The sequence below is a fragment of the Oncorhynchus nerka genome, linkage group LG10, assembly GCF_034236695.1.
Source record: "Oncorhynchus nerka isolate Pitt River linkage group LG10, Oner_Uvic_2.0, whole genome shotgun sequence".
Taxonomy (NCBI): domain Eukaryota; kingdom Metazoa; phylum Chordata; class Actinopteri; order Salmoniformes; family Salmonidae; genus Oncorhynchus; species Oncorhynchus nerka.
The window spans coordinates 102,954,818-103,026,906 of record NC_088405.1 but is presented as its reverse complement, the minus strand read 5'-3'; the positions used below and the strand labels follow the sequence as shown (position 1 = coordinate 103,026,906).

At 46.8% G+C, this 72,089-nt stretch overlaps 1 protein-coding gene across 2 annotated transcripts; it reads right to left on the bottom strand.

The window, feature by feature from the left end:
- Window positions 1–14,875: 14,875 nt before the first annotated feature.
- LOC115116008 (transcriptional coactivator YAP1-like) lies at window positions 14,876–62,840 on the bottom strand. Of its 2 annotated transcripts, none has more exons than XM_029644501.2 (8): window positions 62,025–62,840; window positions 44,241–44,440; window positions 43,852–44,009; window positions 43,022–43,123; window positions 25,165–25,319; window positions 22,467–22,555; window positions 22,254–22,354; window positions 14,876–19,122 (listed from the first exon to the last, which is right to left on the bottom strand). In XM_029644501.2, exons 1-8 carry the CDS (start codon window positions 62,232–62,234, stop codon window positions 18,974–18,976), a joined length of 1,164 nt encoding a protein of 387 aa, XP_029500361.1. In that variant the 5' UTR covers window positions 62,235–62,840; the 3' UTR covers window positions 14,876–18,973. The 2 variants fall into 2 exon arrangements, with proteins under 2 accessions (XP_029500361.1, XP_029500362.1); XM_029644502.2 differs by having other exon boundaries at window positions 22,467–22,540; window positions 62,025–62,839.
- Between the last annotated feature and the right edge of the window lie 9,249 nt (window positions 62,841–72,089).

Genomic DNA, 72,089 nt, shown 5'->3' with positions numbered 1-72,089 from the left:
TCAAGGCCTACCTTCAAACTCAGTGCCTCTTTGCAAGACATCATGGGAAAATCTAAAGAAATCAGCCAAGACCTCAGAAAAAAAATTGTAGACCTCCACAAGTCTAGTTCATCCTTGGGAGCAATTTCCAAACGCCTGAAGGTACCACGTTCATCTGTACAAACAATAGTACGCAAGTATAAACACCATGGGACCACGCAACCGTCATACCGCTCAGGAAGGAGATGCGTTCTGTCTCCTAGAGATGAATGTACTTTGGTGCGAAAAGTGCAAATCAATCCCTGAACAACAGCAATGGACTTTGTGAAGATGCTGGAGGAAACAGGTACAAAAGTATCTATATCCACAGTAAAACGAGTCCTATATCAACATAACCTGAAAGGCTGCTAAGCAAGGAAGAAGCCACTGCTCCAAAACCGCCATAAAAATGCCAGACTACGGTTTGCAACTGCACATGGGGACAAAGATCGTACTTTTTGGAGAAATGTCCTCTGGTCTGATGAAACAAAAATTGGCCATAATGACCATCGTTATGTTTGGAGGAAAAAGGGTGAGGCCTGCAAGCTGAAGAATACCATCCCAACTGTGAAGCACGGGGTTGGCAGTATCATGTTGTGGGGGTGCTTTGCTGCAGGAGGGACTGGTGCACTTCACAAAATAGATGGCATCATGAGGGTGGAAAAATATGTGGATATATTGAAGCAACATCTCAAAGCATCAGTCAGGAAAGATTGGTTGCAAATGTGTCTTCCAAATGGACAATGACCTCAAGCATACTTCCAAAGTTGTGGCAAAATGGCTTAAGCACAACAAAGTCAAGGTATTAGAGTGGCCATCACAAAGGCCTGACCTCAATTCCATAGAAAGCCCTGACCTCAATCCTATTGAAAATGTGTGGGCTCAACTGAAACAGTGTGTGCGAGCAAGGAGGCCTACAAACCACACTCAGTTGCACCAGCTCTGTCATGAGGAATGGGCCAAAATTCACCCAACTTATTGTGGGAAGCTTGCGGAAGGCTACCCGAAAGTTTGACCAACGTTAAACAATTTAAAGGCAATGCTACCAAATACTAATTGAGTGAATGTAAACTTCTGACCCACGACGAAAGTGATGAAAGAAATAAAAGCTGAAATAAATTATTCTCTCTGTTATTCTGACATTTCACATTCTTAAAATAAAGTGATGATTCTAACTGACCTAAGACAGGGAATTGTTACTAGGATTAAATGTCAGGAATTGTGAAAAACAGAGTTTAAATGTATTTGGCTAAAGTGTATGTAAACTTCTGACTTTGACTGTATAACATGTAATTTGGAACGTGTAATAGACTATTGTTTATGATATTGTAAACATTCTGTACTTTAATAGGTTATAGTATTGCAATCTCTGCTTTGCCCCATTGAATAGAAAGTATTTCTTATAGCCCAATTATTATATATTTTTATCAATTTAAACACATTTAGCATAAACAATGTAATTGTTGTGGTAGTCTTAGGCAAACCATGTCAATGTTCACAGTAGCACCTCCACCTTCTGGGAGAAAAGTATCTGGCATTTTATTTCACCTTTATTTATCCAGGTAGGCCAGTTGAGAACAAGTTCTCATGTACAACTGGGACCTGGCCAAGATAAAACAAAGCAGTGTGACACAAACAACAACACAGAGTTACACATGGGATAAATAAGCGTACAGTCAATAACATAATAGAACATCTATATACAGTGTGTGCAAATGAAGTAAGGAGGTCAGGCAATAAATAGGCCATAGTGGCAAAGTAATTACAATTTAGCAAACTGAAGTGATAGATGTGCAGATGATGTGCAAGTAGAAATACTGGTGTGCAAAAGAGCAGCAAAAAAACAAATATGGGGATGAGGTAGGTAGTTGGTTGGATGGGCTATTTACAGATGGGCTGTGTTCAGCTGCAGCGGTCGGTATTGAAACTGATAGGAGTTGTGTGAATGTTTGAAGAGAAAGATCCCATCTCTTGCTTCCAAACATTTTACCACTTAGATTACAAGGGTTGGATTTGCACTAAACCATTTAATGGCAGCACAAGGCATGGACAACATCTAGTATAATGATTAGCCTCATATACAATGTCTACTGGTATGGTTTTTAACTTGAGAACAATATGTCAACAATGTGTGGAGTTAAGCTATTCTCTGCTTCAGATGCACACTGTCAAGGGTTGCATTGCAAATGCCCATAAGGCTAATGTCATCATACTGTAGGCCAGTGGTTTCCAACTCCGGTCCTCCAGTACCCCCAACAGCCCAACGTCAGTCCTCCAGTACCCCCAACAGCCCAACTCCGGTCCTCCAGTACCCCCAACAGCCCAACTCCGGTCCTCCAGTACCACCAACAGTACAGTCTATTGTAGCCCTGGACAAACACACCTGATTCAACTTATCAACTAATCATCAGGCCCTCTGAGTTGATCAGGTATGTTTGCCCGGGGCTACAGCAAAAATGTGTGCTGTTGTGGATACTGGAGGACTGGAGTTGGGCTGTTGGGGATACTGGAGGACTGGAGTTGGGCTGTTGGGGGTACTGGAGGACTGGAGTTGGGCTGTTGGGGATACTGGAGGACTGGAGTTGGGCTGTTGGGAGTACTGGAGGACTGGAGTTGGGCTGTTGGGGATACTGGAGGACTGGAGTTGGGCTGTTGGGGGTACTGGAGGACTGGAGTTGGGCTGTTGGGGATACTGGAGGACTGGAGTTGGGCTGTTGGAGATACTGGAGGACTGGAGTTGGGCTGTTGGGGGTACTGGAGGACTGCAGTTGGGCTGTTGGGGGTACTGGAGGACTGGAGTTGGGCTGTTGGGGGTACTGGAGGACTGGAGTTGGGCTGTTGGGGGTACTGGAGGACTGGAGTTGGGCTCTTGGGGGTACTCAAGAACTGGAGTTGGGCTGTTGGGGGTACTGGAGTTGGGCTGTTGGGGATACTGGACGACTGGAGTTGGGCTGTTGGGGATACTGGAGGACTGGAGTTGGGCTGTTGGGGATACTCAAGAACTGGAGTTGGGCTGTTGGGGGTACTCAAGAACTGGAGTTGGGCTGTTGGGGATACTCAAGAACTGGAGTTGGGCTGTTGGGGGTACTCAAGAACTGGAGTTGGGCTGTTGGGGATACTCAAGAACTGGAGTTGGGCTGTTGGGGATACTGGAGGACTGGAGTTGGGCTGTTGTGGATACTGGAGGACTGGAGTTGGGCTGTTGGGGGTACTCAAGAACTGGAGTTGGGCTGTTGGGGATACACAAGAACTGGAGTTGGGCCGTTGGGGATACACAAGAACTGGAGTTGGGCTGTTGGGGATACTGGAGTTGGGCTGTTGGGGGTACTCAAGAACTGGAGTTGGGCTGTTGGGGATACTGGAGGACTGGAGTTGGGCTGATTGATTTGGAGGTGGAGGGTCCGTCATGGTCTGGGGTGGTGTGTCACAGGATCATCAGACTGAGCTTGTTGTCATTGCAGGCAATCTCAACGCTGTGCGTTACAGGGAAGACATCCTCCTCCCTCATGTGGTACCCTTTCTGCAGGCTCATCCTGACATGACCCTCCAGCATGACAATGCCACCAGCCATACTGCTCGTTCTATGCGTCATTTCCTGCAAGACAGGAATGTCAGTGTTCTGTCATGGCCAGCGAAGAGCCCGTATCTCAATCCCATTGAGCACGTCTGGGACCTGTTGGATCGGAGGGTTAGGGCTAGGGCCATTCCCCCCCAGAAATGTCCGGGAACTTGCAGGTGCCTTGGTGGAAGAGTGGGGTAACATCTCACAGCAAGAACATCTGGTGCAGTCCATGAGGAGGAGACGAAATAATAATGGGCAATCTTCCCGAAGTTACTGGTGGTAGCAAAACACAGACTGACTTTGATCTTCCAACATAGCGCCTGGTTCGGTGGCTAGGTGATTTGTGGCAAAACTGCAAGCCCTCTATAGCCATTAAATTCTACTGTGCAAATATACAGTGCATTATAAGGAAATAATGCACACTCTAGAATTTCCTTCCAGCCAATCAGAAACAAGTATTCAACAATGTCATTGTATAACATATTTAAGTGATAAAGCCGGTGTTGAGGATATTGTGACAATATATCCTCCAAACAGTGGAGCAGGTTGAGAGCTTCCTTGGTGTCCACATCACCAAACTATCATGGTCCAAACACACCAAGACAGTCGTGAAGAGGGCACGACAACGCCTATTCCCCCTCAGGAGACTGAAAAGATATGGCATGGGTCCTCAGATCCTCAAAACGTTCCACAGCTGCACCATCGAGAGCATCCTGACTGGTTGCATCACCGCCTGGTATGGCAACTGCTCGGCCTCTGACTTCAAGGCACTACAGAGGGTAGTGCGAACTGCCCAGTACATCACTGGGGCAAAGCTTCCTGCCATCCAGGACCTCTATACCAGGCGGTGTCAGAGGAAGGACCAAAACATTTCCAAGGACTCCACATGGCATGCGGTACCGGAGCGCCAGGTCTAGATCAAAAAGGCTTCGTAACAGCTTCTAAGCCCAAGCCATAAGACTCTTGAACAGTTAATCAAATGGCTACTCGGACTATTAGCATTGTCCCACCCCACCTCCCATTTCTACATTGCTGCTGCTCTCTCTCTATCATCCATGCATAGTCACTTTAACTCTACCTACATGTGCATATTACCTCAATTACCTTGACTAACCGGTGCCCCTGCACATTGACTCTGCACCGGAACCCCCTGTATATAGCCTCCACATTGACTCTGTACTGGTACCCCCTGTATATAGCCTCCACATTGACTCTGTACTGGTACCCCCTGTATATAGCCTCCACATTGACTCTGTACTGGTACCCCCTGTATATAGCCTCCACATTGACTCTGTACTGGTACCCCCTGTATATAGCCTCCACATTGACTCTGTACCGGTACCCCCTGTATATAGCCTCCACATTGACTCTGCACCGGAACCCCCCTGTATATAGCCTCCACATTGACTCTGCACCGGAACCCCCTGTATATAGCCTCCACATTGACTCTGCACCGGAACCCCCCTGTATATAGCCTCCACATTGACTCTGTACCGGTACCCCCTGTATATAGCCTCCACATTGACTCTGTACCGTAACACCCTGTATATAGCCTCTACATTGACTCTGTACCGTAATACCCTGTATATAGCCTCCACATTGACTCTGTACCGTAACACCCTGTATATAGCCTCCACATTGACTCTGCACCGGAACCCCCCTGTATATAGCCTCCACATTGACTCTGTACCAGTACCCCCTGTATATAGCCTCCACATTGACTCTGTACCAGTACCCCCTGTATATAGCCTCCACATTGACTCTGTACCAGTACCCCTGTATATAGCCTCCACATTGACTCTGTACCAGTACCCCTGTATATAGCCTCCACATTGACTCTGTACCGGTACCCCTGTATATAGTCTCCACATTGACTCTGTACCAGTACCCCTGTATATAGCCTCCACATTGACTCTGTACCAGTACCCCCTGTATATAGCCTCCACATTGACTCTGTACCAGTACCCCCTGTATATAGCCTCCACATTGACTCTGTACCAGTACCCCCTGTATATAGCCTCCACATTAACTCTGTACCATAATACCCTGTATATAGCCTCCACATTGACTCTGTACCGGTACCCCCTGTATATAGCCTCCACATTGACTCTGTACCGGTACCCCCTGTATATAGCCTCCACATTAACTCTGTACCGTAACACCCTGTATATAGCCTCCACATTGACTCTGTACTGGTACCCCCTGTATATAGCCTCCACATTGACTCTGTACCGGTACCCCCTGTATATTGCCTCCACATTGACTCTGTACCAGTACCCCCTGTATATAGCCTCCACATTAACTCTGTACCGTAACACCCTGTATATAGCCTCCACATTGACTCTGTACTGGTACCCCCTGTATATAGCCTCCACATTGACTCTGTACCGGTACCCCCTGTATATAGCCTCCACATTGACTCTGTACCGGTACCCCCTGTATATAGCCTCCACATTGACTCTGTACCAGTACCCCCTGTATATAGTCTCCACATTAACTCTGTACCGTAACACCCTGTATATAGCCTCCACATTGACTTTGTACCAGTACCCCCTGTATATTGCCTCCACATTGACTCTGTACCAGTACCCCCTGTATATAGCCTCCACATTGACTCTGTACCGGTACCCCCTGTATATAGCCTCCACATTGACTCTGTACCGTAACACCCTGTATATAGTCTCCACATTAACTCTGTACCGTAACAACCTGTATATAGCCTCCACATTAACTCTGTACCGTAACACCCTGTATATAGCCTCCACATTGACTCTGTACCAGTACCCCCTGTATATAGTCTCCACATTAACTCTGTACCGTAATAACCTGTATATAGTCTCCACATTAACTCTGTACCGTAACACCCTGTATATAGTCTCCACATTGACTCTGTACCAGTACCCCCTGTATATAGCCTCCACATTGACTCTGTACCAGTACCCCCTGGAGCGAGCGGTCGCATCTGCACTCGGTCCGCAGGTAGTATTACATTTCATTACATTTCATTATAGTACAACGGTTTGATTTGTCTAATCTTAGCAATTTCTTCTTAGCTAGCTACACAGCCGTCTTTGTATCATAGATAATTGCGTAATTATCGTATTTCGTCGTCCTAACGCAGTCTACACTGCCCTGCAGCTAGCCAGCTAGCTAACGTCCACCGTTAGCTAGTCCACCGTCTACCGATTAGCAGCACAACTATTACACTCAACTGAACGACTTGATTAGTGTAGTGTTAGCTAGCTACATAGTTGTCTTTGCTGTCTTCGTACCCAAGATAATTGTGTAGTTTAGAGTGTGTAGTTTTATGTCGTCCTTAACATAGGAGACTCTGCTAGCTAGCCAACAGCTAGCCAACGTCTACCGAACAGAACTTCTGCACTCAACAATCCGGTCGCATTTCGCTCGCTCCACAGGTAGTATCACATTTTTCATTTCATTTCATTACAGTACAACGGCTTGATTTGTTTGATCGTAGCTAGCTACATAGCTAGCTACATAGCCGTCTTTGTATCAAAGATAATTGTGTAGTCTAGAGCGATTTCCTAGGTTAGCTAGCCAGCTATTGTCGTTCTTTTAACGCAACGTAACGTAATCAACACTGCTAGCTAGCCAGCTAGCCCCGAATAGCAGCACAGTAGAAACTATTACACTCAACGGAACGACTTGATTAGTGTAGTGTCAACAACGCAGCCAATGCCAGCTAGCCTACTTAGTCAACAACGCAGCCTCTGCCAGCTAGCCTACTTCAGCAGTACTGTATCATTTTAATCATTTTAGTCAATAAGATTCTTGCTACGTAAGCTTAACTCTCTGAACACTCGTGACGTGTAGTCCACTTGTCATTCCAATCTCCTTTGCATTAGCGTAGCCTCTTGTGTAGCCTGTCAACTATGTGTCTGTCTATCCCTGTTCTCTCCTCTCTGCACAGACCATACAAACGCTCCACACCGCGTGGCCGCGGCCACCCTAATCTGGTGGTCCCAGCGCGCACGACCCACGTGGAGTTCCAGGTCTCCGGTAGCCTCTGGAACTGCCGATCTGTGGCCAACAAGGCAGAGTTCATCTCCGCCTATGTCTCCCTCCAGTCCCTCGACTTCTTGGCACTGACGGAAACATGGATCACCACAGACAACACTGCTACTCCTACTGCTCTCTCTTCGTCTGCCCACGTGTTCTCGCACACCCCGAGAGCTTCTGGTCAGCGGGGTGGTGGCACCGGGATCCTCATCTCTCCCAAGTGGTCATTCTCTCTTTCTCCCCTTACCCATCTGTCTATCGCCTCCTTTGAATTCCATGCTGTCACAGTTACCAGCCCTTTCAAGCTTAACATCCTTATCATTTATCGCCCTCCAGGTTCCCTCGGAGAGTTCATCAATGAGCTTGATGCCTTGATAAGCTCCTTTCCTGAGGACGGCTCACCTCTCACAGTTCTGGGCGACTTTAACCTCCCCACGCCTACCTTTGACTCATTCCTCTCTGCCTCCTTCTTTCCACTCCTCTCCTCTTTTGACCTCACCCTCTCACCTTCCCCCTACTCACAAGGCAGGAAATACGCTCGACCTCATCTTTACTAGATGCTGTTCTTCCACTAACCTCGTTGCAACTCCCTCCAAGTCTCCGACCACTACCTTGTATCCTTTTCCCTCTCGCTCTCATCCAACACTTCCCACACTGCCCCTACTCGGATGGTATCGCGCCGTCCCAACCTTCGCTCTCTCTCCCCGCTACTCTCTCCTCTTCCATCCTATCATCTCTTCCCTCTGCTCAAACCTTCTCCAACCTATCTCCTGATTCTGCCTCCTCAACCCTCCTCTCCTCCCTTTCTGCATCCTTTGACTCTCTATGTCCCCTATCCTCCAGGCCGGCTCGGTCCTCCCCCTCCCGCTCCGTGGCTCGACGACTCATTGCGAGCTCACAGAACAGGGCTCCGGGCAGCCGAGCGGAAATGGAGGAAAACTCGCCTCCCTGCGGACCTGACATCCTTTCACTCCCTCCTCTCTACATTTTCCTCTTCTCTCTCTGCTGCTAAAGCCACTTTCTACCACTCTAAATTCCAAGCATCTGCCTCTAACCCTAGGAAGCTCTTTGCAACCTTCTCCTCCCTCCTGAATCCTCCTCCCCTCCCCCCTCCTCCCTCTCTGCAGATGACTTCGTCAACCATTTTGAAAAGAAGGTCGACGACATCCGATCCTCGTTTGCTAAGTCAAACGACACCGCTGGTTCTGCTCACACTGCCCTACCCTGTGCTCTGACCTCTTTCTCCCTCTCTCTCCAGATGAAATCTCGCGTCTTGTGACGGCCGGCCGCCCTACAACCTGCCCGCTTGACCCTATCCCCTCCTCTCTTCTCCAGACCATTTCCGGAGACCTCCTCCTTACCTCACCTCGCTCATCAACTCATCCCTGACCGCTGGCTACGTCCCTTCCGTCTTCAAGAGAGCGAGAGTTGCACCCTTCTGAAAAAACCTACACTCGATCCCTCCGATGTCAACAACTACAGACCAGTATCCCTTCTTTCTTTTCTCTCCAAAACTCTTGAACGTGCCGTCCTTGGCCAGCTCTCCCGCTATCTCTCTCAGAATGACCTTCTTGATCCAAATCAGTCAGGTTTCAAGACTAGTCATTCAACTGAGACTGCTCTTCTCTGTATCACGGAGGCGCTCCGCACTGCTAAAGCTAACTCTCTCTCCTCTGCTCTCATCCTTCTAGACCTATCGGCTGCCTTCGATACTGTGAACCATCAGATCCTCCTCTCCACCCTCTCCGAGTTGGGCATCTCCGGCGCGGCCCACGCTTGGATTGCGTCCTACCTGACAGGTCGCTCCTACCAGGTGGCGTGGCGAGAATCCGTCTGCACACCACGTGCTCTCACCACTGGTGTCCCCAGGGCTCTGTTCTAGGCCCTCTCCTATTCTCGCTATACACCAAGTCACTTGGCTCTGTCATAACCTCACATGGTCTCTCCTATCATTGCTATGCAGACGACACACAATTAATCTTCTCCTTTCCCCCTTCTGATGACCAGGTGGCGAATCGCATCTCTGCATGTCTGGCAGACATATCCGTGTGGATGACGGATCACCACCTCAAGCTGAACCTCGGCAAGACGGAGCTGCTCTTCCTCCCGGGAAGGACTGCCCGTTCCATGATCTCGCCATCACGGTTGACAACTCCATTGTGTCCTCCTCCCAGAGCGCTAAGAACCTTGGCGTGATCCTGGACAACACCCTGTCGTTCTCGACTAACATCAAGGCGGTGGCCCGTTCCTGTAGGTTCATGCTCTACAACATCCGCAGAGTACGACCCTGCCTCACACAGGAAGCGGCGCAGGTCCTAATCCAGGCACTTGTCATCTCCCGTCTGGATTACTGCAACTCGCTGTTGGCTGGGCTCCCTGCCTGTGCCATTAAACCCCTACAACTCATCCAGAACGCCGCAGCCCGTCTGGTGTTCAACCTTCCCAAGTTCTCTCACGTCACCCCGCTCCTCCGCTCCCTCCACTGGCTTCCAGTTGAAGCTCGCATCCGCTACAAGACCATGGTGCTTGCCTACGGAGCTGTGAGGGGAACGGCACCTCAGTACCTCCAGGCTCTGATCAGGCCCTACACCCAAACAAGGGCACTGCGTTCATCCACCTCTGGCCTGCTCGCCTCCCTACCACTGAGGAAGTACAGTTCCCGCTCAGCCCAGTCAAAACTGTTCGCTGCTCTGGCCCCCCAATGGTGGAACAAACTCCCTCACGACGCCAGGACAGCGGAGTCAATCACCACCTTCCGGAGACACCTGAAACCCCACCTCTTTAAGGAATACCTAGGATAGGATAAAGTAATCCCTCTCACCCCCTCCCCTGAAAAGATTTAGATGCACTACTGTTCCACTGGAGGTCATAAGGTGAATGCACCAATTTGTAAGTCGCTCTGGATAAGAGCGTCTGCTAAATGACTTAAATGTTAAATGTATATAGTCTCCACATTGACTCTGTACCGTAATACCCTGTATATAGCCTCCACATTGACTCTGTACCGGTACCCCCTGTATATAGCCTCCACATTGACTCTGTACCGTAATACCCTGTATATAACCTCCACATTGACTCTGTACCAGTACCCCCTGTATATAGCCTCCACATTGACTCTGTACCGTAATACCCTGTATATAGTCTCCACATTGACTCTGTACCGTAATACCCTGTATATAGTCTCCACATTGACTCTGTACCGTAATACCCTGTATATAGCCTCCACATTGACTCTGTACCGTAATACCCTGTATATAGTCTCCACATTGACTCTGTACCGTAATACCCTGTATATAGCCTCCACATTGACTCTGTACCGTAATACCCTGTATATAGCCTCCACATTGACTCTGTACCGTAATACCCTGTATATAGCCTCCACATTGACTCTGTACCGTAACACCCTGTATATAGTCTCCACATTGACTCTGTACCGTAATACCCTGTATATAGCCTCCACATTGACTCTGTACCGTAATACCCTGTATATAGCCTCCACATTGACTCTGTACCGTAATACCCTGTATATAGCCTCCACATTGACTCTGTACCGTAACACCCTGTATATAGCCTCCACATTGACTCTGTACCGTAACACCCTGTATATAGCCTCCACATTGACTCTGTACCGTAATAACCTGTATATAGCCTCCACATTGACTCTGTACCGTAATAACCTGTATATAGCCTCCACATTGACTCTGTACCGGTACCCCCTGTATATAGCCTCCACATTGACTCTGTACCGTAATACCCTGTATATAGCCTCCACATTGACTCTGTACCGTAATAACCTGTATATAGCCTCCACATTGACTCTGTACCGGTACCCCCTGTATATAGCCTCCACATTGACTCTGTACCGTAATACCCTGTATATATCCTCCACATTGACTCTGTACCGTAATACCCTGTATATATCCTCCACATTGACTCTGTACCGTAATAACCTGTATATATCCTCCACATTGACTCTGTACCGTAATACCCTGTATATAGCCTCCACATTGACTCTGTACCGTAATACCCTGTATATAGTCTCCACATTGTTATTTTATTGTTGCTCCTTAATTAGCTGTATTTTTTTTTTTTACAGTTAAGAACTAATTCTTATTTTCAATGACGGCCTAGGAACAGTGGGTTAACTGCATGTCACATCCGGCTGTGATTGGGAGTCCCATAGGGCGGCGCACAATTGGCCCAGCATCGTCCGGGTTTCGCCGGGGTAGTAAATAATATAATATATTGTAAATAAGAATTTGTTCTTAACTGTCTTGCCTAGTTAAATAAAGGTTCAAACGCTGCACGAATCAAAGCAGTGGAGCCGAGTGTTGTGATTCAAAACTTTAGTGTTCAAAACAATTGATCTTGGGGCGACTGGGGAAGCGGGGTCATGCATTTGCACTATTTATAAAATGGTGATATGAATATATATACTTTTAGTGTGAACATGTCCAAATTATCCAATAGATTATAATTTTCTGGTATAGAGATGGATGTGCAAAAACAAAAGTTGTAATATGCTCCAAGCCCCTCCCACCCACCTTTACACAAAGCCCCACCCACCTACCTTTACACAAAGCCCCACCCACCCACCTTTACACAAAGCCCCACCCACCCACCTTCACACAAAGCCCCACCCACCCACCTTCACACAAAGCCCCACCCACCTACCTTTACACAAAGCCCCACCCACCTACCTTTACACAAAGCCCCACCCACCCACCTTCACACAAAGCCCCACCCACCTACCTTTACACAAAGCCCCACCCACCCACCTTCACACAAAGCCCCACCCACCCACCTTCACACAAAGCCCCACCCACCCACTTTCACACAAAGCCTCGTCCACACACACATACAGTGCCTTGTGAAAGTATTCATCCCCCTTAGCATTTTTTCTATTTTGTTGTATTACAACCTGTAATTTAAATAGATTTTTATGTAGTGGACATACACTAAATATTCCAAATTGGTGAAGTGAAATGAAAAAAATTACTTGTTTCAAAAACAAACAAAAAAAATCACAAAAAAAAAGGAAAGGTGGTGTTTTCACCCCCTTTACTATGAAGCCCCTCCCCTTTACAATGAAGCCCCTCCCCTTTGCTATGAAGCCCCTCCCCTTTACAATGAAGCCCCTCCCCTTTGCTATGAAGCCCCTCCCCTTTACTATGAAGCCCCTAAATAAGATCTGGTGTAACCAACTACCTTCAGAAGTCACATTATTAGTCAAATAATGTCCACCTGTGTGCAATCTAAGTGTCACATGATCTGTCACATGATCTCAGTATATTTTCACCTGTTCTGAAAGGCCCCAGAGTCTGCAACACCACTAAGCAAGCAGCACCATGAAGACCAAGGAGCTCTACAAACAGGTCAGGGACAAAGTTGTGGAGAAGTACAGATCAGGGTTGGGTTATAAAAAAATATGCAAAATGGAGCACCATTAAATCCAATATTAAAAAATGGAAAGAATATGGCACCACAACAAACCTGCCAAGAGGGCTGCTCACCAAAACTCACAGACCAGGCAAGGAGGGCATTAATCAGAGAGGCAACAAAGAGACCAAAGATAATCCTGAAGGAGCTGCAAAGCTCCACAGCAGAGATTGGAGTATCTGTCCATAGGACCACTTTAAGCTGTACACTCCATAGAGCTGGGCTTTATGGAAGAGTGGGCAGAAAAAAGCCATTGCTTGAGGCAAGAAATAAGAAAACATGTTTGGTGTTCGCCAAAAGGCATGTGGGAGACTCCCCAAACATATGGAAGAAGGTACTCTGGACAGATGAGACTAAAATTGAGCTTTTTGGCCATCAAGGAAAACGCTATGTCTGGTGCAGACCTAACACCTCTCATCAACCCGAGAACACCATCCCCACAGTGAATCATGGTGGTGGCAGCATCATGCTGTGGGGATGTTTTTCATCGGCAGGAACTGGGAAACTGGTCAGAATTGAAGGAATGATGGATGGGGCTAAATACAGGGAAATCCTGTTTCAGTCTTCCAGAGATTTGAGACTGGGAAGGAGGTTCACCTTTCAGTAGGACAATGACCCTAAGCATACTGCTAAAGCAACACACGAGTGGTTTAAGGGGAAACATTTATTTGTCTTGGAATAGCCTAGTCAAAGCCCAGACCTCAATCCAATTGAGAATCTGTGGTATGACTTAAAGATTGCTGTACACCAGCGGAACCCATCCAACTTGAAGGAGCTGAAGCAGTTTTGCCTTGAGAAATGGGCAAAAATCCCAGTGGCTAGATGTGCCAAGCTTATAGAGACATACCCAAGAGACTAGCAGCTGTAATTGCTGTAAAAGGTGTCTCTACAAAGTATTGACTTTGGGGGGGGGTGAACAGTTATACACGCTCAAGTTCTGTTTTTTTGTCTTATCTCCTAAAATATTTTCCATCTTCAAAGTAGTTGGCATGTTGTGTAAATCAAATGATACAAACCCCCCCAAAATATATTTTCATTCCAGGTTGTAAGGCAACAAAATAGTAAAAATGCAGAGGGGGGGTGAACACTTTCGCAAGCCACTGTACATGCAATAGGCTGCACTTCTTTAGAATTATGAAACCTTGTAGATTGAGTCATTGAGCTGCAGTGAACCATTCATTATGAAGCCTTGTAGATTGAGTCATTGAGCTGCAGTGAACCATTCATTATGAAGCCTTGTAGATTGAGTCATTGAGCTGCAGTGAACCATTCATTATGAAGCCTTGTAGATTGAGTCATTGAGCTGCAGTGAACCATTCATTATGAAGTCTTGTAGATTGAGTCATTGAGCTGCAGTGAACCATTCATTATGAAGCCTTGTAGATTGAGTCATTGAGCTGCAGTGAACCATTCATTATGAAGCCTTGTAGATTGAGTCATTGAGCTGCAGTGAAACATTCATTATGAAGCCTTGTAGATTGAGTCATTGAGCTGCAGTGAACCATTCATTATGAAGCCTTGTAGATTGAGTCATTGAGCTGCAGTGAACCATTCATTATGAAGCCTTGTAGATTGAGTCATTGAGCTGCAGTGAACCATTCATTATGAAGCCTTGTAGATTGAGTCATTGAGCTGCAGTGAACCATTCATTATGAAGCCTTGTAGATTGAGTCATTGAGCTGCAGTGAACCATTCATTATGCCACTTGGGATATACTGATGTCTGATCTGGCTGTTCACCCAATAAAAATACCCACAAAACAACAACAACTTGAAGGGTTACCAAAGTGTCTGATGATTAGGCTCCTGCCAATAAAAGCATGAATATCAACAAGAACAGATTGTCAAAGTTTATTCTACTATAGCTTGGTTTAAAAATGATTACACAAATATAAAGATGAACTGCATTTGAAAACACATGCATATATAAACATGATCAAAATACTAAATAATAGTTCTGAGTATCAGTTATTATTGAGTTGTTCTAAGGTGATACACAGACTACAGGCAGACAGACAGACTAGACAGACAAACATACGATGGACAGACTACAGGCAGACAGACAGACAGACAGACTAGACAGACAAACATACGATGGACAGACATACTATGGACAGACTACAGGCAGACAGACAGACAGACAGACTAGACAGACAAACATACGATGGACAGACATACTATGGACAGACTACAGGCAGAGAAACAGAACAACAGACAGGAAATAGAGTTCCATACACCTAGCATCAATACTGTATTATAAAACACCTAGCATCAATACTGTATTATAAAACACATAGCATCATGCATAATAGGTTTGCTTTAATTTACATGGTGTGTGTGTGTTCTGTAGGGTTGTGTGTTAAGGCAGTGTTTACACAGGCAGCCCATTTCTGATATTTTTTTTCTCACTAATTGGTCTTTTGACCAATCAGATCATCTCTGAAAAAGATCTATGATAACATCAGGTGTGATTGGTCAAAAGACCAATTAGTGGAAAAAGTATCAGAACTGGGCTGCCTGTGTAAACGCAGCCTAACTGTCCCAGACTGATGTAACATTCTGTCCCATTATTATAGCTACATACAAATACATACAAGTATTGACACCTCTTGACTTTCTCCACATTTTCTTGTTTTACAGACTGAATTCTAAATGGATTAAAATGTAATGTTTTGTCACTGGTCTACACACAATATCCCATAACATCAAAGTGGAATTATGTTTTTAGCATGTTTTACAAATTAATACAAAATAAAAAGCTGAAAGGTCAATAAGTATTCAACCCTTTTGTTATGGCAAGCCTACATATGTTCAGTATTAAAAATGTTCTTAACAAGTCACAAAATAAGTTGCATGGACTCACTCTGTGTACAATAATAGTGTTTAACATGATTTGTAAATGACTAGCCCATCTCTGTACCTCACACACAGTTATTTGTAAAGTCCCTCAGTCGAGCAGTGAATTTCAAACACAGATTTAACCACAAAGACCAGGGAGGTTTTCCAGTGCCTCGCATAGAAGGGCTCCTATTGGTAGATGGGTAACAAAAAAAACAAAAAAAACTATTTTACTAGGCAAGTCAGTTAAGAACAAATTCTTATTTTCAATGACGGCCTAGGAACAGTGGGTTAACTGCCTGTTCAGGGGCAGAACAACAGATTTGTACCTTGTCAGCTCGGGGATTTGAACTTGCAACCTTTCGGTTACTAGTCCAACACTCTAACCACTAGGCTACCCTGCCGCCCCAAATTTAAAAAAGCATGGTGAAGTTATTAATTACATTTTGGATGGTGTATCAATACATCCAGTCACTACAAAGATACAGGCGCCCTTCTGAACTCAGTTGCCAGAGAGGGAGCAAAGCACTCAGAGATTTCACCATGAGGCCAATGGTGACTTTAAAACAATTAGAGTTTAATAGCTGTGATAGGAGGATGGATGTCCCTGACTGAAGATGGATCAACAATTGTAGTTACTCCACAATATTAACATAAATGACAAAGTGAAAGGAAGGAAGCCTGTACAGAATAAAAATATTCCAAACATGCATCCTGTAAGGCACTAATGTAAAACTATAAATATAAATATGGCAAAGAAATTAACCTTAAGTCCTGAATACAAAGTGTTATGTTTGGGGTAAATCCAGCACTTAATATTTTCAAGCATGGCGGTGGCTGCATCATGTTATGGGTATGCTTGTCATCGGCAAGGACTAGGGAGTTTTTTTTAAGGTAAATGAAACAGAATAGAGCTAAGCACAGGCAAAGTTCTAGAGGAAAACTTGTCCATAGGACTCATTTTACTGTGGATAGATACTTTGTACCTGTTTCCTCCAGCATCTTCACAAGGTCCTTTGCTGTTGTTCTGGGATTGATTTGCACATTTTGCACCAAAGTACATTAATCTCTAGGAGACAGAACGCGTCTCCTTCCTGAGCGATATGATGGCTGCGTGGTCCCATGGTGTTTATACTTGTGTACTATTGTTTGTACAGATGAATGTGGTACCTTCAGGCGTTTGGAAATTGCTCCCAAGGATGAACCAGACTTGTGAAGGTCTACAATTTTTTTTCTGAGGTCTTGGCTGATTTATTTTAATTTTCCCATGATGTCAAGCAAAGAGGCACTGAGTTTGAAGGTAGGCCTTGAAATACATCCACAGGTACACCTCCAATCAGAAGCTCTCCAATTGATTCAAATGATGTCAATTAGCCTATCAGAAGATTCAAAAGCCATGACATCATTTTTCTGGAATTTTCCAAGCTGTTTAAAGGCACAGTCAACTTAGTGTATGCAAACTTCTGACCCACTGGAATTGTGACACAGTGAATTATAAGTGAAATAATCTGTCTGTAAGCAATTGTTGGAAAAATTACTTGTGTCATGCACAAAGTAGATGTCCTAACCGACTTGCCAAAACTATAGTTTGTTAAAAAGAAATTTGTGGAGTAGTTGAAAAACAAGTTTTAATGACTCCAACCTAAGTGTATGTTAACTAGTTTTAATGACTCCAACCTAAGTGTATGTAAACTAGTTTTAATGACTCCAACCTAAGTGTATGTAGACTAGTTTTAATGACTCCAACCTGAGTGTATGTAAACTAGTTTTAATGACTCCAACCTGAGTGTATGTAAACTAGTTTTAATGACTCCAACCTGAGTGTATGTAAACTAGTTTTAATGACTCCAACCTAAGTGTATGTAGACTAGTTTTAATGACTCCAACCTAAGTGTATGTAGACTAGTTTTAATGACTCCAACCTGAGTGTATGTAAACTAGTTTTAATGACTCCAACCTAAGTGTATGTAAACTAGTTTTAATGACTCCAACCTAAGTGTATGTAGACTAGTTTTAATGACTCCAACCTAAGTGTATGTAGACTAGTTTTAATGACTCCAACATCAGTGTATGTAGACTAGTTTTAATGACTCCAACCTAAGTGTATGTAAACTAGTTTTAATGACTCCAACCTAAGTGTATGTAAACTAGTTTTAATGACTCCAACCTAAGTGTATGTAAACTTCCAACTTCAAATGTACCTAATGTCAAAATCTTCCACTTTGACATTACTGAGTATGTTGTGTAGATCCATTTTAATCCCACATGGCAACACGACAAAATGTGGAATAAGTCAAGGGGTGTGAATACTTTAGGAAGGTTCTGGATGGACGTTATAACTGGTCAATTCTATTACAACTGCTGATGTGGAGGAATATTCTGTTAATCTCTCGTGCCTCACAATTTAGCAGCCTGCAAGTTAAACAACACGTTGTTGAGAAATTGTACCACTTATAAAGAAGATTGTTTGTTGATATATGTGGGCATAACTAACAAAGATACATACTTATGGGAAGGCAGGTGTGAGGTATACAGGGATGAAAGGCAAACTGAAGATTCTCTCTCCTGGGAAAGGGAAGGAGGGAGGGAGAAAGGAGGAGGGAGAGGAGAGGGGGAAGGAGAGAGGGAGGAGAGAGGGAGAGATCGAGGAAGAAAACACTAGCCACATTCCTCAGTACCACATAATGTATCTCCCTATCTCCTGTCGTCAAGGGCCACAGTGTCTCCTCAGTACCACATCATGTATCGCTCTATCTCCTGTCGTCAAGGGCCACAGTGTCTCCTCAGTACCACATCATGTATCGCTATATCTCCTGTCGTCAAGGGCCACAGTGTCTACTGGGTTACATCCTGGGAAACCAGCCAATCAGTGGCCAGCTAAGTTCAAGGAAGACAGGTAACAGACAGGAGAGGAAGTGGAGGGGCAGAGTCTGAGTCTCGTTCCCTGTTGTGTAGTCTATAACCCATCAAGTCAGTTCATTATGTACTACTGTTGTGTAGAGTCTATAGCCAGGTAGGTGTGTCTATATTGTGTGTGCGTGTGTCTAGAGTGTATGTGTGTGTGTGACTATAGTGTGTGTGTATCTATAGTGTGTGTCTATAACCAGAGAACAGTATCCATGTCACTCAGGAGGTCTGAGCTCAGGGCTTCCTGGATGCTGGGCATTAGCTCCTCCCCATCGGTAGCCATGCACACCCCTGGGCCTGCCTCCAGGAATGCCATTGGCTGGCCTGCTCCAGAGTCACCTATCACAGCACATAATACAGTCATTAGGATGTTGTGGATGTTGCTAGAGCTCCAAGATGTAACCCCAGAGATTGAGTGCATTCATTTACACAGAGTACAACAAATGAACAACACCTTCCTAATAGTGAGTTGCAGCCCCCTTTTGCCCTCAAAAAAGCCTCAAATCGTCAGGGAATGGACACTACAAGGTGTGGAAAGCCTTCCACAGGGATGCTGGCCTATGTTGACTACAAATGCTTCCCACAGTTGTGTGAGGTTGGCTGGCTGTCCTTTGGGTGGTGGACCATTCTTGATACACACAGGAAACTGTTGAGTGTGGAAAACCCAGCCTGGCACCTACTACCATACCCTTTTCTAAGGCACTTCAATATTTTGTCTTGCCCATTCACCCTCTGAATGTCACACAGACACAATCATTGTCTCAATTGTCTCAAGGCTTATAAATCCTTCTTTAACTGGTCTCCTCCCCTTCATCTACACTGATTGAAGTGGATGTAACAAGGGACATCAATAAGGGATCATAGTTTTCACCTGGTCAGTCAATGTCATGGAAAGAGTGTTCTTAATGTTTTGTACACTCAGTGTATATTATTGTAACTATGGTAACCTGTCAGTGAATATTAAATGTGACTATGGTAACCTGTCAGTGTATATTATTGTAACTATGGTAACCTGTCAGTGAATATTAAATGTGACTATGGTAACCTCCAGGTGTCAGTATATATTAATGTGACTATGGTAGTAACCTGTCAGTATATATTAATGTGACTATGGTAACCTGTCAGTATATATTAATGTGACTATGGTAACCTGTCAGTATATATTAATGTAACTATGGTAACCTCCAGGTGTCAGTATATATTAATGTGACTATGGTAACCTGTCAGTATATATTAATGTGACTATGGTAACCTGTCAGTATATATTAATGTGACTATGGTAACCTGTCAGTATATATTAATGTGACTATGGTAACCTGTCAGTATATATTAATGTGACTATGGTAACCTGTCAGTATATATTAATGTGACTATGGTAACCTGTCAGTATATATTAATGTAACTATGGTAACCTGTCAGTATATATTAATGTGACTATGGTAACCTGTCAGTATATATTAATGTGACTATGGTAACCTGTCAGTATATATTAATGTGACTATGGTAACCTGTCAGTATATATTAATGTAACTATGGTAACCTGTCAGTATATATTAATGTGACTATGGTAACCTGTCAGTATATATTAATGTGACTATGGTAACCTGTCAGTATATATTAATGTGACTATGGTAACCTGTCAGTATATATTAATGTGACTATGGTAACCTGTCAGTATATATTAATGTGACTATGGTAACCTGTCAGTATATATTAATGTAACTATGGTAACCTGTCAGTATATATTAATGTGACTATGGTAACCTGTCAGTATATATTAATGTAACTATGGTAACCTGTCAGTATATATTAATGTGACTATGGTAACCTGTCAGTATATATTAATGTGACTATGGTAACCTGTCAGTATATATTAATGTGACTATGGTAACCTGTCAGTATATATTAATGTGACTATGGTAACCTGTCAGTATATATTAATGTAACTATGGTAACCTGTCAGTATATATTAATGTGACTATGGTAACCTGTCAGTATATATTGATGTGACTATGGTAACCTGTCAGTATATATTAATGTGACTATGGTAACCTGTCAGTATATATTAATGTGACTATGGTAACCTGTCAGTATATATTAATGTAACTATGGTAACCTATCAGTATATATTAATGTGACTATGGTAACCTGTCAGTATATATTAATGTAACTATGGTAACCTGTCAGTATATATTAATGTAACTATGGTAACCTGTCAGTATATATTAATGTAACTATGGTAACCTGTCAGTATATATTAATGTAACTATGGTAACCTGTCAGTATATATTAATGTGACTATGGTAACCTGTCAGTATATATTAATGTAACTATGGTAACCTGTCAGTGTATATTAATGTGACTATGGTAACCTGTCAGTATATATTAATGTGACTATGGTAACCTGTCAGTATATATTAATGTAACTATGGTAACCTGTCAGTATATATACATGTTTACCAAGCATTCCACTGTTAATCTACACCTGTTGTTTAACAAGCATTTCACTGTTAGTCTACACCTGTTGTTTACCAAGCATTACACTGTTAGTCTGCACCTGTTGTTTACCAAGCATTTCACTGTTAGTCTACACCTGTTGTTGTTAGTCTACACCTGTTGTTTACCAAGCATTTCACTGTTAGTCTACACCTGTTGTTGTTAGTCTACACCTGTTGTTGTTAGTCTACACCTGTTGTTGTTAGTCTACACCTGTTGTTGTTAGTCTACACCTGTTGTTGTTAGTCTACACCTGTTGTTTAACAAGCATTTCACTGTTAGTCTACACCTGTTGTTGTTAGTCTACACCTGTTGTTGTTAGTCTACACCTGTTGTTGTTAGTCTACACCTGTTGTTTACCAAGCATTTCACTGTTAGTCTACACCTGTTAGTCTACACCTGTTGTTGTTAGTCTACACCTGTTGTTGTTAGTCTACACCTGTTGTTGTTAGTCTACACCTGTTGTTGTTAGTCTACTGTTGTTGTTAGTCTACACCTGTTGTTGTTAGTCTACACCTGTTGTTGTTAGTCTACACCTGTTGTTGTTAGTCTACACCTGTTGTTTAACAAGCATTTCACTGTTAGTCTACACCTGTTGTTGTTAGTCTACACCTGTTGTTGTTAGTCTACACCTGTTGTTGTTAGTCTACACCTGTTGTTTACCAAGCATTTCACTGTTAGTCTACACCTGTTGTTGTTAGTCTACACCTGTTGTTGTTAGTCTACACCTGTTGTTGTTAGTCTACACCTGTTGTTGTTAGTCTACACCTGTTGTTGTTAGTCTACACCTGTTGTTGTTAGTCTACACCTGTTGTTGTTAGTCTACACCTGTTGTTGTTAGTCTACACCTGTTGTTTAACAAGCATTACACTGTTAGTCTACACCTGTTGTTTACGAAGTGACAAATAACATTTGATTAGGTTATTTTCCCTTTAAAATAGTCCAATTTAAACCAAGGTGTGTGTGTGTCTTACCTGTATCCATGAGTTCCACAGTGTTCAGCAGGTCATCAGGTGTCCGTGTGAAGCTGCTGACACTCAGACCACTGTCAGTACTCTGGTTACGGGAGTGGGCCCTACAAGCAGTGACCAACACACACAGTTGTAATATTGGCTAAAACGCACACATATTTGTTTGGGAAGCGTATACCTCCACATGCACACAGACACGAAGGCAGACAGGCTCACCCGTTGAGGGCGGGGTCTACATGGTTGTTCCTCATTTTCCCATCATGCTCCAGTCCGCTCCTCACCGCCACATCCTGACACGGGTTACACTATTGATTGATTATTTATTACTGGTTTACTTTATTATTATTATTGGTTCTGTAAAAACAACTAATATTAAAAACTCTGCTGGTACTTTGCTGTCACAATAAAAACATATTTAATAAATAACACCCAACATATTAAATAAATAACACCCAACATATTAAATAAATAACACCCAACATATTTAATAAATAACACCCAACATATTAAATAAATAACACCCAACATATTAAATAAATAACACCCAACATATTAAATAAATAACACCCAACATATTTAATAAATAACACCCAACATATTAAATAAATAACACCCAACATATTAAATAAATAACACCCAACATATTAAATAAATAACACCCAACATATTAAATAAATAACACCCAACATATTAAATAAATAACACCCAACATATTTACCCACACATATACAGTGCATTCGAAAAGTATTCATTTAGTTGTTACAGCTAAATTCTAAAATTGATTATAATCATTATTTTCCTTCATCAATCTACCCACAATACCTCCATAATGACAAAGTGAAAACAGGTTTTAAGACATTTTTGCAAATGTATTACTTATTTACATAAGTATTCAGACCCTTTGCTATCAGACACGAAAATGAGCTCAGGTGCATCCTGTTTCCATTGATCATCCTTGAGATGTTTCTACAACTTGATTGGAGTCCACTTGTGGTAAATTCAATTAATTGGACATGATTTGGAAAGACACACACCTGTCTACTTAAGATCCCACAGTTGACAGTGCATGTCAGAGCAAAAACCAAGCCATGAGGTCGAAGGAATTGTATATAGAGCTCTGAGACTGGATTGTGTTGATTGTGTTTACCTTTATTTCACTAGGCAAGTCAGTTAAGAACAAATTCTTATTTTCAATGACGGCCTAGGAACAGTGGGTTAACCGCCTTGTTCAGGGGCAGAACGACAGATTTTTACCTTGTCAGCTCAGGGATTCGATCTAGCAACCTTTCGGTTACTGGCCCAACGCTCTAACCACTAGGCTACCTGCCGCCCCGATCTGGGGAAGGGTACCACGTTTTTTTGCAGCATTGAAGGTCCCTAAGAACACAGTGGCCTCCATCATTCTGCAGCATTGAAGGTCCCCAAGAACACAGTGGCCTCCATCATTCTGCAGCATTGAAGGTCCCTAAGAACACAGTGGCCTCCATCATTCTGCAGCATTGAAGGTCCCTAAGAACACAGTGGCCTCCATCATTCTGCAGCATTGAAGGTCCCTAAGAACACATCCATCATTCTGCAGCATTGAAGGTCCCTAAGAACACAGTGGCCTCCATCATTCTGCAGCATTGAAGGTCCCTAAGAACACAGTGGCCTCCATCATTCTGCAGCATTGAAGGTCCCTAAGAACACAGTGGCCTCCATCATTCTGCAGCATTGAAGGTCCCTAAGAACACAGTGGCCTCCATCATTCTGCAGCATTGAAGGTCCCTAAGAACACAGTGGCCTCCATCATTCTGCAGCATTGAAGGTCCCTAAGAACACAGTGGCCTCCATCATTCTGAAATGGAAGAAGTTTGGAACCACCAAGACTCTTCCTAGAGCTGAACACCCAGCCACACTGAGCAATCAAGGGAGAAGGGCCTTGGTTCGGGAGGTGTCCAAGAACACAATGGTCACTCTACCAGAGTTCTGTGGAAATGGGAGAACCAGAAGGACAACCATCTCTCCAGCAACTGGCCTACCTGGTTAAATAAAGGTGAAATAAAACATGTAAAATGTAATAATCCGTTCACCTACTCTGCGTCTTACAAAGACACGGCGGTTGGAACCAAAAATCTTCAATTTGGACTCCAGACCAAAGGACAAATTTCCACCGGACTACACTTTCCACTTCACAATAACACTAATAACTGACGGGGCAGCTCTAGAAGAACTGACTTGTTGGAAAGGTGGCATCCTAAGACGGTGCCATTTTGAATGTAGAATGGCCTTACTGAAGAGCTCAGTGACTTTCAAAATGACACCGTCTTAGGATGCCACCTTTCCAACAAGTCAGTTCTTCAAATTTCGGCGCTACTAGAGCTGCCCCGTCAGTTATTAGTGCTGTTATTGTGAAGTGGAAACATCTCGGAGCAACAACGGCTCAGCCGTAGGCCACATAAGCTCACAGGACAGGACCGCTGAAGTGTGTGGCGTGTAAAAACATCTGTCCTCAGTTGCAACACTCACTACCGAGTTCCAAATTGCCTCTGGCAGTCCGACGGACAAATCTGGGTTTGGCCAATGTTTGTCTATGGAGATTGCATGGCTGTGTGCTCAATTGTATACACCTGTCAGTACCAGGTGTGGCTGAAATAGAATCCACTGTTTTGAAGGGTGTCCACATACTTCTGTATATATAGTGTATATATAAGTGTTTTATTTTTCATAAATGTTTTACAAATGTTCGAATTTTTGTTCCACTTTGACAGAGTATTTTGTGTAGATTGTTGACATAACATTTATTTTAAAGACAATGAAATGCATTTAACCCACTTTGTAATAAAATGTGGTAAGTCAAGGGGTGTGAATACTTTCTGAAGGCACAGTATAGAACATAATATCCATATATATTCCAGTGTGTTTGACCCCTGACCTGTACTCTGATTGGACGGGCCAGGTCCTGTTGTTTCCGCCTCAGCCTGTCCTTCTCCACCTGCAGCTGCTGCCTGCGCTTGGTTACCACTGTCGCAATGCCAACCGGATCAGAAGTCAGGGTTGAGGGCTTCACCTGGGCTACAGCACTCTGGACTGGAGGGAGGACAGGGTCAGAGGTTAGGGAGGGAGACAGGGTCAGGGAGGGAGAGAGGGTCAGGTTAATGTCAGGGAGGGAGACAAGGTCAGGGTTAATGGTAGGGAAGAAGACCAGGTCAGGGTTAATGTTAGGGAAGAAGACCAGGTCAGGGTTAATGGTAGGGAAGAAGACCAGGTCAGCGGTTAATGTTAGAGAGGGAGACAGGGTCAGGGGTTAATGTTAGGGAGGGAGACAGGGTCAGGGATTAATGTTAGGGAGGAGACAGGGTCAGGGGTTAATGTTAGAGAGGGAGACAGGGTCAGGGATTAATGTTAGGGAGGGAGACAGGGTCAGGGATTAATGTTAGGGAGGGAGACAGGGTCAGGGGTTAATGTTAGAGAGGGAGACCGGGTCAGGGGTTAATGTTAGAGAGGGAGACAGGGTCAGGGATTAATGTTAGAGAGGGAGACCGGGTCAGGGATTAATGTTAGGGAGGGAGACAGGGTCAGGGGTTAATGTTAGAGAGGGAGACAGGGTCAGGGGTTAATGTTAGGGAGGGAGACAGGGTCAGGGGTTAATGTTAGGGAGGGAGACAGGGTCAGGGAGGGAGACAGGGTCAGGGATTAATGTTAGGGAGGGAGACAGGGTCAGGGATTAATGTTAGGGAGGGAGACAGGGTCAGGGATTAATGTTAGGGAGGGAGACAGGGTCAGGGATTAATGTTAGGGAAGGAGACAGGGTCAGGGATTAATGTTAGGGAGGGAGACAGGGTCAGGGATTAATGTTAGGGAAGGAGACAGGGTCAGGGATTAATGTTAGGGAGGGAGACAGGGTCAGGGATTAATGTTAGGGAAGGAGACAGGGTCAGGGATTAATGTTAGGGAGGGAGACAGGGTCAGGGATTAATGTTAGGGAAGGAGACAGGGTCAGGGATTAATGTTAGGGAGGGAGACAGGGTCAGGGGTTAATGTTAGAGAGGGAGACAGGGTCAGGGATTAATGTTAGGGAGGGAGACAGGGTCAGGGGTTAATGTTAGAGAGGGAGACAGGGTCAGGGGTTAATGTTAGAGAGGGAGACAGGGTCAGGGAAGAAGACCAGGTCAGGGGTTAATGGTAGGGAGGGAGACCGGGTCAGGGATTAATGTTAGGGAGGGAGACAGGGTCAGGGGTTAATGTTAGAGAGGGAGACAGGGTCAGGGATTAATGTTAGGGAGGGAGACAGGGTCAGGGGTTAATGTTAGAGAGGGAGACAGGGTCAGGGAAGAAGACCAGGTCAGGGGTTAATGGTAGGGAGGGAGACCGGGTCAGGGATTAATGTTAGGGCGGGAGACAGGGTCAGGGGTTAATGTTAGACAGGGAGACAGGGGTTAATGTTAGAGAGGGAGACAGGGTCAGGGGTTAATGTTAGGGAGGGAGACAGTGTCAGGGTGTGTGTGACTGTTAGGGAGTGTCTTATCTACCAGTTGTTCCTGTTTAACCAGACTGTTCTCTCTGGCCTTGAGGCAACTCTCCCTCTCTGTTTCGGTCTCTCGCTCCCTCCGTCTCTCGCTCGCTCCCTCCCTCCCTCCCTCCGTCAGTCTCTTGCGCCCTCCCTCCCTCAGTCTCTCGCGCCCTCCCTCCCTCAGTCTCTCGCGCCCTCCCTCCCTCAGTCTCTCGCGCCCTCCCTCCGTCTCTCCTTCCCTCCCTGTCTCTCTCCTTCCCTCCCTGTCTGTTTGTCTGTCTCTCCTTCCCTGTCTGTCCGTCTGCCTGTCTGTCTCTCGCGCCCCCCTGTCCGTCTCTCCTTCCCTGTCTGTCTGTCTCTCCTTCCCTGTCTGTCTGTCTGTCTCTCCTTCCCTGTCTGTCTGTCTCTCCTTCCCTGTCTGTCTGTCTCTCCTTCCCTGTCTGTCTGTCTGTCTGTCTGTCTCTCCTTCCCTGTCTGTCTGTCTCTCCTTCCCTGTCTGTCTGTCTCTCCTTCCCTGTCTGTCTGTCTGTCTGTCTCTCCTTCCCTGTCTGTCTGTCTGTCTCTCCTTCCCTGTCTGTCTGTCTGTCTGTCTCTCCTTCCCTGTCTGTCTGTCTGTCTCTCCTTCCCTGTCTGTCTGTCTGTCTCTCCTTCCCTGTCTGTCTGTCTGTCTCTCCTTCCCTGTCTGTCTGTCTGTCTCTCCTTCCCTGTCTGTCTGTCTGTCTCTCCTTCCCTGTCTGTCTGTCTGTCTGTCTCTCCTTCCCTGTCTGTCTGTCTGTCTGTCTCTCCTTCCCTGTCTGTCTGTCTGTCTCTCCTTCCCTGTCTGTCTGTCTCTCCTTCCCTGTCTGTCTGTCTCTCCTTCCCTGTCTGTCTGTCTCTCCTTCCCTGTCTGTCTGTCTCTCCTTCCCTGTCGGTCTGTCTCTCCTTCCCTGTCGGTCTGTCTCTCCTTCCCTGTCTGTCTGTCTCTCCTTCCCTGTCTGTCTGTCTCTCCTTCCTTGTCTGTCTGTCTCTCCTTCCTTGTCTGTCTGTCTCTCCTTCCCTGTCTGTCTGTCTCTCCTTCCCTGTCTGTCTGTCTCTCCTTCCCTGTCTGTCTGTCTCTCCTTCCCTGTCTGTCTGTCTCTCCTTCCCTGTCTGTCTGTCTCTCCTTCCCTGTCCGTCTGTCTCTCCTTCCCTGTCTGTCTGTCTGTCTGTCTCTCCTTCCCTGTCTGTCTGTCTGTCTGTCTCTCCTTCCCTGTCTGTCTGTCTGTCTGTCTGTCTGTCTCTCCTTCCCTGTCCGTCTCTCGCGCCCCCCTGTCCGTCTCTCGCGCCCCCTGTCCGTCTCTCGCGCCCCCTGTCCGTCTCTCGCGCTCTCCCTGTCCGTCTCTCGCGCCCCCTGTCCGTCTCTCGCGCCCCCTGTCCGTCTCTCGCGCCCCCTGTCCGTCTCTCGCGCCCCCTGTCCGTCTCTCGCCCCCTGTCCGTCTGTCTCGCGCGCCCCCTGTCCGTCTCTCGCGCCCTCCCTGTCTGTCTCTCCTTCCCAGTCTGTCTGTCTCTCCTTCCATGTCTGTCTGTCTCTCCTTCCCTGTCTGTCTGTCTCTCCTTCCCTGTCTGTCTGTCTCTGCTTCCCTGTCTGTCTGTCTCTGCTTCCCTGTCTGTCTGTCTGTCTCTCCTTCCCTGTCTGTCTGTCTGTCTGTCTGTCTGTCTGTCTGTCTGTCTCTCCTTCCCTGTCTGTCTGTCTCTCCTTCCCTGTCTGTCTGTCTCTCCTTCCCTGTCTGTCTGTCTCTCCTTCCCTGTCTGTCTGTCTCTCCTTCACTGTCTGTCTGTCTCTCCTTCACTGTCTGTCTGTCTCTCCTTCCCTGTCTGTCTGTCTCTCCTTCCCTGTCTGTCTGTCTCTACTTCCCTGTCTGTCTGTCTCTCCTTCCCTGTCTGTCTGTCTCTCCTTCCCTGTCTGTCTGTCTGTCTCTCCTTCCCTGTCTGTCTGTCTGTCTCTCCTTACCTGTCTGTCTGTCTGTCTCTCCTTCCCTGTCTGTCTCTCCTTCCCTGTCTGTCTGTCTCTGCCTGTCTCTCTCTGCTTCCCTGTCTGTCTCTCCTTCCCTGTCTGTCTGTCTCTCCTTCCCTGTCTGTCTGTCTCTGCTTCCCTGTCTGTCTCTCCTTCCCTGTCTGTCTGTCTGTCTCTCCTTCCTTGTCTGTCTGTCTCTCCTTCCCTGTCTGTCTGTCTCTCCTTCCCTGTCTGTCTGTCTCTCCTTCCCTGTCTGTCTGTCTCTCCTTCCCTGTCTGTCTGTCTCTCCTTCCCTGTCCGTCTGTCTCTCCTTCCCTGTCCGTCTGTCTCTCCTTCCCTGTCTGTCTGTCTGTCTCTCCTTCCCTGTCCGTCTCTCCGCCCCCTGTCCGTCTCTCGCCCCCTGTCCGTCTCTCTCGCTCTCCCTGTCCGTCTCTCTCGCCCCCTGTCCGTCTCTCGCGCCCCCTGTCCGTCTCTCGCGCCCCCTGTCCGTCTGTCGCGCCCTCCCTGTCTGTCTCTCCTTCCCAGTCTGTCTGTCTCTCCTTCCATGTCTGTCTGTCTCTCCTTCCCTGTCTGTCTGTCTCTGCTTCCCTGTCTGTCTGTCTCTCCTTCCCTGTCTGTCTGTCTGTCTCTCCTTCCCTGTCTGTCTGTCTGTCTCTCCTTCCCTGTCCGTCTCTCGCGCCCCCCTGTCCGTCTCTCGCGCCCCCCTGTCCGTCTCTCGCGCTCTCCCTGTCCGTCTCTCGCGCCCCCCTGTCCGTCTCTCGCGCCCCCCTGTCCGTCTCTCGCGCCCCCCTGTCCGTCTCTCGCGCCCTCCCTGTCTGTCTCTCCTTCCCAGTCTGTCTGTCTCTCCTTCCATGTCTGTCTGTCTCTCCTTCCCTGTCTGTCTGTCTCTGCTTCCCTGTCTGTCTGTCTCTGCTTCCCTGTCTGTCTGTCTGTCTCTCCTTCCCTGTCTGTCTGTCTCTCCTTCCCTGTCTGTCTGTCTTTCCTTCCCTGTCTGTCTGTCTCTCCTTCCCTGTCTGTCTGTCTCTCCTTCCCTGTCTGTCTGTCTCTCCTTCCCTGTCTGTCTGTCTGTCTCTCCTTCACTGTCTGTCTGTCTCTCCTTCACTGTCTGTCTGTCTCTCCTTCCCTGTCTGTCTGTCTCTCCTTCCCTGTCTGTCTGTCTCTCCTTCCCTGTCTGTCTGTCTCTCCTTCCCTGTCTGTCTGTCTGTCTCTCCTTCCCTGTCTGTCTGTCTGTCTCTCCTTCCCTGTCTGTCTGTCTGTCTCTCCTTCCCTGTCTGTCTGTCTGTCTCTCCTTCACTGTCTGTCTCTCTCTGCTTCCCTGTCTGTCTCTCCTTCCCTGTCTGTCTGTCTCTCCTTCCCTGTCTGTCTGTCTCTCCTTCCCTGTCTGTCTGTCTCTGCTTCCCTGTCTGTCTCTCCTTCCCTGTCTGTCTGTCTCTGCTTCCCTGTCTGTCTCTCCTTCCCTGTCTGTCTGTCTCTCCTTCCCTGTCTGTCTGTCTCTCCTTCCCCGTCTGTCTGTCTCTCCTTCCCCGTCTGTCTGTCTCTCCTTCCTTGTCTCTGTCTCTCCTTCCTTGTCTGTCTGTCTCTCCTTCCCCGTCTGTCTGTCCTTCCCTGTCTGTCTCTCCTTCCCTGTCTGTCTCTCCTTCCCTGTCTGTCTGTCTCTGCTTCCCTGTCTGTCTGTCTGTCTCTGCTTCCCTGTCTGTCTGTCTCTCCTTCCCTGTCTGTCTGTCTCTCCTTCCCCGTCTGTCTGTCTCTCCTTCCCTGTCTGTCTGTCTCTCCTTCCCTGTCTGTCTGTCTCTCCTTCCTTGTCTCTGTCTCTCCTTCCTTGTCTGTCTGTCTCTCCTTCCTTGTCTGTCTGTCTCTCCTTCCCCGTCTGTCTGTCTCTCCTTCCCCGTCTGTCTGTCTCTCCTTCCTTGTCTGTCTGCCTCTCCTTCCCCGTCTGTCTGTCTCTCCTTCCCCGTCTGTCTGTCTCTCCTTCCCCGTCTGTCTGTCTCTCCTTCCCCGTCTGTCTGTCTCTCCTTCCCTGTCCGTCTGTCTCTCCTTCCCTGTCTGTCTCTCCTTCCCTGTCTGTCTGTCTGTCTCTCCTTCCCTGTCTTTCTGTCTGTCTGTTTCTCTCTCTTTCCCTGTCCGTCTCTCGCGCCCCCCTGTCCGTCTCTCGCCCCCTGTCCGTCTCTCGCGCCCCCCTGTCCGTCTCTCGCGCCCCCCTGTCCGTCTCTCGCGCCCTCCCTGTCCGTCTCTCCTTCCCAGTCTGTCCGTCTCTCCTTCCCTGTCTGTCTGTCTCTGCTTCCCTGTCTGTCTGTCTGTCTCTCCTTCCCTGTCTGTCTGTCTGTCTCTCCTTCCCTGTCTGTCTGTCTGTCTCTCCTTCCCTGTCTGTCTGTCTGTCTCTCCTTCCCTGTCTGTCTGTCTGTCTCTCCTTCCCTGTCTGTCTGTCTGTCTCTCCTTCCCTGTCTGTCTGTCTGTCTGTCTCTCCTTCCCTGTCTGTCTGTCTGTCTCTCCTTCCCTGTCTGTCTGTCTGTCTCTCCTTCCCTGTCTGTCTGTCTGTCTCTCCTTCCCTGTCTGTCTGTCTCTCCTTCCCTGTCTGTCTGTCTCTCCTTCACTGTCTGTCTGTCTCTCCTTCACTGTCTGTCTGTCTCTCCTTCACTGTCTGTCTGTCTCTCCTTCACTGTCTGTCTGTCTCTCCTTCCCTGTCTGTCTGTCTCTCCTTCCCTGTCTGTCTGTCTCTCCTTCCCTGTCTGTCTGTCTCTCCTTCCCTGTCTGTCTGTCTCTCCTTCCCTGTCTGTCTGTCTCTCCTTCCCTGTCTGTCTGTCTCTCCTTCCCTGTCTGTCTGTCTCTGCTTCCCTGTCTGTCTCTCTCAGCTTCCCTGTCTGTCTCTCTCAGCTTCCCTGTCTGTCTCTCCTTCCCTGTCTGTCTGTCTCTGCTTCCCTGTCTGTCTCTCCTTCCCTGTCTGTCTGTCTCTGCTTCCCTGTCTGTCTCTCCTTCCCTGTCTGTCTGTCTCTGCTTCACTGTCTGTCTGTCTCTCCTTCACTGTCTGTCTGTCTCTCCTTCACTGTCTGTCTGTCTCTCCTTCCCTGTCTGTCTGTCTCTCCTTCCCTGTCTGTCTGTCTCTCCTTCCCTGTCTGTCTGTCTCTCCTTCCCTGTCTGTCTGTCTCTCCTTCCCTGTCTGTCTGTCTCTCCTTCCCTGTCTGTCTGTCTCTCCTTCCCTGTCTGTCTGTCTCTGCTTCCCTGTCTGTCTCTCTCAGCTTCCCTGTCTGTCTCTCTCAGCTTCCCTGTCTGTCTCTCCTTCCCTGTCTGTCTGTCTCTGCTTCCCTGTCTGTCTCTCCTTCCCTGTCTGTCTGTCTCTGCTTCCCTGTCTGTCTCTCCTTCCCTGTCTGTCTGTCTCTCCTTCCCTGTCTGTCTGTCTCTCCTTCCCTGTCTGTCTGTCTCTGCTTCCCTGTCTGTCTGTCTCTCCTTCCCTGTCTGTCTGTCTCTGCTTTCCCGTCTGTCTGTCTCTCCTTCCCCGTCTGTCTGTCTCTCCTTCCCCGTCTGTCTGTCTCTCCTTCCCCGTCTGTCTGTCTCTCCTTCCCCGTCTGTCTGTCTCTCCTTCCCCGTCTGTCTGTCTCTCCTTCCCCGTCTGTCTGTCTCTCCTTCCCCGTCTGTCTGTCTCTCCTTCCCCGTCTGTCTGTCTCTCCTTCCCCGTCTGTCTGTCTCTCCTTCCCCGTCTGTCTGTCTCTCCTTCCCCGTCTGTCTGTCTCTCCTTCCCCGTCCGTCTGTCTCTCCTTCCCCGTCCGTCTGTCTCTCCTTCCCCGTCCGTCTGTCTCTCCTTCCCCGTCCGTCTGTCTCTCCTTCCCCGTCCGTCTGTCTCTCCTTCCCCGTCCGTCTGTCTCTCCTTCCCCGTCCGTCTGTCTCTCCTTCCCCGTCCGTCTGTCTCTCCTTCCCTGTCCGTCTGTCTCTCCTTCCTTGTCTGTCTGTCTCTCCTTCCCTGCCTGTCTGTCTCTCCTTCCCTGTCTGTCTGTCTCTCCTTCCCTGTCTGTCTGTCTCTCCTTCCCTGTCTGTCTGTCTCTCCTTCCCTGCCTGTCTGTCTCTCCTTCCCTGTCTGTCTGTCTCTCCTTCCCTGTCTGTCTGTCTCTCCTTCCCTGTCTGTCTGTCTCTCCTTCCCTGTCTGTCTGTCTCTCCTTCCCTGTCTGTCTGTCTCTCCTTCCCTGTCTGTCTGTCTCTCCTTCCCTGTCTGTCTGTCTCTCCTTCCCTGTCCGTCTGTCTCTCCTTCCTTGTCTCTGTCTCATTTTGAACAAGCACATCTCCTGTGGTGTTTGAGCTGCAGTCATGACATGTTGTACATATACAGAGCATTCAGACCCGTTGACTTTTTCCACGATTTGTTACGTTCTAGCCTTACTATAAAATGTATTCAATTGTTTTCTCCCCGCACCAATCTACACAAAATACCCCATAATGACAAAGCAAAATCTGTTTTGTATTCAGACCATTTACTCAGTGCTTTGTTAAAGCACCTTTGGCAGCAATTATAGACTTGAGTCTCCTTGGGTATGACGTTACAAGCTTGGCACACCTGTATTTAGGGAGTTTCTCCCATTATTCTCTTCAGATCCTCTCAAGCGCTGTCAGATTGGATGTTGACCTTAGCTGCCCAGCGATTTTCATGTTCGATCAGGTTTCAAGTCTGGGCTATGGCTGGGCCACTCAAGGACATTCAGAGACTTGTCCCGAAGCTACTCCTGCGTTGTCTTGGATGTGTGTTTAGGGCCGTTGTCCTGTTGGAAGAGGTACGTTCATCCCAGTCTGAGGTCCTGAGCGCTCTGGAGCAGGTTTTCATCAAGGATCTCTCTGTTCTTTGTTCCGTTCATCTTTCCCTCAATCCTGACTAGTCTCCCAGTCCCTGCCTCTGAAAAACATCCCCACAGCATGATGCTGCTACCACCAAGATTCACCGTAGGGATGGTGCCAGGTTTCCTCCAGACGTGATGCTGCTACCACCAAGATTCACCGTAGGGATGGTGCCAGGTTTCCTCCAGACGTGATGCTTGGCATTCAGGCCAAAGAGTTGAATCTTAGTTTCATCAGACCAGAGAATCTTGTATCACATTGTCTGAGTCCTTCAGGTGCCTTTAACTGAGGAGTGGCTTCTGTCTGGCCACTCTACCATAAAGGCCTGATTGGTGGAGTGCTGCAGAGATGGGAGAACATTTCAGAAGGACAACCATCTCCACAGAGGAACTCCGGAGCTCTGTCAAAGTGACTATCGGGTTCTTAGTCACCTTCCTGACCAATACCCTTCTCCCCCGATTGCTCAGTTTGGCCGGGCAGTCAGCTCTAGGAAGAGTCTTGGTGATTCCAAACTTCTTCCATTTACGAATGATGGAGGCCACTGTGTTCTTGGGGACCGTCAATGCTGCAGAAATGTTTTGGTACCCTTCCCCGGATCTGTGCCTTGACACAATTCTGTCTCGGATCACTACGGACAATTCCTTCGACCTCATGGTTTGGTTTTTGAATACTTATGTAAATAAGGTATCAGTTTTTTTTTTTATTGTTAATACATTTGCAAAAATGTCAAAAAAATCTGTTTTCATTATGGGGGATTGTGTGTAGATTGATGAGGATAAAAACAAAATCTATTTTAGAATAAGGCTGTAAAGTAACAAAACATGGAAAAAGTCAAAGGGTCTGAATACTTTCCAAATGCACTGTATGCAGCCTCTCATAAGCAACAGGTTTCCCATAAGGACCTACAAGCACCGCCCATTAGATGTTCTACTAATTAGTCACCCAGCAGACTTTGAACAAGCCGGCCCTGCTTGCCCTATTTTGACAGAACATGGGTTCTTTTTACAAAAATACACTCATTGGCCCAAGGGGGGCGTTATAGTAACACAACATAAGTCTGAATAATTTTCACTAACTGACCCGGATAGACAATGCAGGCGAAGGGGGCATCTTTACTGTTGCCCATAGAACATGAGACCGTATTAGCATGGGCAGCGCCATTGCAGGCTTCCACCATTTTTATGTAGTCAACTGGGTGGCTTTACCTTCATTGGCTGATCCCTCCAGGTGACCCTGCTGGTCATGTCCAAATCAAACTTTATTTGTCACATGCGCCGAAGTATAGACCTTAGCGTGAAATGCTTACTTAGCCCTTAACCAACAGTGCAGGTCAAGAAGAGTTAAGAAAATATTTACCAAATAAAGTAAAAAATAATAAAAAGTAACGCATAATAACAAGGCTATTTACAGGAGGTACCGGTACCAAGTCAGTGTGCGGGGGTACAGGTTAGTTGAGGTAATTTTTTACATGTAGGTGGGGGTGCATAGATAATAAACAGCGAGTAGCAGCAGTGTAAAAACAAATGGGGGGGGGGCGGGTCAATGTAAATAGTCCAGGGATCATTTGATTAATTGTTCAGCAGTCTTATGGGGGTAGAAGCTGTTAACTTCTTGGCGCAACCCATCCCTTTAGCGGGATCATTTTCGTCAACATCCGCTGAATTGCAGAGCACCAATTTCAAATTAAATTACTAAAAATACACAGTTTAGCTTGTTGTTAATCCACCTGGCGTGTCAGATTTCAAAAAAGCTTTACAGCTAAAGCAAACCAAGCGTTTATGTAAGGACATCTCTCTCAGCAGACAAAGCATTACCAACAGCTAGCAGCAAAGTAGATTGGTCATGAAAGCCAGAAAAGCAATAAAATGAATCGCTTACCTTTGATGATCTTCGGATGTTTGCATTCACGAGACTCCCAGTTACACAATAAATGTTCCTTTTGTTCCATAAAGATAATTTTTATATCCAAAATACCTCCATTTGGTTGGTGCGTTATGTTCAGTAATCCACAGGCTCAAGCGGTCACGACGGGGCAGAAGAAAATTCCAAATAGTATCCGTAAAGTTCGTAGAAACATGTCAAACGTTTTTTATAATCAACCCTCAGGTTGTTTTTACAATAAATAATCGATAATATTTCAACCGGACCGTAGCTTTTTCAATAGGAGAGAGAGAGAAAATGTCTGCTCCAAGCTGTTGCTCATGCAAAACTCTGCTGGCACCCAGCCATCCACTGACGCGAATCGATTGTTCTCGCTCATTTTTCAGAATAAAAGGCTGAAACTATGTCTAAAGACTGTTTACACCATGTGGAAGCCATAGGGAAAGGAATCTGGTTGCTATCCCTTTAAATGGAGGGAAGGCATGCAATGGAACAGGGAGCTTTCAAAATAAGAGGCACTTCCTAGTTGGATTTTCCTCAGGTTTTTGCCTGCAATATCAGTTCTGTTATACTCAAACACAATATTTTGACCGTTTTGGAAACTTTAGAGTGTTTTCTATTTTAATCTGACAATTATATGCATATTCTATCTTCTGGGCCTGAGAAATAGGCAGTTTAATTTGGGTACGCTTTTCATCCAAACATCAAATACTACCCCCTACACTCAACAGGTTAAGGAGCATTTTGGTTCTAGATTTGGCTCGCCGGTACTGCTTGCCGTGCGGTAGCAAAGGAAACTGTCTATGACTTGGGTGACTGGAGACTGACAATTTTATGGGCTTTCCTCTGACACCGCCTATTATATAGGTCCTGGATGGCAGGAAGCTTGGCCCCAGTGATGTACTGGGCCGATCGCACTACCCTCTGTAGCGCCTTACAGATGCCGAGCAGTTGCCATACCGGGCAGTGATGCAACAGGTCAGGATGCTCTCGATGGTGCAGCTGTAGAACTTCTTGATCTGGGGACCCATGCCAAATCTTTTCAGTCTCCTGAGGGGGAATAGGTTTTGTCGTGCCCTCTTCACAACTGTCTTGGTAGGTTTGGACCATGACAGTTCGTTGGTGATGTGGACACCAAGGAACTTGAAACTGTCGATCCGCTCCACTACAGCCCCGTTGATGAGAATGGGGACCTGTTCGGGCTGCCTGTTCCTATAGTCCACGCTCAGCTCCATTGTCTTGCTCACACTGAGGGAGAGGTTGTTGTCCTGGCACCACACAGCCAGTTATCTGACCTCCTCCCAATAGGCCGTCTCATCGTTGTCGGTGATCAGGCCTACCACTGTTGTGTCGAAAGCAAACTTAATGATGGTGTTGGAGTCATGTTTGGACACGCAGTCGTCGGTGAACAGGGAGTACAGGAGGGGACTAAGTACACACTCCTGAGGGGCCCCAGTGTTGAGGATCAGTGCGGCAGACATGTTGCCTACCCTTACCACCTGGGGGCGGCCCCATCAGAAATTCCAGGATCCAGTTGCCGAGAGAGGTGTTTAGTCCCAGGGTCCTTAGCTTAGTGATGAGCTTCGTGGGCAGTATGGTGTAGGACGCTGAGCTGTAGTCAATGAACAGCATTCTCACATAGGTGTTCCTTTCGTCCAGGTGAGAAAGGGCAGTGTGGAGTGCGATTGAGATTGCGTCATCTGTGGATCTGTTGGGGCGGTATGCAAATTGGAGTGGGTCTAGGGTGTCCGGAAGGATGCTGTTGATGTGAGCCATGACAAGCCATCCAAAGCATGAGTGGGTGAGTGAGTGAGTGCCACAGGGCGGTAATGATTCAGACAGGTTAACTTCGCTTCCTTGGGCACAGGCACTATGGTGGTCTGCTTGAAACATGTAGGTATTACAGACTCGGTCAGGAAGAGGTTGAAAATGTCAGTGAAGACACTTTCCAGTTGGTTTGCGCGTGCTTTGAGTACACGTCCTGGTAATCCGTCTGGCCCTGCGGCTTTGTGAATGTTGACCTGTTTAAAGGTCTTGCTCACATCGGCTACCGAGAGTGTTATCACACAGTCATCCAGAACAGCTGGTGCTCTCGTGCATGCTTCAGTGTTGCTTGCCTCAAAGCGAGCATAAAAGGCATTTAAGCTCGTCTGGTAGGCTCACGTCACTGGGCAGCTCCGGTTTCCCTTTGCAATCCGTAATAATTTTCAAGTTCTGCAATCTTACTGTTGTATTGATGCTCTGCTTGTTTGATGGTTCGAATGAGCGCATAGCGGGATTTCTTATAAGCGTCTGGATTAGTGTCCCGCTCCATGAAAGCAGCAGCTCGAGCCTTTATGGCAGAGGTACAATCAGTAAAATGATACAAATATCTTTGCTCCTAATGTGCACCCCTCAAATGATACAACACAGCCAAAGTGCAAGTGAAAAAAACAATACAGAGGGAAGAAACAATGCAGACAGACCGAATAACCAATGCAGACAGATGGAAGAACAATGCAGACAGACCGAATAACCAATGCAGACAGATGGAAGAACAATGCAGACAGACCGAATAACCAATGCAGACAGATGGAAGAACAATGCAGACGGAGTACAATGCAGACGAGGTGACAATTCAGATAGCGAAAATAATGCAGACTGAGTGACAATGCAGGCGGAGAGACAATGCAGGCGGAGTGATAATGCAGGCGGAGTGATAATGCAGGCGGAGTGGCAATGCAGATGGATATACAATGCAGATGGATAGACAATGCAGACGGGGAGACAATGCAGATGGAGGGGCAATACAGATGGAGAGACAATGCAGATGGAGTAACAATGCAGACAGATGCAGACGGAAGAACAATACAGACGTAATGTATGATCTGAGTGATAATCTTGGGTGCTCCCAAATCAACATTCCACAAGTCACATTTAAAAGAGAATGTTTGGTAGTTCACTTGTTATCAGTATAAAAGACACCTGTCCACAACCTCAAACAGTCACACTCCAAACTTCACTATGGCCAAGACCAAAGAGCTGTCAAAGGACACCAGAAACAAAATTGTAGACCTGCACCAGGCTGGGAAGACTGAATCTGCAATAGGTAAGCAGCTTGGTTTGAAGAAATCAACTGTGGGAGCAATTATTAGGAAATGGAAGACATACCATACCACTGATAATCTCCCTCGATCTGGGGCTCCACGCAAGATCTCACCCCGTGGGGTCAAAATGATCACAAGAACGGTGAGCAAAAATCCCAGAACCACACGGGGGGACCTAGTGAATGACCTGCAGAGAGCTGGGACCAAAGTAACAAAGCCTACCATCAGTAACACACTACGCAGCCAGGCACTCAAATCTTGCAGTGCCAGACGTGTCCCCCTGCTTAAGCCAGTACATGTCCAGGCCCGTCTGAAGTTTGCTAGGGAGCATTTGGATGATCCAGAAGAAGATTGGGAGAATGTCATATGGTCAGATGAAACCAAAATAGAACTTTTTGGTAAAAACTCAACTCGTCGTGTTTGGAGGACAAAGAATGCTGAGTTGCATCCAAAGAACACCATACCTACTGTGAAGCATGGGAGTGGAAACTTCATGCTTTGGGGCTGTTTTTCTGCAAAGGGACCAGGACGACTGATCCGTGTAAAGGAAAGAATGAATGGGGCCATGTATCGTGAGATTTTGAGTGAAAACCTCCTTCCATCAGCAAGGGCATTGAAGATGAAACGTGGCTGGGTCTTTCAGCATGATAATGATCCCAAACACACCGCCTGGGCAACGAAGGAGTGGCTTCGTAAGAAGCATTTCAAGGTCCTGGAGTGGCCTAGCCAGTCTCCAGATCTCAACCCCATAGAACATCTTTGGAGGGAGTTGAAAGTCCGTGTTGCCCGGCAACAGCCCCAAAACATCACTGCTCTAGAGGAGATCTGCATGGAGGAATGGGCCAAAATACCAGCAACAGTGTGTGAAAACCTTGTGAAGACTTACAGAAAACGTTTGTCCTTTGTCATTGCCAACAAAGGGTATATAACAAAGTATTGAGCTAAACTTTTGTTATTGACCAAATACTTATTTTCCACCATAATTTGCAAATAAATTCATAAAAAATCCTACAATGTGATTTTCTGGATTTTTTTTCTCATTTTATTTGTCATAGTTGAAGTGTACCTATGATGAAAATTACAGGCCTCTCATCTTTTTAAGTGGGAGAACTTGCACAATTGGTGGCTGACTAAATACTTTTTTGCCCCACTGTATGTTTCACTTCCCAAGGATTCCACTAGATGTCAAAAGTATTTAGATCCTGTTTTGAGGATTCTACTCTAAAGGCGGGGGTCATAAGGGCTCTTTGAGCGAGTGGTCTGGCAGAGTGCCACAGCCTCGGGCTGGCAGAGTGCCACAGCCTCGGGCTGGCAGAGTGCCACAGCCTCGGGCTGGCAGAGTGCCACAGCCTCGGGCTGGCAGAGTGCCACAGCCTCGGGCTGGCGCGCTCACGTGAAAGGTAGCTACGTTCCACTTCATTTGTACAGACAAAGGAATTGTCCGGTTGGAACAGTAATGAAGTGTTATGTTAAAAACATCCTAAAGACACTGTTCCCCTAAAGATTGATTCCATACTTAGTTTGGCATGTTTCTACGGGCTGTAAACGGAACTTTTTTAACTTTTCATCGGACGTTCGGCACGACCTGAAAGCGCTTTTGGATTTGTTTACCAAACGCCCTGACAAAAGAAGATATTTGGACATAAATGATGGACATTATCAAAACAAATCAAACATTTATGGTGGAACTGGGAGTGCATTCTGGGTAATGGCGGGTATCTTTTTGGCTGCTTTGTTGTCTAAAGGCTGTACTCAGATTAAAGTTCCATGTATAATAGTCATATCTTAATCAATGTTCATTATGACTATTTCCGGAAATTGATGTGGCTCTCTGCAATATCACCGCATGTTCTACTGAACTGATTAACGAGAATTTTATCTTTAAAATGGCGTAAAATACTTGTATGCTTGAGGAATTTTAATTATGAGATTTTTGTTGTTTTGAATTTGGCGCCCTGCACTTTCACTGGCTGTTGCGGGGGGGTTCCGCTAGCGGTCCTAGACAGGTTAAGCATGTCCCAAGTTTAGGTCACCTAACAATACGAGCTCTGAAGATAGATGGGGGGCAATCAATTCACATATGGTGTCCAGGGCACAGCTGGGGGCTGAGGGAGGTCTATAAATAAGCGGCAACAGTGAGATACTTGTTTCTGGAGAGATGGAAAGTAGAAGCTCAAATAGTTTGGGCACAGACCTGGATAGTATGACAGAACTCTGCAGGCTGTCTCTACAGTAGATTGGGCACAGACCTGGATAGTATGACAGAACTCTGCAGGCTGTCTCTGCAGTAGATTGGGCACAGACCTGGATAGTATGACAGAACTCTGCAGGCTGTCTCTGCAGTAGATTGGGCACAGACCTGGATAGTATGACAGAACTCTGCAGGCTGTCTCTGCAGTAGATTGGGCACAGACCTGGATAGTATGACAGAACTCTGTAGGCTGTCTCTGCAGTAGATTGGGCACAGACCTGGATAGTATGACAGAACTCTGCAGTATGACAGAACTCTGCTGTCTCTGCTACAGTAGATTGGGCACAGACCTGGATAGTATGACAGAACTCTGCAGGCTGTCTCTGCAGTAGATTGGGCACAGACCTGGATAGTATGACAGAACTCTGCAGGCTGTCTCTGCAGTAGATTGGGCACAGACCTGGATAGTATGACAGAACTCTGCAGGCTGTCTCTGCAGTAGATTGGGCACAGACCTGGATAGTATGACAGAACTCTGCAGGCTGTCTCTGCAGTAGATTGGGCACAGACCTGGATAGTATGACAGAACTCTGCAGGCTATCTCTGCAGTAGATTGGGCACAGACCTGGATAGTATGACATAACTCTGCAGGCTGTCTCTGCAGTAGATTGGGCACAGACCAGGATAGTATGACAGAACTCTGTAGGCTGTCTCTGCAGTAGATTGGGCACAGACCTGGATAGTATGACAGAACTCTGCAGGCTGTCTCTGCAGTAGATTGGGCACAGACCTGGATAGTATGACAGAACTCTGCAGGCTATCTCTGCAGTAGATTGGGTACAGACCTGGATAGTATGACAGAACTCTGCAGGCTGTCTCTGCAGTAGATTGGGCACAGACCTGGATAGTATGACAGAACTCTGCAGGCTGTCTCTGCAGTAGATTGGGCACAGACCTGGATAGTATGACAGAACTCTGCAGGCTGTCTCTGCAGTAGATTGGGCACAGACCTGGATAGTATGACAGAACTCTGCAGGCTGTCTCTGCAGTAGATTGGGCACAGACCTGGATAGTATGACAGAACTCTGCAGGCTGTCTCTGCAGTAGATTGGGCACAGACCTGGATAGTATGACAGAACTCTGCAGGCTGTCTCTGCAGTAGATTGGGCAAAGACCTGGATAGTATGACAGAACTCTGCAGGCTGTCTCTGCAGTAGATTGGGCACAGACCTGGATAGTATGACAGAACTCTGCAGGCTGTCTCTGCAGTAGATTGGGCAAAGACCTGGATAGTATGACAGAACTCTGCAGGCTGTCTCTGCAGTAGATTGGGCACAGACCTGGATAGTATGACAGAACTCTGCAGGCTGTCTCTGCAGTAGATTGGGCACAGACCTGGATAGTATGACAGAACTCTGCAGGCTGTCTCTACAGTAGATTGGGCACAGACCTGGATAGTATGACAGAACTCTGCAGGCTGTCTCTGCAGTAGATTGGGCACAGACCTGGATAGTATGACAGAACTCTGCAGGCTGTCTCTACAGTAGATTGGGCACAGACCTGGATAGTATGACAGAACTCTGCAGGCTGTCTCTACAGTAGATTGGGCACAGACCTGGATAGTATGACAGAACTCTGCAGGCTGTCTCTGCAGTAGATTGGGCACAGACCTGGATAGTATGACAGAACTCTGCAGGCTGTCTCTGCAGTAGATTGGGCACAGACCTGGATAGTATGACAGAACTCTGCAGGCTGTCTCTGCAGTAGATTGGGCACAGACCTGGATAGTATGACAGAACTCTGCAGGCTGTCTCTGCAGTAGATTGGGCACAGACCTGGATAGTATGACAGAACTCTGCAGGCTGTCTCTGCAGTAGATTGGGCACAGACCTGAAAAGTAAGACAGAACTCTGCAGGCTGTCTCTGCAGTAGATTGGGCACAGACCTGGATAGTATGACAGAACTCTGCAGGCTCTCTCTGCAGTAGATTGGGCACAGACCAGGATAGTATGACAGAACTCTGCAGGCTGTCTCTGCAGTAGATTGGGCACAGACCTGGATAGTATGACAGAACTCTGCAGGCTGTCTCTGCAGTAGATTGGGCACAGACCTGAAAAGTAAGACAGAACTCTGCAGGCTGTCTCTGCAGTAGATTGGGCACAGACCTGAAAAGTAAGACAGAACTCTGCAGGCTAACTCCGCCCCCTTTAGCAGATGTCTTGATGGAAAATGTTGTACGGAAATTTCTGAATTTTTTTGGGCCTTCCTACTGTGACCTATGTGTGGGTCTCTCTGTCTCTTGCTCGCTTTCTCTCAGTGTCTCATTACTGTTACCTAGGTGTGGGTCTAACCAGGAGGTGGTCTTGGTGATGTGGTTGATGTAGTAGACCTCTCCTTCAGGAGTCACTGCCTGTTCCCAACCCTCTGGGAGGGGGCCTGGAGCGGACACACAGGACAGAGGGAGGCATGGAGATAAAGGAGAGCACTACTTTTAGTGGTACTGTCAACAAGAATGAAATATAATCAATTAATACAAAATTTAAGGAGAGAAAAAGACAGAGACAGAAAGACAGAGAGAGACAGAAAGACAGAGAAAGAGACACAGAGACAGACAGATCAGAGAGACAGACAGAGAAAGACACAGAGACAGAAACAGACAGATCAGAGAGACAGACAGAGAAAGACACAGAGACAGAAACAGACAGATCAGAGAGACAGACAGAGAAAGACACAGAGACAGAAACAGACAGATCAGAGAGACAGACAGAGAAAGACACAGAGACAGAAACAGACAGATCAGAGAGAGAGACAGAAAGATCAGAGAGAGAGAAAGACAGAGAGAGAGAGAGAAAGACAGAGAAAGACACAGAGAGAGAGACAGAAAGATCAGAGAGAGAGAGAGAAAGAAACAGACAGATCAGAGAGACAGAAACAGACAGAGTGATAGAGAAAGAGAGACAGAGACAGCGAGAGAGAGAGAGACAGCGAGACAAACAAACAGACAGACGTGACAGACAGACAAGCAGAGACAGCGAGAGACAGCGAGAGAGAGAGACAGCGAGAGAGAGACAGGCAGATAGAAAGAGAGTGACAGACAGATGGAGAGAGAGAGAGAGACAGGGATGGAGAGACAGAGACGGAGAGAGAGAAAAAGAGGGTGGTACCTGTGTTGGAGCTGGTGTTACTCTGTGTGTGTGTGTTGGGTGCAGGGTGTGCGAGGGTGTGTGTGTGTGGCGGGGGAGCAGAGAGCAGGTGGGCCGCTGCGTTGGTCTGGAGATGGGAGAGACGGGGGTCATGCCATGTGGTCGTCTGGTCCAGGTGACTACACACACACACACACACACACACACACACACACACACAGTTAGGAGACAGTAGAGGATGTAGATTTCTGAGCCATGTAATTGGTTGTTGGTTAGCCAGTCAGATTGGTTAGTGTTGTTTCTCCACGTGAGGTTTTTCCCTAACAGGCTTCCGTAGTCTGCTGCAGTTTAGGAGCTGGTTTAACCTGCTGATTTAGGACTGGTTTTACCTGCCACACAGAGATACCTACTTGAGGAAGTAGCACTGTCCTGAGGGAGTCTTGGTCATCTCCCAGCCCGGAGGGAGGGGCACGTCGTCAGGGAGCGGCTGTGTTGCCATGGCACTGGTTGCTGGGGCAGAAAGGGCATTGATGGGGAGCGAGGCGGGAGAGGAGTGGGCACGCACATGATGAGGTGTCAGAGACCCAACGATGGTCCCATCTGAACTGGCCTAGACAGACACACAAGCACACATTTAGATCAGTGTCTAGGGGCAAGTTCAACTGATTGAGGTCTGATGGTCCAATATGTGGAACACTAGTCTGTGGCGACCTAAATGCCAGAACGGACAAGAACCTGACACCCTCAGCACACAGGGGGACAAACACCTGCCTGGAGGTGACAACATTCCCTCCCCCATATGCCCCCCTAGGCACAACTATGACAACATAGTCAACAAAAACAGGTCACAAATCCTGCAGCTCTGTCGCATGCTGGGTATGTACATAGTCAATAGGCTTCGAGGGGACTCCTATGGTAGGTACACCTATAGCTCTGTTACATCCTGGGTATGTACATAGTCAATAGGCTTCGAGGGGACTCCTATGGTAGGTACACCTATAGCTCTGTTACATCCTGGGTATGTACATAGTCAAGCTCTGTTACATCCTGGGTATGTACATAGTCAATAGGCTTCGAGGGGACTCCTATGGTAGGTACACCTATAGCTCTGTCGCATGCTGGGTATGTACATAGTCAATAGGCTTCGAGGGGACTCCTATGGTAGGTACACCTATAGCTTATCTCTTGGCAGTAGTACTGTAGACTACTTTATCACTGACCTCAACCCAGTCTCTCAAAGCGTTCAGTCAGCCCACTGACACCCCTATCAGATCACAGCAAAATCACACTCAACTAGAACAGAGCAATACTCAATCATGAGGCATCAAAGCCAAAGGAACTGAGTAATATTAAGAAATACAATAGATTGAAGAAATGTAGTGTGGAAACCTACCAAAAAACAATTAAGCAACAACAAATTCAATCCCTTTTAGACAACTTCCTCAACAAAATGTTTCACTGTAATAGTGAAGGTGTAAACTTGGCAGTAGAAAACCTAAACCGTATATTTGACCTCTCAAATCAAATCTAAAAATCTCAAATAGAAAACCGAAGAAAATGAACAACAATGACAAATGGTTTGAAGAAGAATGCAAACATTTAAGAACGAAATGTAGAAACCTGTCCAACCAAAAATAGAGAGACCCAGAAATCCTGCGTCTACTCCTTCACTATGGTGAATCACTAAAACAATACAGAAATACACTACGGAAAAAGAAGGAACAGCACGTCAGAAATCAGCTCAATGTAAATGAAGAATCCATAGACTCTAACCACTTCTGGAGAAAATTGGAAAACACTAAACAAACAACAACACGAAGAATTATCTATCCAAAATGGAGATGTATGGGTAAACCACTTTCCCAATCTTTTTGTCCCTATAACAAAGAACATACATCAAAAACATACACATGAATGGCCTCCCGGGTGGCGCAGTGGTCTCTGTGCCACCAGAGACTCTGGGTTCGAGCCCAGGCTCTGTCGCAGCCGGCCGTGACCGGGAGGTCCATGGGGGCAAAGCACAATTGGCCTAGCGTCGCCCGGGTTAGGGAGGGTTTGGCTGGTAGGGATATCCAGGGTAGCCTAGTGGTTAGAGCGGTGGACTAGCAACCGGAAGGTTGCAAGTTCAAACCCCCGAGCTGACAAGGTGTAAAATCTATGTACACAAAAATCTATGTACACAAAACAAGTAAGTGGTTAAAACTGGCAAAGAAAACACACATTTCTTTCCACAGGGCTGTGGGTTAAGACAGGGATTTTGCTTAAGCCCCACCCTCTTCAACATACAGTTGAAGTCGGAAGTTTACATACACTTAGGTTGGAGTCATTGAAACTCGATTTTCAACCACTCCACAAATTTCTTGTTAACAAACTATAGTTCTGTCAAGTAGGTCAGGACATCTACTTTCTGCATGACACAAGCAATTCTTCCAACAATTGATTATTTCACTATATAATTCACTGCATCACAATTCCAGTGGGTCAGAAGTTTACATGCACTAAATTGACTGTGCATTTAAACAGTTTGGAAAATTCCAGAAAATGTCATGGCTTTAGAAGCTTCTGACATCATCTGAGTCAATTGGCGGTGTACCTGTGGATGTATTTCAAGGCCTACCTTCAAACTCTGTGCCTCTTTGCTTGACATCATAGGAAAATCAAAAGAAAACAGCCAAGACCTCCACAAGTCTGGTTCATCCTTGGGAGCAATTTCCAAACGCCTGAAGGTACCACGTTCATCTGTACACACAATTGTGAGTGCTTTTGGTGACAAGCCAAATTTCTTCAGCCTCCTGAGGTTGAAGAGGCGCTGCTGCACCTTCTTCACGATGCTGTCTGTGTGAGTGGACCAATTCAGTTTGTCTGTGATGTGTATGCCGAGGAACTTAAAACTTGCTACCCTCTCCACTACTGTTCCATCGATGTGGATAGGGGGGTGTTCCCTCTGCTGTTTCCTGAAGTCCACAATCATCTCCTTAGTTTTGTTGACGTTGAGTGTGAGGTTATTTTCCTGACACCACACTCCGAGGGCCCTCACCTCCTCCCTGTAGGCCGTCTCGTCGTTGTTGGTAATCAAGCCTACCACTGTTGTGTCGTCTGCAAACTTGATGATTGAGTTGGAGGCGTGCGTGGCCACGCAGTCGTGGGTGAACAGGGAGTACAGGAGAGGGCTCAGAACGCACCCTTGTGGGGCCCCAGTGTTGAGGATCAGCGGGGAGGAGATGTTGTTGCCTACCCTCACCACCTGGGGGCGGCCCGTCAGGAAGTCCAGTACCCAGTTGCACAGGGCGGGGTCGAGACCCAGGGTCTCGAGCTTGATGACGAGCTTGGAGGGTACTATGGTGTTGAATGCCGAGCTGTAATCGATGAAGAGCATTCTCACATAGGTATTCCTCTTGTCCAGATGGGTTAGGGCAGTGTGCAGTGTGGTTGAGATTGCATCGTCTGTGGACCTATTTGGGCGGTAAGCAAATTGGAGTGGGTCTAGGGTGTCAGGTAGGGTGGAGGTGATATGGTCCTTGACTAGTCTCTCAAAGCACTTCATGATGACGGAAGTGAGTGCTACGGGGCGGTAGTCGTTTAGCTCAGTTACCTTAGCTTTCTTGGGAACAGGAACAATGGTGCCCTCTTGAAGCATGTGGGAACAGCAGACTGGTATAGGGATTGATTGAATATGTCCGTAAACACACCGGCCAGCTGGTCTGCGCATGCTCTGAGGGCGCGGCTGGGGATGCCGTCTGGGCCTGCAGCCTTGCGAGGGTTAACACGTTTAAATGTCTTACTCACCTCGGCTGCAGTGAAGGAGAGACCGCATGTTTTCGTTGCAGGCCGTGTCAGTGGCACTGTATTGTCCTCAAAGCGGGCAAAAAAGTTATTTAGTCTGCCTGGGAGCGAGACATCCTGGTCCGTGACTGGGCTGGATTTCTTCTTGTAGTCCGTGATTGACTGTAGACCCTGCCACATGCCTCTTGTGTCTGAGCCGTTGAATTGAGATTCTACTTTGTCTCTGTACTGACGCTTAGCTTGTTTGATAGCCTTGCGGAGGGAATAGCTGCACTGTTTGTATTCGGTCATGTTACCAGACACCTTGCCCTGATGAAAAGCAGTGGTTCGCGCTTTCAGTTTCACGCGAATGCTGCCATCAATCCACGGTTTCTGGTTAGGGAATGTTTTAATCGTTGCTATGGGAACGACATCTTCAATGCACGTTCTAATGAACTCGCACACCGAATCAGCGTATTCGTCAATGTTGTTATCTGACGCAATATGAAACATATCCCAGTCCACGTGATGGAAGCAGTTTTGGAGTGTGGAGTCAGCTTGGTCGGACCAGCGTTGGACAGACCTCAGCGTGGGAGCCTCTTGTTTTAGTTTCTGTCTGTAGGCAGTGATCAACAAAATGGAGTCGTGGTCAGCTTTTCCGAAAGGGGGGCGGGGCAGGGCCTTATATGCATCGCGGAAGTTAGAGTAACAATGATCCAAGGTTTTACCACCCCTGGTTGCGCAATCAATATGCTGATAAAATTTAGGGAGTCTTGTTTTCAGATTAGCTTTGTTAAAATCCCCAGCTACAATGAATGCAGCCTCCGGATAAATGGTTTCCAGTTTGCAAAGACTGGCCAACAAAAAGGGAAGATTAAGATGGGCAAAAGAACACAGACAATGGACAGAGGAACTCTGGCTGGAAGGCCAGCATCCCGGAGTCGCCTCTTCACTGTTGACGTTGAGACTGGTGTTTTGAGGGTGCTATTTAATGAAGCTGCCAGTTGAGGACTTGTGAGGCATCTATTTCTCAAACTAGACACTCTAATGTACTTGTCCTCTTGCCCAATTGTGCACCGGGGCCTCCCACTCTTCTTTCTATTCTGGTTAGAGACAGTTTGCGCTGTTCTGTGAAGGGAGTAGTACACGGCATTGTATGAGATCTTCCGTTTCTTGGCAATTTCTCACATGGAATATCCTTCATTTCTCATAACAAGAATAGATTGACGAGTTTCACAAATGCTGATGCTCCAGATACTCAACTAGTCCAAAGAAGGACAGTTTTATTGCTTCTTTAAATCAGAACAATAGTTTTCAGCTGTGCTAACAATTTCAAAAGGGTTCTTTTTTTCTTTATTTTTACCCCTTTTTTTCTCCCCAATTTCGTGATATCCAATTGTTTAGTAGCTACTATCTTGTCTTATTGCTACAACTCCCGTACGGGCTCGGGAGAGACGAACATTGAAAGTCATGCGCACTGCCGCACTGCTTCTTAACACAGCGCGCATCCAACCCGGAAGCCAGCCGCACCAATGTGTCGAAGGAAACACTGTGCACCTGGCAACCTTGGTTAGCGTGCACTGCGCCCGGCCCACTACAGGAGTCGCTGGTGCGCGATGAGTCAAGGATATCCCTACCGGCCAAGCCCTCCCTAACACGGACGGCGCTGTGCCAATTGTGCGTCGCCCCACGGACCTCCCGGTCGCAACAGAGCCTGGGCGCAAACCCAGAGTCTCTGGTGGCACAGCTGGCACTGCAGTACAGCGCCCTTAACCACTGCGCCACCCGGGAGGCCTCAAAAGGGTTTGCTAATGATCAATTAGCCTTTTAAAATTATAAACTTGGATTAGCTAACACAACGTGCCATTGGAACACAGGAGTGTTGGTTTGATAATGGGCCTCTGTACGCCTATGTAGATATTCCATTGAAAATCTGCCGTTTCCAACAATAGAAATTTACAAAATTATCAACCGATTATGATTTTTCAACGCTGATACCGATACCGATTAATCGGCCGATTTTTTTTTACACTTATTTGTAATAATGACAATTACAACAATACTGAATGCACACTTATTTTAACTTAATATAATACATCAATAAAATTAATGTAGCCTCAAATAAATGAAACATGTTCAATTTGGTTTAAATAATGCAAAAAACAAAGTGTTGGGGAAGAAAGTAAAAGTGCAATATGTGCCATGTAAGAAAGCTAACGTTTAAGTTCCTTGCTCAGAACATGAGAACATATGAAAGCTGGTGATTCCTTTTAACATGAGTCTTCAATATTCCCAGGTAAGAAGTTTTAGGTTGTAGTTATTATAGGAATTATAGGACTATTTCCCTCTATACCATTTGTATTTCATTAACCTTTGACTATTGGATGTTCTTATAGGCACTTTAGTATTGCCAGTGTAACAGTATAGCTTCCGTCCCTCTCCTCACTCCTCCCTAGGCTCGAACCAGCAACACAACGACAACAGCCACCCTCGAAGCAGCGTTACCCATGCAGATCAAGGGGAACAACCACTCCATGTCTCAGAGCGAGTGACGTTTGAAATGCTATTAGCGCGCACCCTGCTAACCATTTCACATTGGTTACACCAGCCTCATCTCGGGAGTTGATAGGCTTGAAGTCATAAAGAGCGCAATGCTTGACGCACAACGAAGAGCTGCTGGCAAAACGCACGAAAGTGCTGTTTGAATGAATGCTTACGAGCCTGCTGCTGCCTACCACCGCTCAGTCAGATACTTGTATGCTTAGTCAGATTAGATGCAATGTCCGGACACGCTAGATAAACTAGTAATATCATCAACCATGTGTAGTTAAACTAGTGATTATGATTTATTGATTGATTGTTTTTTATAAGTTAAGTTTAATGCTAGCTAGCAACTTACCTTGGCTTACTGCATTCACGTTACAGGAGTGCAACGAGAGGCAGGTGGTTATAGCGTTGGACTAGTTAACTGTAAGGTTGCAAGATTGGATCCCCTGAGCTGACAAGGTGAAAATCTGCCGTTCTGCCCCTGAACGAGGCAGTTAACCCACCGTTCCTAGACCAGTTAACCCACTGTTCCTAGACCATTTAACCCACTGTTCCTACGCTGTCATTGAAAATAAGAATGTGTTCTTAACTGATTTGCCTAGTTAAATAAAGATTAAATAAAGGTGTAAAAAATATATATTTTAAAAAATGGCCAAATCGGTGTCCAAATATACCGATTTCCGATTGTTATGAAAACGTCAAATCGGCCGATTAATCGGTCGACCTCTAATTATCAATGTCTACACTGTATTTCTGATCAATTTTACGCTTTTAAATTGATTTTTTTTGTTGCTTTTCGTTCAAAAACAAGGACATTTCAAAGTGAACCCAAACTTTTGAACGGCAGTGTATATAATTATTTTATTTTGTATTATTATTATTTTTGCTAAGTCGTCATTGGGCCTATTATATTTATTTCTTAACTTTCCTAATATTAAGCACATTGCTAATCTTTACCGCAGGAGTATAGCCTGCCTGGCATTCGCTATTTAACTGCATAGATGACATGTATTTTTTCCCGTTGCCCCGGTTTCGATAAAGGTGCATGATAATATTCCATTCTAAATCAAAACTACTGTCACAGTGTGAATGACGGCCTAGCCCGGATGGGAGTGATGGAGTGCTGCATCAGATGACCTGGCCTCCACAATCACCCGACCTCAACCCAATTGAGATGGTTTGGGATGAGTTGGAACGCAGAGTAAAGGAAAAGCAGCCAACAGGTGCTCAGCATATGTGGGAACTCCTTCAAGACTGTTGGACAAGCACTCCAGTTGAAGCTGTTTGAGAGAATGCCAAGAGTGTGCAAAGCTGTCATCAAGGCAAAGGGTGGCTATTTGAAGAATCTCAAATATATTTTGTTTTGTTTAACACTTTTTGGGTTACTACATGATTCCATGTGTTATTTCATAGTTTTGATGTCTTCACTACTATTCTAAAATGTAGAAAATAGTAAAAAGAAAGAAAAACCCTTGAATGAGTAGGTTTTTCTTCCATTTAATTGAAGTTGCAGGTTACAGTGACATTTTTTTTTTTAACTAGGCAAGCCAGTTAAGAACAATTTATTATTTACAATGACAGCCTACCAAAAGGCCTCCTGTGGGGACGGGGGCCTGGGATTAAAATAAAAAATAAATACAATATAAATATAGGACAAAACAGACATCACAACAAGAGAGACACAACACTACATAAAGAGAGACCTAAGACAACAACATAGCATGGCAGCAACACAACATGACAACAACATGGTAGCAACACAACATGACAACAACATGGCAGCAACTCAACATGACAACAACATGGTAGCAACACAACATGACAACAACATGGTAGCATCACAACATGGTACAAACATTATTGGGCACAGACAACAGCACAAAGGGCAAGAAGGTAGAGACAACAGTACATCACGCAAAACAGACAATTGTCAGTAAGAGTGTCCATGATTGAGTCTTTGAATTAAGATATTGAGATAAAACTGTCCAGTTAGATTGTTTGTTGCAGCCCGTTCCAGTCGCTACCTGCAGCGAACTGAAAAGAGGAGCGACCCAGGGATGTGTTTGCTTTGGGGACCTTTAACAGAAGGTGACTGGCAGAACGGGTGTTGTATGTGGAGAATTAAGGCTGCAGGAGATATCTCAGATAGAGGGGAGTGAGGCCTAAGAGGGTTTTATAAATAAGCATCAACCAGTGGGTGTGTCCAAACTTTTGCCTGGTACTGTATATGTGTAGGTCTATGCATTTCTGTGTGTTTCCAAACATTTCCCTTGGGAATAAAATAATACATCAAGTGTGAAATAAATTGTGTTGGGGGAAAGTTGAGTTTTGACTAGACTGGTGGGGGTCGGGGAGGGAGTTGAGGTATTGACTAGACTGGTGGGGGAGGGAGTTGAGGTATTGACTAGACTGGTGGGGGTCGGGAGGGAGTTGAGGTATTGACTAGACTGGTGGGGGTCGGGGAGGAGTTGAGGTATTGACTAGACTGGTGGGGAGGGAGTTGAGGTATTGACTAGACTGGTGGGGGTCGGGGAGGGAGTTGCGGTATTGACTAGACTGGTGGGGGAGGGAGTTGCGGTATTGACTAGACTGGTGGGGAGGGAGTTGCGGTATTGACTAGACTGGTCGGGGAGGGAGTTGAGGTATTGACTAGACTGGTCGGGGAGGGAGTTGAGGTATTGACTAGACTGGTGGGGGAGGGAGTTGAGGTATTGACTAGACTGGTCGGGGGAGGGAGTTGAGGTATTGACTAGACTGGTGGGGGTCAGGGAGGGAGTTGCGGTATTGACTAGACTGGTGGGGGTCGGGGAGGGAGTTGCGGTATTGACTAGACTGGTGGGGGAGGGAGTTGAGGTATTGACTAGACTGGTCAGGGAGGGAGTTGAGGTATTGACTAGACTGGTGGGGGAGGGAGTTGAGGTATTGACTAGACTGGTGGGGGAGGGAGTTGAGGTATTGACTAGACTGGTCAGGGAGGGAGTTGAGGTATTGACTAGACTGGTCAGGGAGGGAGTTGAGGTATTGACTAGACTGGTCAGGGAGGGAGTTGAGGTATTGACTAGACTGGTCAGGGAGGGAGTTGCGGTATTGACTAGACTGGTGGGGGTCGGGGAGGGAGTTGCGGTATTGACTAGACTGGTGGGGAGGGAGTTGAGGTATTGACTAGACTGGTGGGGGGAGGGAGTTGAGGTATTGACTAGACTGGTCAGGGAGGGAGTTGAGGTATTGACTAGACTGGTCAGGGAGGGAGTTGAGGTATTGACTAGACTGGTCGGGGAGGGAGTTGCGGTATTGACTAGACTGGTGGGGGAGGGAGTTGAGGTATTGACTAGACTGGTCGGGGAGGGAGTTGAGGTATTGACTAGACTGGTCAGGGAGGGAGTTGAGGTATTGACTAGACTGGTCAGGGAGGGAGTTGAGTTATTGACTAGACTGGTCAGGGATGGAGTTGAGGTATTGACTAGACTGGTCAGGGAGGGAGTTGAGGTATTGACTAGACTGGTCAGGGAGGGAGTTGAGGTATTGACTAGACTGGTCAGGGAGGGAGTTGAGGTATTGACTAGACTGGTCAGGGATGGAGTTGAGGTATTGACTAGACTGGTCAGGAGGGAGTTGAGGTATTGACTAGACTGGTCAGGGAGGGAGTTGAGGTATTGACTAGACTGGTCAGGGAGGGAGTTGAGGTATTGACTAGACTGGTCAGGGATGGAGTTGAGGTATTGACTAGACTGGTCAGGGATGGAGTTGAGGTATTGACTAGACTGTTCAGGGATGGAGTTGAGGTATTGACTAGACTGGTCAGGGAGGGAGTTGAGGTATTGACTAGACTGGTCAGGGATGGAGTTGAGGTATTGACTAGACTGGTCAGGGAGGGAGTTGAGGTATTGACTAGACTGGTCAGGGAGGGAGTTGAGGTATTGACTAGACTGGTCAGGGATGGAGTTGAGGTATTGACTAGACTGGTCAGGGAGGGAGTTGAGGTATTGACTAGACTGGTCAGGGAGGGAGTTGAGGTATTGACTAGACTGGTCAGGGATGGAGTTGAGGTATTGACTAGACTGGTCAGGGATGGAGTTGAGGTATTGACTAGACTGGTCAGGGAGGGAGTTGAGGTATTGACTAGACTGGTCAGGGAGGGAGTTGAGGTATTGACTAGACTGGTCAGGGAGGGAGTTGAGGTATTGACTAGACTGGTCAGGGAGGGAGTTGAGGTATTGACTAGACTGGTCAGGGAGGGAGTTGAGGTATTGACTAGACTGGTCAGGGAGGGAGTTGAGGTATTGACTAGACTGGTCAGGGATGGAGTTGAGGTATTGACTAGACTGTTCAGGGATGGAGTTGAGGTATTGACTAGACTGGTCAGGGAGGGAGTTGAGGTATTGACTAGACTGGTCAGGGATGGAGTTGAGGTATTGACTAGACTGGTCAGGGATGGAGTTGAGGTATTGACTAGACTGGTCAGGGAGGGAGTTGAGGTATTGACTAGACTGGTCAGGGAGGGAGTTGAGGTATTGACTAGACTGGTCAGGGAGGGAGTTGAGGTATTGACTAGACTGGTCAGGGAGGAGTTGAGGTATTGACTAGACTGGTCAGGGAGGGAGTTGAGGTATTGACTAGACTGGTCAGGGAGGGAGTTGAGGTATTGACTAGACTGGTCAGGGAGGGAGTTGCGGTATTGACTAGACTGGTGGGGGTCGGGGAGGGAGTTGCGGTATTGACTAGACTGGTGGGGGAGGGAGTTGAGGTATTGACTAGACTGGTCAGGGAGGGAGTTGAGTTATTGACTAGACTGGTCAGGGATGGAGTTGAGGTATTGACTAGACTGGTCAGGGAGGAGTTGAGGTATTGACTAGACTGGTCAGGGAGGGAGTTGAGGTATTGACTAGACTGGTCAGGGAGGGAGTTGAGGTATTGACTAGACTGGTCAGGGAGGGAGTTGAGGTATTGACTAGACTGGTGGGGGAGGGAGTTGAGGTATTGACTAGACTGGTCAGGGAGGGAGTTGAGGTATTGACTAGACTGGTCAGGGAGGGAGTTGAGGTATTGACTAGACTGGTCGGGAGGGAGTTGCGGGTATTGACTAGACTGGTGGGGGAGGGAGTTGAGGTATTGACTAGACTGGTCGGGAGGGAGTTGAGGTATTGACTAGACTGGTCAGGGAGGGAGTTGAGTTATTGACTAGACTGGTCAGGGAGGGAGTTGAGGTATTGACTAGACTGGTCAGGGAGGGAGTTGAGGTATTGACTAGACTGGTCAGGGAGGGAGTTGAGGTATTGACTAGACTGGTCAGGGAGGGAGTTGAGGTATTGACTAGACTGGTCAGGGAGGAGTTGAGGTATTGACTAGACTGGTCAGGGAGGGAGTTGAGGTATTGACTAGACTGGTCAGGGATGGAGTTGAGGTATTGACTAGACTGGTCAGGGAGGGAGTTGAGGTATTGACTAGACTGGTCAGGGGGGAGTTGAGGTATTGACTAGACTGGTCAGGGATGGAGTTGAGGTATTGACTAGACTGTTCAGGGATGGAGTTGAGGTATTGACTAGACTGGTCAGGGAGGGAGTTGAGGTATTGACTAGACTGGTCAGGGAGGGAGTTGAGGTATTGACTAGACTGGTCAGGAGGGAGTTGAGGTATTGACTAGACTGGTCAGGGAGGAGTTGAGGTATTGACTAGACTGGTCAGGGAGGGAGTTGAGGTATTGACTAGACTGGTCAGGGAGGGAGTTGAGGTATTGACTAGACTGGTCAGGGAGGGAGTTGCGGTATTGACTAGACTGGTGGGGGTCGGGGAGGGAGTTGCGGTATTGACTAGACTGGTGGGGGAGGGAGTTGAGGTATTGACTAGACTGGTCAGGGAGGAGTTGAGTTATTGACTAGACTGGTCAGGGATGGAGTTGAGGTATTGACTAGACTGGTCAGGGAGGGAGTTGAGGTATTGACTAGACTGGTCAGGGAGGGAGTTGAGGTATTGACTAGACTGGTCAGGGAGGGAGTTGAGGTATTGACTAGACTGGTCAGGGAGGGAGTTGAGGTATTGACTAGACTGGTGGGGAGGGAGTTGAGGTATTGACTAGACTGGTCAGGGAGGGAGTTGAGGTATTGACTAGACTGGTCAGGGAGGGAGTTGAGGTATTGACTAGACTGGTCGGGGGAGGAGTTGCGGTATTGACTAGACTGGTGGGGAGGGAGTTGAGGTATTGACTAGACTGGTCGGGAGGAGTTGAGGTATTGACTAGACTGGTCAGGGAGGGAGTTGAGGTATTGACTAGACTGGTCAGGGAGGGAGTTGAGTTATTGACTAGACTGGTCAGGGATGGAGTTGAGGTATTGACTAGACTGGTCAGGGAGGGAGTTGAGGTATTGACTAGACTGGTCAGGGAGGGAGTTGAGGTATTGACTAGACTGGTCAGGGAGGGAGTTGAGGTATTGACTAGACTGGTCAGGGAGGGAGTTGAGGTATTGACTAGACTGGTCAGGGAGGGAGTTGAGGTATTGACTAGACTGGTCAGGGATGGAGTTGAGGTATTGACTAGACTGGTCAGGGAGGGAGTTGAGGTATTGACTAGACTGGTCAGGAGGGAGTTGAGGTATTGACTAGACTGGTCAGGGAGGGAGTTGAGGTATTGACTAGACTGGTCAGGGATGGAGTTGAGGTATTGACTAGACTGTTCAGGGATGGAGTTGAGGTATTGACTAGACTGGTCAGGGAGGGAGTTGAGGTATTGACTAGACTGGTCAGGGATGGAGTTGAGGTATTGACTAGACTGGTCAGGGAGGGAGTTGAGGTATTGACTAGACTGGTCAGGGAGGGAGTTGAGGTATTGACTAGACTGGTCAGGGATGGAGTTGAGGTATTGACTAGACTGGTCAGGGAGGGAGTTGAGGTATTGACTAGACTGGTCAGGGAGGGAGTTGAGGTATTGACTAGACTGGTCAGGGAGGGAGTTGAGGTATTGACTAGACTGGTCAGGGATGGAGTTGAGGTATTGACTAGACTGGTCAGGGATGGAGTTGAGGTATTGACTAGACTGGTCAGGGAGGGAGTTGAGGTATTGACTAGACTGGTCAGGGAGGGAGTTGAGGTATTGACTAGACTGGTCAGGGAGGGAGTTGAGGTATTGACTAGACTGGTGGGGGTCGGGGAGAGAATTGAGTTATTGACTTGACTGGTGGGGGCCGGGAGAGAATTTAGTTATTGACTAGACTGGTGGGGGTCGGAGAGAGAATGTAGGTATCTACTGGACTGGTGGGGCCCGGGGAGAGATTTTAGTTATTGACTGGACTGGTGCGGGTCGGGGAGAGAATGTAGGTATTGACTGGACTGGTGCGGGTCGGGGAGAGAATGTAGGTATTGACTGGACTGGTGGGGGTCGGGGGAGAGAATGTAGGTATTGACTGGACTGGTGGGGGTCGGGGAGAGAATGTAGGTATTGACTAGACTGGTGGGGGTCGGGAGAGAATGTAGGTATTGACTAGACGGGTGGGGGTCGGGGGAGAGAATGTAGGTATTGACTAGACTGGTGGGGGTCGGGGAGAGAATGTAGGTATTGACTAGACTGGTGGGGGTCGGGGGAGAGAATGTAGGTATTGACTAGACTGGTGGGGGAGGGAGTTGAGGTATTGACTGGACTGGTGTGGGTCGGGAGGGCATGTAGGTATTGACTAGACTGGTGGGGGTCGGGAGAGAATGTAGTTATTGACTAGACTGGTGGGGGTCGGGGAGGGAATGTAGGTATTGACTAGACTGGTGGGGTCGGGGAGAGAATGTAGGTATTGACTAGACTGGTGGGGGTCGGAGAGAGAATGTAGGTATTGACTGGACTGGTGCGGGTCGGAGAGAGAATGTAGGTATTGACTAGACTGGTGGGGGAGGGAGTTGAGGTATTGACTAGACTGGTGGGGGTCGGGGAGGGAATGTAGGTATTGACTTGACTGGTGGGGGCCGGGAGAGAATTTAGTTATTGACTAGACTGGTGGGGGTCGGAGAGAGAATGTAGGTATCTACTGGACTGGTGGGGCCCGGGAGAGATTTTAGTTATTGACTGGACTGGTGCGGGTCGGGGGAGAGAATGTAGGTATTGACTGGACTGGTGCGGGTCGGGAGAGAATGTAGGTATTGACTGGACTGGTGGGGGTCGGGGAGAGAATGTAGGTATTGACTGGACTGGTGGGGGTCGGGGAGAGAATGTAGGTATTGACTAGACGGGTGGGGGTCGGGAGAGAATGTAGGTATTGACTAGACTGGTGGGGGTCGGGGAGAGAATGTAGGTATTGACTAGACTGGTGGGGGTCGGGGGGAGAGAATGTAGGTATTGACTAGACTGGTGGGGGAGGGAGTTGAGGTATTGACTGGACTGGTGTGGGTCGGGAGGGCATGTAGGTATTGACTAGACTGGTGGGGGTCGGGAGAGAATGTAGTTATTGACTAGACTGGTGGGGGTCGGGGAGGAATGTAGGTATTGACTAGACTGGTGGGGGTCGGGGAGAGAATGTAGGTATTGACTAGACTGGTGGGGGTCGGAGAGAGAATGTAGGTATTGACTGGACTGGTGCGGGTCGGAGAGAGAATGTAGGTATTGACTAGACTGGTGGGGGAGGGAGTTGAGGTATTGACTAGACTGGTGGGGTCGGGGAGGGAATGTAGGTATTGACTTGACTGGTGGGGGCGGGAGAGAATTTAGTTATTGACTAGACTGGTGGGGGTCGGAGAGAGAATGTAGGTATCTACTGGACTGGTGGGGCCCGGGAGAGATTTTAGTTATTGACTGGACTGGTGCGGGTCGGGAGAGAATGTAGGTATTGACTGGACTGGTGCGGGTCGGGAGAGAATGTAGGTATTGACTGGACTGGTGGGGGTCGGGAGAGAATGTAGGTATTGACTGGACTGGTGGGGGTCGGGGGAGAGAATGTAGGTATTGACTAGACTGGTGGGGGTCGGGAGAGAATGTAGGTATTGACTAGACGGGTGGGGGTCGGGGAGAGAATGTAGGTATTGACTAGACTGGTGGGGGTCGGGGAGAGAATGTAGGTATTGACTAGACTGGTGGGGGTCGGGGAGAGAATGTAGGTATTGACTAGACTGGTGGGGAGGGAGTTGAGGTATTGACTGGACTGGTGTGGGTCGGGAGGGCATGTAGGTATTGACTAGACTGGTGGGGTCGGGGAGAGAATGTAGTTATTGACTAGACTGGTGGGGGTCGGGGAGGGAATGTAGGTATTGACTAGACTGGTGGGGGTCGGGAGAGAATGTAGTTATTGACTAGACTGGTGGGGGTCGGGAGGGAATGTAGGTATTGACTAGACTGGTGGGGTCGGGGAGAGAATGTAGATATTGACTAGACTGGTGGGGGCCGGGGGAGAATGTAGGTATTGACTAGACTGGTGGGGGTCGGGGGAGAGAATGTAGGTATTGGCTAGACTGGTGGGGGTCGGGGAGGGAATGTAGGTATTGACTGGACTGGTGGGGAGAGAATGTAGGTATTGACTAGACTGGTGGGGGCCGGGAGAGAATGTAGGTATTGACTAGACTGGTGGGGGTCGGGGAGGGAATGTAGGTATTGACTAGACTGGTGGGGGCCAGCATGCAGGTGGTTGACTAGACTGGTGGGGGCGGGGCATGCAGGTGGTTGACTAGACTGGTGGGGGCGGGGCATGCAGGTGGTTGACTAGACTGGTGGGGGCGGGGCATGCAGGTGGTTGACTAGACTGGTGGGGGCGGGGCATGCAGGTGGTTGACTAGACTGGTGGGGCGGGGCATGCAGGTGGTTGACTAGACTGGTGGGGGCGGGGCATGCAGGTATTGACTAGACTGGTGGGGGCGGGGCATGCAGGTGGTTGACTAGACTGGTGGGGGCGGGGCATGCAGGTATTGACTAGACTGGTGGGGGTCGGGGAGAGAATGTAGGTATTGACTAGACTGGTGGGGGTCGGGGAGAGAATGTAAGTATTGACTAGACTGGTGGGGGTCGGGGAGAGAATGTAGGTATTGACTAGACTGGTGGGGGTCGGGGAGAGAATGTAGTTATTGACTAGACTGGTGGGGGTCGGGGAGAGAATGTAGTCATTGACTAGACTGGTGGGGGTCGGGAGAGAATGTAGGTATTGACTAGACTGGTGGGGGAGGGAGTTGAGTTATTGACTAGACTGGTGGGGGAGGGAGTTGAGGTATTGACTGGACTGGTGCGGGTCGGGAGGGCATGTAGGTATTGACTAGACTGGTGGGGGTCGGGGAGAGAATGTAGTTATTGACTAGACTGGTGGGGGTCGGGGAGAGAATGTAGGTATTGACTAGACTGGTGGGGGTCGGGGAGAGAATGTAGGTATTGACTAGACTGGTGGGGGTCGGGGAGAGAATGTAGGTATTGACTAGACTGGTGGGGGTCGGGGGAATGTAGGTATTGACTAGACTGGTGGGGGCGGGTCATGCAGGTGGTTGACTAGACTGGTGGGGGCGGGGCATGCAGGTGGTTGACTAGACTGGTGGGGGCGGGGCATGCAGGTGGTTGACTAGACTGGTGGGGGCGGGGCATGCAGGTATTGACCAGACTGGTGGGGGCGGGGCATGCAGGTGGTTGACTAGACTGGTGGGGGCGGGGCATGCAGGTGGTTGACTAGACTGGTGGGGGCGGGGCATGCAGGTGGTTGACTAGACTGGTGGGGGCGGGGCATGCAGGTATTGACTAGACTGGTGGGGGCGGGGCATGCAGGTATTGACTAGACTGGTGGGGGTATTGACTAGACTGGTGGGGGTCGGGAGGGAATGTAGGTATTGACTAGACTGGTGGGGGCGGGGCATGCAGGTGGTTGACTAGACTGGTGGGGGCGGGGCATGCAGGTGGTTGACTAGACTGGTGGGGGCGGGGCATGCAGGTGGTTGGCTGAAATTTGATAGAGGATGTCTTAATAAAGACAAACAATAAAAGATCTTTGTACTTTTTAAAGAGCTGTTCACATGTTAGGCTATTGATTAAATGTACGACACAATATTGATTATTACTTTCCTTTGATCTAGTTCAGTCTTATCAATCACGTAAACATATTTAATAACGAACTCTTACCTAGTTTGATGATTGTGGGCGTTTTTGCTTACTTTTGTTTGTTCTAAATAGAGACAGCTAGAAGAGCCATGGGTCATAATGGATTGTATAGAAATGCGAAATGCAGGAAATGTGCTTCAGATACCAAAGAAATTGTGGGGGAGGACACCAAGACCCCCTGTCTGGTTACCCTCCCACCCACTTCTAAAACTAAAGTTGCCCTCATTACTGAATGTAGTCAATCACATAAACAATCAAAAAAAATCACATCAATGTGATTTTAATCCTTGCTGGGAACAAACTCATTCTTAGCTCTTTAGTTGTTTGTCTTCCAAATCAAATCCTGTCCTCAGTGGAAAAGTTGGGCTGTTCTCCAACACCATCCATCCATGATGAGCCTGTCCTGCACTGAAGCCTCTGAACACCTCATATCCTCCTAACTGTGCGTAGCCTCTAGCAGCAGCCCTCTAGTAGCAGCCCTCTAGTAGCAGCAGCCCTCTAGCAGCAGCCCTCTAGTAGCAGCCCTCTAGTAGCAGCCCTCTAGTAGCAGCTACTCCTCTAGTAGCAGCCCTCTAGCAGCAGCCCTCTAGCAGCAGCCCTCTAGCAGCAGCCCTCTAGTAGCAGCCCTCTAGCAGCAGCCCTCTAGCAGCAGCCCTCTAGTAGCAGCTACTCCTCTAGCAGCTACTCCTCTAGCAGCAGCCCTCTAGCAGCAGCCCTCTAGTAGCCATCTCTTGTTTGGATACATACCATAATAGTGTGTTACCTACCACGTCTGGAGTGTGTGTGCGTGTGTGAGGCGGGTTACCTACCTGTCTGGAGTGTGTGTGCGTGTGTGAGGCGGGTTACCTACCTGTCTGGAGTGTGATCGGGGATCCGGCTGTCTGAAGAAGGAGTCTGGAAGTTTCCTCATCCTCATAGGCAGAGAGGAGGGGGGCAGGGCGGAGGTTTTAGGGTTCATCACGGAGTTAAACAGAGCCTCCAGATCCGTCTGGGAGTCCCCGCGGACGTGCACGATCTGCTGCCCCACCGGGGGCGCGCACTGACCCTGTCGCGCGTCCATGTTGCCTTCCAGAGGTGATGCGTCCAATTAAAACAACTGAACAGTTAATTATGAATGATAACGAATGATTCCAAAACGAGAAATGGTTCAGAGTTAAATGGAAGACGACCCCCTAAACTGACTACAAAGAACGGATATTCTTTGTAGTTTAATTTGTTTTTGTGGATTTTAATTTTGAAAGTTCTTATAGTGTTTTGTGTAATTCGTTATTTAATAAACTGTCAAAACATTATAATCCTGCACCATCAAATGAAATAGTTATGTTAGTTTCCTTCGTGAATTTCCAAACTCCTCGGCGCTGAAAACACGCATCCAGCCAGCCAGACGGCCCGTCCCACAAACCTCAGACAGACGAGTTGCACTCAACTTTTTTCCCCTACAGAAACTTCGTCTGATGATCGCTTTTCTTCAACCGCTGGACTCGAAAACCGTCCCAGCTACTCCCAAATGTGATTTCTGCATACTGTCCGAAATTAAGTCCTCTACATAGTTTCATTTGGTGAAAAATAGGTGTTTACGTGGTAATAAATCTCAGTTTTCCAAAGTTGTTCCAAACTGTCGATAGGACAGGCTACAGCCTTAGAGTCTCATGTGACCAGTGAGAGGCGGGGTTACAAGGTTATTTTTACAGTCTATGGTTAAAGGCTCCCAGCAGAGGGCAATGTCTCCTTTATTTCTTCTTCTTCTTCCACTGGAGTGTAAATCAGTACACCGTGAAACAAAATAAAAAGGAAAACAATTACCCTGCCAACTAACCCTTCACTTATAAATACATTTGAAAAAACACCACCCCATTCCACTACTTTGACCCTTTCTGACCCTTCACCACCAGGCCAACAGCCTGGGACGACTGTACACTACAATTCAACACTCCCTGTCACTCCTCTGCAGTAAAATGCCATAAACCCAAGTACTTCTCTGCAGCTGTCACCACAAAACTATTTTCTGTGATTGATATTCCATTTCTGCGGTACAGTTGATAACCATGGCAATGAATGCAAAAGGTCTACTATTCACTGGGAGCCTCTTAGGATCCCTCACCCTTCCTCTACTTTCTTCACTGCCTCAGCATACAAAACCCTCTGTACTACTCTGACACTGGCAACCTCAACCTGTCTCTCTCTCACCACACCCCAGCAACATGGGCACCCTTACAGTTAACACATTCCGCTTCTTTTGCCAAAACTACACATTCCTTTGTCTCATGCCCTCCTGGAAACTTCTCACATTTAGGAATCTCCCTCCGACACACTGTTGCAACATCACCATAAGCTTGGCACCTGAAACAAGGTAGTGGGTTCGGAACAAGAAAGAGAGATCTAGGATATTTCAGGAAAACGGATATATCCTAACAATAGCCTTGTTATTGTTATTTTATTGTGTTGCTTTTTATTTACATTTTTAAAGACAGTGACTCTGCTGTTTCACCATGCTCGCCACCGGGCCTGAGTCGCACCAGAAGGCAGACGTCACAGACACAGGGAATCTTCAACTTTAGTTGATCCATCTCCACCCTTCTGCCCTGTTTATTGATCTGTTATTTTACCAGGTAAATTGACTGAGAACACATTCTCATTTGCAGCAACAACCTGGGGAATAGTTACAGGAGAGAGGAGGAGGAGGATGAATGAGCCAATTGTAAACTGGGGATTATTAGGAGACCGTGATGGTTTAATGGCCAGATTGGGAATTTAGCCAGGACACCGGGGTTAACACCCCTACTCTTACGATTAGTGCCATGGGAGCTTTAATGACCGCAGAGAGCCAGGACACCTGTTTAACGTCCCATCCGAAAGACGGCACCCTACACAGGGCAGTGTCCCCAATCACTGCCCTCGGGCATTGGGATATTTTTTAGACCAGAGGAAAGAGTGCCTCCTACTGGCCCTCCAACACCACTTCCAGCAGCATCTGGTCTCCCATCCAGGGACTGACCAGGACCAACCCTGCTTAGCTTCCTGAGAGCAAAGCAAGTAACAGGTCTTCTCCCCAGTCGCGTGGCACGTAGCGCCCGCTCCCTCTGGGCGGAAGAAAAAATACAAGTCCACTTTCACTGATTGAACAGTACCCAACTCCTTCTTCACCCAAAACCACATATGGGTCAACCTAAAGGCAGGGGTCCAATTTCTCCAAAAATGTCACTCCTACTGGACCAGATTAATTGTTATCTTGATCATTGATTTTCACCACACCTGCGACCTCACATACTTCAGAGAACTTCACCATACCTGCCACATCAGGTACTTCATCAGAGATCTTCACCACACCTGCGACCTCACATACTTCAGAGATCTTCACCACACCTGCGACCTCACATACTTCAGAGATCTTCACCACACCTGCCACATCAGGTACTTCATCAGAGATCTTCACCACACCTGCGACCTCACATACTTCAGAGATCTTCACCACACCTGCCACATCAGGTACTTCATCAGAGATCTTCACCACACCTGCGACCTCACATACTTCAGAGATCTTCACCACACCTGCCACATCAGGTACTTCATCAGAGATCTTCACCACACCTGCGACCTCACATACTTCAGAGAACTTCACCATACCTGCCACATCAGGTACTTCATCAGAGATCTTCACCACACCTGCCACATCAGGTACTTCATCAGAGATCTTCACCACACCTACCACATCAGGTACTTCATCAGAGATCTTCACCACACCTACCACCTCAGGTACTTCATCCTCTGGCCCCCTCCCAGTTAGGGGGAGTGATGAGCTCTACAGCAGAGTCTCACAACTCAATCACTGGTTGAAAACTGTTTTCTGTCCCTCTAAAAATATAGAATTTGTAGATAATTGGCCCTCTTTCTGGGACTCACCCACAAACAGGACCAAGCCTGGCCTGCTGAGGAGTGACGGACTCCATCCTAGCTGGAGGGGTGCTCTCATCTTATCTACCAACATAGACAGGGCTCTAACTCCTCTAGCTCCACATTGAAATAGGGTGCAGGCCAGGCAGCAGGCTGTTAGCCAGCCTGCCAGCTTAGTGGAGTCTGCCACTAGCACAGTCAGTGTAGTCAGCTCAGCTATCCCCATTGAGACCGTGTCTGTGCCTCGACCTGGGTTGGGCAAAACTAAACATGGCGGTGTTCGCCTTAGCAATCTCACTAGGATAAAGACCTCCTCCATCCCTGTCATTATTGAAAGAGATTGTGATATTGCACATCTCAAAATAGAGCTACTTAATGTTAGATCCCTCACTTCAAAGGCAGTTATAGTCAATGAACTAATCACTGATCATAATCTTGATGTGATTGGCCTGACTGAAACATGGCTTAAGCCTGATGAATTTACTGTGTTAAATGAGGCCTCTCCTCCTGGTTACACTAGTGACCATATCCCCTGCCCATCCCGCAAAGGCGGAGGTGTTGCTAACATTTACGATAGCATATTTCAATTTACACAAAAAAAATGACGTTTTCGTCTTTTGAGCTTCTAGTCATGAAATGTATGCAGCCTACTCAATCACTTTTTATAGCTACTGTTTACAGGCCTCCTGGGCCATATACAGCGTTTCTCACTGAGTTCCCTGAATTCCTATCGGACCTTGTAGTCATAGCAGATAATATTCACATTTTTGGTGACTTTAATATTCACATGGAAAAGTCCACAGACCCACTCCAAAAGGATTTCGGAGCCGTCATCGACTCAGTGGGTTTTGTCCAACATGTCTCTGGACCTACTCACTGTCACAGTCATACTCTGGACCTAGTTTTGTCCCATGGAATAAATGTTGTGGATCTTAATATGTTCCTCATAATCCTGGACTATCGGACCACCATTTTCTTACGTTTGCAATCACAACAAATAATCTGCTCAGACCCCAACCAAGGAGCATCAAAAGTCGTGCTATAAATTCACAGACAACACAAAGATTCCTTGATGCCCTTCCAGACTCCCTCTGCCTACCCAAGGACGTCAGAGGACAAAAATCAGTTAACCACCTAACTGAGGAACTCAATTTAATCTTGCACAATACCCTAGATGCAGTTGCACCCCTAAAAACTAAAAACATTTGTCATAAGAAACTAGCTCCCTGGTATACAGAAAATACCTGAGCTATGACGCAAGATTCCAGAAAATTGGTGCCACACCAAACTGAAAGTCTTCCGACTAGCTTGGAAAGACAGTACCGTGCAGTATCGAAGAGCCCTTACTGCTGCTCGATCATCCTATTTTTCCAACTTAATTGAGGAAAATAAGAACAATCCAAAATTGATTTTTGATACTGTCGCAAAGCTAACTAAAAAGCAGCATTCCCCAAGTGAGGATGGCTTTCACTTCAGCAGTAATAAATTCCTGAACTTCTTTGAGGAAAAGATCATGATTATTAGAGAGCAAATTACGGGCTCCTCTTTAAATCTGCATATTCCTTCGAAGCTCAGTTGTCCTGAATCTGCACAACTCTGCCAGGACCTAGGATCAAGAGAGACACTCAAGTGTTTTATATCTCTTCACACAATGATGAAAATAATCATGGCCTCTAAACCTTCAAGCGGCATACTGGACCCTATTCCAACTAAACTACTGAAAGAGCTGCTTCCTGTGCTTGGCCCTCCTATGTTGAACATAATAAACGGCTCTCTATCCACCGGATGTGTACCAAACTCACTAAAAGTGGCACTCACTAAAATTTTAGAAAAAGCTGTTGCGCAGCAACTCAATGCCTTCCCGAAGACAAACAATGTATATGAAATGCTTCAGTATGGTTTTAGACCCCATCATTACACTTAGACTGCACTTGTCAAGGTGATAAATGACCTTTTAATGGCGTCAGACCGAAGCTCTGCATCTGTCCTTGTGCTCCTAGACCTTAGTGCTGCTTTTGATACCATCGATCACCACATTCTTTTGGAGAGATTAGAACGCCAAATTGGTCTACACGGACAAGTTCTGGCCTGTTTTAGATCTTATCTGTCGGAAAGATATCAGTTTGTCTCTGTGAACGGTTTGTCCTCTGACTAGTCAACTGTAAATTTCGGTGTTCCTCAAGGTTCCGTTTTAGGACCACTATTGTTTTCACTATATATTTTACCTCTTGGGGATGTCATTCGAAAACATAATATTAACTTTCACTGCTATGCGGATGACACACAGCTGTACGTTTCAATGAAACATGGTGAAGCCCCAAAATTGCCCTTGCTAGAAACCTGTGTTTCAGACATAAGGAAGTGGATGGCTGCAAACTTTCTACTTTTAAACTCGGACAAAACAGAGATGCTTGTTCTAGGTCCCAAGAAACAAAGAGTTCTTCTGTTGGATCTGACAATTAATCTTGATGGTTGTACAGTCGTCTCAAATAAAACTGTGAAGGACCTCGGCGTTACTCTGGACCCTGATCTCTCTTTTGACGAACATATCAAGACTGTTTCAAGGACAGATTGTTTCCATCTACGTAACATTGCAAAAATCAGAAACTTTCTGTCCAAAAATGATGCAGAAAGATTAATCCATGCTTTTGTTACTTCTAGGTTAGACTACTGCAATGCCCTACTTTCTGGCTACGCGGATAAAGCACTAAATAAACTTCAGTTAGTGCTAAATATGGCTGCTAGGATCCTGACTAGAACCAAAAAATGTGATCATATTTCTCCAGTGCTAGCCTCTCTACACTGGCTTCCTGTTAAGGCAAGGGCTGATTTCAAGGTTTTACAAAGCATTACATGGGCTTGCTCCTACCTATCTCTCTGATTTGGTCCTGCCGTACATACCTACACGTACGCTACGGTCACAAGACGCAGGCCTCCTAATTGTCCCTAGAATTTCTAAGCAAACAGCTGGAGGCAGGGCTTTCTCCTATAGAGCTCCATTTTTATGGAATGGTCTGCCTACCCATGTGAGAGACGCAGACTCGGTCTCAACCTTTAAGTCTTTACTGAAGACTCATCTCTTCAGTGGGTCATATGATTGAGTGTAGTCTGGCCCAGGAGTGTGAAGATGAACGGAAAGGCTCTGGAGCAACGAACCGCCCTTCTGTCTCTGCCTGGCCAGTTCCCCTCTCTCCACTTGGATTCTCTGCCTCTAACCCTATTACAGGGGTTGAGTCACTGGCTTACTGGTGCTCTTTCATGCCGTCCCTAGGAGGGGTGCGTCACTCGAGTGGGTTGAGTCACTGACGAGATCTTCCTGTCTGGGTTGGCTCCAGATATGTTGGTGGTTGAAGATATCCCTCTAGTGGTGTGGGGGCTGTGCTTTGGCAAAGTGGGTGGCGTTATATCCTTCCTATTTGGCCCTGTGCTGAGGTATCATCGGATGGGGCCACAGTGTCTCCTGACCCCTCCTGTCTCAGCCTCCAGTATTTATGCTGCAGTAGTTTATGTGTCGGGGGGCTAGGGTCAGTTTGTTATATCTGGAGTCCTTCTCCTGTCTTATCCGGTGTCCTGTGTGAATTTAAGTATGTTCTCTCTAATTTTATCTTTCTCTCTTTCTTTCTCTCTCTCGGAGGACCTGAGCCCTAGGACTTTTAAGTATGTTCCCTCTAATTCTTTCCCTCCCCTCCCGGTGGCCCTGAGCCTAGGACCATGCCCCAGGACTACCCAGCATGATGACTCCTTGCTGTCTCCAGTCCACTTGGCCATGCTGCTGCTCCAGTTTCAACTGTTCTGCCTGCGGCTATGGAACCCTGACCTGTTCACCGGACGTGCTACCTGTCCCAGACCTGCTGTTTTCAACTCTCTAGAGACAGCAGGAGCGGTAGAGATACTCTGAATGATCGGCTATGAAAAGCCAACTGACATTTACTCCTGAGGTGCTGACTTGCTGCACCCTCGACAACTACTGTGATTATTATTATTTGACCATGCTGGTCATTTATGAACATTTGAACATCTTGGCCATGTTCTGTTATAATCTCTACCCGGCACAGCCAGAAGAGGACTGGACTAGAATCCTTTCATCAGAATCCTCAGTAACCAGGTTTCCATCCAACCTTTTTATGCAAGTAAAGTACATTCGGATAAAACATTTCCCAAAATGAACATTTGTCTGTAAACTTAAAAAAAGATCCCGACAGGCTGATGGAACAGAACATTTGTCGGTAAGCTTTCAAAAATGTCCTGACCGGCCAGATATCAAGAAAACAAAATATTCATCAGGGTCAACCAGGGATGAGCTCTTTCTGTGTCTGGAAAATTAATTACATTTTTGCATCTGAGCTCCTAGAGTGTGCGGCTCTCTTTTATTTTCAAGTTTCTACTCCGCTAGCCAGCACCTTGTCTTAATAGGTGTGCGTTTCTTTTTCTTCTGGAAAATTAATTATGCCAGAAATGTCATGCTGAATGCTAGGCTTAATGCTATGCTAGGCTTAATGCTATGCTAGGCTTAATGCTATGCTAGGCTTAATGCTATGCTAGGCTTAATGCTATGCTAGGCTATCAATACTCTTACACAAATGCTTGTTTAGCTATGGTTCAAAATAATATTTTGAAAATCTGAGAATCAGTGTTGTTAACAAAAGGCTAAGCTTGAGAGCTAATATATTTATTTCATTTCATTTGCGATTTTCATGAATAGTTAAAGTTTTCTTTACTGACTTTCACTTGTCTGTCCGCTTGCATGATGACGAGTTTCTCACACGACTGGTCTATCTGGGTGATGTTTTTTCTCGCCTGAATGATCTGAATCTAGGATTACAGGGACTCTCCACAACCATATTCAATGTGCTTGACAAAATTGAGGCTATGATTAAGAAGTTGGAGCTCTTCTCTGTCTGCATTAACAAGGACAACACACAGGTCTTTCCATCATTGTATGATATTTTGTGTGCAAATGAACTCAAGCTTACGGACAATGTCAAATGTGATATAGCGAAGCACCTCAGTGAGTTGTGTGTGCAATTATGCAGGTACTTTCCCGAAACGGATGACACAAACAACTGGATTCGTTATCCATTTCATGCCCAGTCCACTTACCGATATCTGAACAAGAGAGCCTCATCAAAATTGCAACAAGTGGTTCTGTGAAAATAGAATTTAATCAGAAGCCCTGCCAGATTTCTGGATTAGGCTTCGCTCAGAGTATCCTGCCTTGGCAAATCCCACTGATTATTTGTGCCCTGGTCCTATAAGAGCTCTTTGTCACTTCCCAAGAACCGGGTTGTGACAAAAATTCACACTCATTCTTATGTTTAATAAATGTATTGTATAGTGTGTGTGTGTGGCAGGCTTACAATGATGGCAAAAAACAACATTTGAGAGTGCGCTGACCTGGTGCTAGAGGGGGTACAGTTGGAGGTTGAATGTTTGAAGGGGTCGGGACTATAATAAGTTTGGGAACCACGGTCTGATACACACCGCTCTAGCTCTGCCACCTTTCACCACAGATGGGATGTCTCATGGTCTGATACACACCGCTCTAGCTCTGTCACCTTTCACCACAGATGGGATGTCTCCTGGTCTGATACACACCGCTCTAGCTCTGTCACCTTTCACCACAGATGGGATGTCTCCTGGTCTGATACACACCGCTCTAGCTCTGCCACCTTTCACCTCAGATGGGATGTCTCATGGTCTGATACACACCATCATGCCAGGAATATAGTATATGCATATGATTAGTATGTGTGGATAGAAAACACTCAGACGTTTCTAAAACTGGTTAAATCACGGCTGTGACTATAACAGAACGTGCGTTTCATTGAAAAGCGCAGGAAAATCTGATCACTGAAAATTGGAAAATATATCAATGCGCCACTTGAATGTATTGTTGAATGGAAACCACATTACCTGGAGCCGAGGTTGCAATTCCTACAGCTTTCACACGATGTCACCAGTCTTGTCAATTGCCTAGGCTTTGTTTCTTGGTCAAACGAACAAGAGACAGCCCATTTCTTCCGGTCTCCGACCGGATGTTTTGGAGTAGAAATTTCTGAACATGATTTGAAGACGTGAAGCTATTGAATATACATTGCCCCGTGATCAATTTGATAGATTATTAACGTTTACTAATACCTAAAGTTGCATTACAAAAGTATTTCGAAGTGTTTTGTGAGAGTTTATCGTCGACTTTTTTAATTTAAAAAAATGACGTTGCGTTATAAAACGCTGTTTTTTCCTTGCTCACACAGTCTTCATAGATCGATATCTAGGCTATATATGGACCGATTTAATCGAAAAAAAGACCCAATAGTGATGTTTATGGGACATCTAGGAGTGCCAACAAAGAAGATCGTCAAAGGTAATGAATGTTTTTTATTTTATTTCTGCGTTTTGTGTAGCGCCGACTATGCTAATTATTTTGTTTACGTCCCCTGCGGGTCTTTTGGGGTGTTGCATGCTATCAGATAATAGCTTCTCATGCTTTCACCGAAAAGCATTTTAAAAATCTAACTTGTTGGCTGGATTCACAACGAGTGTAGCTTTAATTCAGTACCCTGCATGTGTGTTTTAATGAACGTTTGAGTTTTAACGAGTGCTATTAGCATTTAGCGTAGCGCATTTGCATTTCCAGATGTCTAGATGGGACGCCTGCGTGTCGGGTGGACGCAAGAGGTTAATACCTTCCTAATATTGATATAAATATGAACTTTACCGAACAAAATATACATGTATTGTGTAACATGAAGTCCTATGAGTGTCATCTGATGAAGATCATCAAAGGTTAGTGATTCATTTTATCTCTATTTCTGCTTTTTGTGACTCCTGTCTTTGGCTGGAAAATGGCTGTATGTGTTTTTGTGACTAGGCTCTGACCTAACATAATCATATGGTGTGCATTTTGGAAATCGGACACCATGTGTAGATTAACAAGAAGCCAAGCTTTAATTTGGTGTATTGCACGTGTGAATGTTTGATAGTTAAATATTTCTAAAAAATATATTTTTGAATTTCGCGCTCT

Coding starts and splice junctions, on each gene's coding strand:
- LOC115116008 (XM_029644501.2), bottom strand. CDS start 62,234: ATGGACGCGCGACAGGGTCAGTGCGCGCCCCCGGTGGGGCAGCAGATC. Junction 44,441..62,024: donor CCCGATCACACTCCAGACAG/GTAGGTAACCCG, acceptor GTGTCTGTCTAG/GCCAGTTCAGATGGGACCAT. Junction 25,320..43,021: donor CTGGTTAGACCCACACCTAG/GTAACAGTAATG, acceptor TCCTCCCTCCAG/TCCAGAGTGCTGTAGCCCAG.